The sequence below is a fragment of the Myotis nattereri genome (assembly GCF_964212035.1).
Source record: "Myotis nattereri genome assembly, chromosome: 6".
Lineage (NCBI taxonomy): Eukaryota > Metazoa > Chordata > Mammalia > Chiroptera > Vespertilionidae > Myotis > Myotis nattereri.
Window position 1 is genome coordinate 46,920,020 of NC_138081.1, and position 72,089 is coordinate 46,992,108.

The 72,089-nt window shown below is 39.8% G+C and overlaps 1 protein-coding gene across 1 annotated transcript; it reads right to left on the minus strand.

Moving 5' to 3' along the window:
- Window positions 1-2,005: 2,005 nt before the first annotated feature.
- On the minus strand, window positions 2,006-26,205 carry CNR1 (cannabinoid receptor 1). The gene is made up of 2 exons (XM_081094881.1): window positions 26,168-26,205; window positions 2,006-7,688 (listed from the first exon to the last, which is right to left on the minus strand). Exon 2 carries the CDS (start codon window positions 7,623-7,625, stop codon window positions 6,210-6,212), a length of 1,416 nt encoding a protein of 471 aa, XP_080951007.1. The 5' UTR covers window positions 7,626-7,688; window positions 26,168-26,205; the 3' UTR covers window positions 2,006-6,209.
- Window positions 26,206-72,089: the final 45,884 nt, after the last annotated feature.

A 72,089-nucleotide genomic window follows, 5' to 3' on the forward strand; every position in this document is an offset into this window, starting at 1 on the left:
CTAATGCTACTGACATTTTCAGAGTTGGAATTTTTACTGATGAGAAAACCAAACCAGAGGTTGTAGCTTGTCCAAGGCCAAACAACCAGAAAGTGACTGATCCAGAGCTATATTCTGAACCTAGTAATTTCTTCTCCAGTGTTCTTTCCAGCACAATAGCTGCCTCTGTTAGCAAAGCTGGGTATCTTTGACATTCATCATGATTCTGATATTAGTAAAAAAGATTGTGTACTGGATAAAGAACATTGGAACATTTTCAAATGGATCACACTTATCCAAAGATGTTAGGAATTCAATTATAATTATTATTACCATTAACTGAAGTGCTGCATTAGTCACCTATTTCTTAGTATTAAGAGAAAAATTATTAATTTGCTCTACTAATATTTTAGCACTCATGTTCAAAGCAATAAACAATGTATTTAATTAGTACTGGAGTCCCAGAATCTCATTTTTCTCTTTATCCAAGACTGTAATTGTATTTTCATCTCATTTCTTATTCCTTCCTACCATTTTCTTTTCCTTTGGCTATGTCACAGGGAACTGTGTATCCAAAATCCTGTATATTCATTATTTAACCTTACCTAGAAACTTCTGAAGTGTTTAAGACAGTAGTAGCTCAATGACTGGTACTTCTGAGATGTTTAGAGAATGCCCATTCCACATTTCATTACCCCTAAGCTAATCAGATATGTACATTCCAAAGTTTCCTAACCAGCATCCCAGAGACAGGAAAGCTAGGAACAATGCTGATGTGTATTGTTGACTTTCTACATTCCAGTGTGCAGCCCAAAACTTCACATTATCGTTATCACCTCCAAGCCAAAAGAAACTCCGATCATAGGATAGCCTGAGCAGTGGTTCTCAACCTTCCTAATGCCGCGACCCTTTAATACAGTTCCTCATGTTGTGGTGACCCCCAATTTCATTGTTACAAATTGAACATAATTAAAGCATAGTGATTAATCACAAAAACAATATGTAATTATATATGTGTTTTCTGATGGTCTTAGGCGACCCCTGTGAAAGGGTCGTTCAAACCCCAAAGGGTCTCAACCCACAGGTTGAGAACCGCTGGCCTAGAGGTATGGGTGGGATTTTTCCAGTTGGAACTATCTGTGGGGAGACTGTGGAGCTTCTAGCATACTCTAATTGGTTTTCTGTTTCTACATCAATCTAGATATATATGTATTTCATTATAGATGGAGCACACATTATTGACTGGGGATTAGTTTTTGAGTTTCAAGATGCTACGTGAAGATATGAAATAAGAATCTTATTCCCATCTAGTCTCAGTATAAAGAACTAAGAACACATCATCTGCTTTTCATTAGATACATTTCATTTCATGTAGTTACCATAGTATTTATCTTAAAAAAGGGAAAATTATAAATTTTGATTATAGCCATTAAAAATAAAAATAATCGGTTTTCAATATTTACCAATTCCTTATTTGAAAATTTAAAGCCTTCTTTCAAAATTGACTACAAACATACTTTAGACAGTGATCATGTGTAAACTTAATTGTAATGCTTTTTTACTTTGTTATAAAGTGTTTAAACTACTTTCTCTTACTGTTCAAATAAAAATTGTGTTTTCACAAGCTACATTGAAAAGTAATCTCTTTCACATGGTTCAGAATATATAATTTTATAAAATTCTTTAGACATATGTTTTAATAAATCTGCTAAATTTCAATTTACTTTGTTTACAGTAACATTGTGAACAGTACATTTGTTTAATTTACTGAACTATCATTCAACTCTTTGATGAAATAATGCTTTAAAAAGGCATGACAGGCTTTCTTCCTTTTTATGAATGATGGCTTTTGCATGTTTTTCCCATGTTAGAAATGAATATATTAATCCAATCTGTCTCCATTTCTCAAATAAAGTTGTGCTTTTTGGGAATTGATAATCAGTTGTTTAACAACCCTTTAGAACTTAAATCTTGAATGTTTTAACACCAGACTGTGAAAATAAGGCAGAATTCAAAGATATTTTATGTTCTTCATGATAATCTAGAATTTTTATTTAATTCCAGGTAACTTTGGACAATTGACATGATGGGATGTTTTCCTTAGTAAGTAACAATTTTATAAATGACAATGTAATTATATCATTGAAATAAAATAGAGTGTGGGCTTAATACATTATAAATATTACAGAAGTACTACTTTGCTATAGTAATTTAATGACTGAAGCTACAGTGAATAACAATCTTACCGGTACTTGTGTACAAAATATTATACAGATTACTAACAACGAAACTGCAGCAGTTGCAAGGATGTTACCAGCTCAACAAACACCTAACAATACAATATTTTTCTAAGAGGAAAAGTAATAATGTTAGATTTACAGACAATAAAGAATTGTTTTCCACTTGAAACGTTGGAAGAACCCAGATGATCTAGTATCTTCATTTATATTATTACAAGAAAAGGTTTCCTTTCCTGGGGACTCCAATCCCCAGCAGGCCTAGTGCACTAAATTTAAGTGAAGACAGCTTTTAGGAGGCTACAGCAAAGGAAAGAAACTCTTCTATCTGAAAATTACTGATTCGTAGGCCACTGCTTCAACATCTGACTTTTTTTTTTAAACATATTTACATACATTCAGCCCAAATCAGTAGATAAAATGTTGTGTCTATATTACAATAGGCATTGTTAACATTTCATCAGAAGGCCAGTGCAAGACATTTGTTAATAGCCATTGCCCAGCATTTAGGAGATTTTAAAATATCATACAAATATACAGCTAGATTGTGAGAAATCTAATTTTGCGCATGATATTGGTGGTCTCTTTTACAGACATGGAATGGCAGAAATTAATCATTAGGGCACTAACTAGAATGCTACTCATCCAGGCTCTAATTCTCATCTGGTGGTAGGGTGAGTGTAGGCGGCTGAAATGCTTTGACACCCAATGCCAGATAGACTTGACTCAAAGTGATGGATGGGGAGGCTTGGGAACCATCTCAAGTGTAGGCATATGTCGCAGCTTTTCCCAGATTCGTGTTTCTTTTACATATATTTCACAGATAATGAAAAATTAGAAGTTCTTGGGAGCAGCCCTCCTTGTCTAAACAACTGCTCTTTCTCTTTTGCTAGCCACAAAGCTGCTTACTGTGGCGAGTCTGAGCTGGTTCAGAACACATGCATGTATACTCCTGATAAGTACCAGCCACTAAATTAGCAAGTCTGCCCACATCGCTAAGAGCCCCATGCAAAAAAAAAGACATTCCCAGAGTAGGACTGAAAGATTCATCATTACTCTGACGAAAGTGAGCAGGTTGGAACTTTGGCCCTTTCTGACGACATATGTGATGGCGGAATGCATGGTCAGGACAAATGTATTATTCTCAGAGGAAAGTAGGTAACTCTGGAGTTGGGCCTTTAAACACTTATTGAAATCTAAATTATGTTTAAATTAATAGATCTAATTAAGGAACTAATTAATGCATGATACTAATAAATGGTAACTCTGAGTATATTCATGAGAGGACATCTGAGTAACCTGGTTAGGAAACGATATTAAAAGTGTCAAAGGGAATCAAACTAATTTGTTTTAAAATGAAGGAGGTATAACACATACATGATGATATTTCACAGATATTTCTTAGAATATCAATAAGCACCAAGTTTAGTGCTGTCAGCCCCATGGTCCCTTCATTGATTATATATGATTTAGATCTTGAAAGCACAACACACTATAAAATCTACATTGCATACATACAAATACAGTTTCAAAAATGAATCCTGGAGATTTGCTGTGTTGTTTTTTACCAATAAGTAGAATTTCACTTTTACCATGTCCTCATAGCTGTGAGAAGAAAGTTTGTATTGTCTAGTGAGCTCTGAGACATGTAGATTAATATTCAGGCTAATGCGGGACAAAAGAGTGACATTTCTTAAATGAAAACTAGACCCTGGTGAGTTTTTTCATAAAGAATCTTTTCTCCTTCTAAAGAGATCTTATTAATGCTCTAGCAACCTGAGCCCTCATCTGCGTATCACAGAGAGGTAAAGCAAGGGAACCAGTGGGTGGATTTGAGCTATGTACACAGATGATTAAAGTATCTCAGCTTGGTCCACAGGCCACGTTCAGCCTTAGGCCAGGCTGCACAGGTATCTAAATATCTAAAACGTCACCAAAAACACTAGCTCTCCATTTCACTTCGTGCTATGCAGGCCTCTGGATCCTGCAGGAGACGTGCTTTGGCTGCATAAGGAGAAGATTATAAGTAAAGTTTGCCAGTCAAGTGGTTTCTTAAGCAGTATCCATTTCTTAAGCTTGCTGGGAAAGGGCCTGACGCTGAGCACCATTAAGGAGTAGCAGACCAGGGTGTGGGAGGAAAGGAAGCCATGCTCATCCTTATGCTGTAGAAGATCTTGGTTACCAGGACCAGACAAGAGGTCTATTCCTTAACCCAAACCAGCTGGGTGCTGGGTTGTCCCCAAGGGCGTCGGGTGAAGCACAGAGCAGCCATATGTCATCCAGGCCTCTATCACGGGTGTGTCAGCTCCTCACTGCCCTTTTCGGTCTCACCCACCCACTCATTGTCTGATAGGCCCCTTAGCCACACCGGCTGGACCTGGCCATCTCACTACCAGGAAGCCGTGTATGTTACTTAAGCCGGGATCACACTACCTACAAGCGTAATCAAAAAATGTTACCATTGTAGGATTTTTAGAACCACTTTCCTTATAATGACTTACATCTCCATGGACTTCATATTATGTGCTCAGAAACCAAAACACTCTCATTTCCTGCTATTAACACTGTAAATACAGACCTTCACTTAAATGTTCATTACTGATTATTCCTTGCTAAACACTGGTCTTATAAAATACCTGAAGGTCAATTTAGTAATACTTGACCCAGCCTCTTAAAGGCAGTGGTAGAGGTGGGGGAGGGTTCTGAATGCTCATGGTCAGTATTTTTATCAACAAGATTATCTCAATGAACTCGATTTTAGAAACTGAATTCATGTACAAGAGTGCAGCAAGTGGTACAGTTTACACTTGGTCACAGTTTTCTCACTTTATGACATTACGGTAACAGTTGCAGGATAGAAACACACACGTACACACATTTATATTCACACTCACACACAGTACAATGTTACTGATCCAGACAATAAATACTTCTTTTCAATTAAGAAAAAAAAAATGAAGACTGTTGTTTGGCCATCCAGGCATAAAATCTACTTAAACCTGGAATACAAGGATACAATACTCTTCAAGTAAACAGCAATTGCACAGTGATAACAATATACATTAAGATTGACACATGCTGTCTTAAGAGGTCCAGTAATAGCTGAAGACTAAAGAAAGTCAGAGACGTCAGCCAAAAAAGTCAATATACCTTTCCCCCATTATAATTGTAATCCATCACCCAAGAGAATAGCTTTAGTCCAGAAGATCATAAATGTCCTTGTATGAAAATGCAGAGCTAATAAATTTTTAAGTGTCACTGAATTCTGCTCAATACTTTGGAGAGTCTTCCAATTCTTCTTGTTGCATTAACAGAAAACAACAACAACAACCTTTATCATTATTTCCAATGTCAAATTTAAATAGAGATATTTGAAAAATATTAAGGTTTCTAAAGTTATATCATGGGCAATACTCTTTAAAAAAAGTGGTCTCGTTGGCATATACCCACTGCTTATATTCCACTGTTTTCATAAAATTCTACTTTTCAATTTTGCTGAACTAGACAAATAGAAACAACACATAGTAAACACCGGTACACATTTCACAGGACACAATACATTTTACAAAATAGCTCTACTTTAGTACTATAACTTGTAAAAATGGACAGCTCTGATACTGATGGACAAATACATTTCACATTATAATGAAAGTGGTGGTTACAAAGGCATTACTCATTTCATGGCGTTGTTCCAGTGGTACTTAGACTGCAAACTGTGTAGCAAAAGGCTTCCCTCCTGTTTCACTGACACTTTGAAGGACCTTCCAGTCACTTAAGCAACAGGCTTTCTTCACTGTAAATCCCTGGAGAACTGAGTTTGAGAATCTACACTATCAAAACATCAGCGAACAGACAACTGATCATGGTAACAATCACCTTTTCAGTGAGCACGATAAACTTAAAAAATATAACTGATGAGACGACAGACTCTTCTAGATTTTTAGCTTAAAAAAAAATAATTTCTTTTCCTGTGTTGCCCATGAGGCATCAGGCTCACACAGCCTCGGCAGACGTGTCTGTAGACACAGACATGGTCACCTTGGCGATCTTGACAGTGCTCTTGATGCAGCTCTCCGTGGCCCTGTGAGCACTGGCTGTGTTGTTTGCGTGTTTGTGCAGGCAGTCCGAGTCACCCATGCTGTTATCAAGGGGCTGCGCGGTGCCTTCACATGAGGGGAACATACTCCGGAACGCGTGTCTCAGGTCCTTGCTCCTCAGAGCATAGATGATGGGGTTCACGGTGGAATTCAGCAGGCAGAGCATACTGCAGAAGGCGAACACCGTCTTCACGAGCTTGTTCATCTTCCCAAAGAGATCATACACCATGATGGCAAGCAGAGGGCCCCAGCAGATGATCAAAACCACAAGGATCAGGACCAGGGTCTTGGCCAGCCTGATGTCCATGCGGGTTTGGTCCGGCCGAGTCACCTGCACCTTGCCGTCCTCCGACGTGTGGATGATGATGCTCTTCTGGGTGCCGCGCTGAATCATGCGGACCGCGTGGCTGTGAGCCTTCCAGAGAATGTACATGTATGCGTACACGATAAACAGCAGCAGCACACTGGTCACCCCGATCCAGAACATCAGATAGGTTTCATCGATGAGTGGGAAAATGTCTGAGCAAACCGATTGCAGTTTCTTGCAGTTCCAGCCCAGGAGAGGCAGCACGGCGATCACAATCGCGATGGTCCACATCAGGCAGAAGGCCACCACAGCCTTGGGCCTGGTGACGATTCTCTTATAGGCCAGGGGCCTGTGAATAGATATGTATCTGTCGATGGCTGTGAGGAACAGGCTGCCAACCGAGGCCGTGAAGGAGGCTGTGACGCCGCCCAGTTTGAACAGAAAGACGTTGGGGCTATCTTTGCGGTGGAACACGTGGAAATCAACGAAGCTGTAGACGAAGATGACACTCCCCAGAAGGTCTGCCACGGCCAGGCTGCCGATGAAGTGGTAGGAAGGCCTGCAGCGGAGGCTGCGGGAGTGCAGGATGACGCAGAGCACCAGCAGGTTCTCCAGAACCGTGAAGGTGCCCAGCGTGAGGGACAGCACGGCGATGGCCAGCTGCTGGCTGGGGTTCAGGATCATGAAGCACTCCATGTCCATGAAGTTCTCCCCGCACTGAATGTTGTCATTCTCCTTGTAGGACGAAAGAGACTTGTTGTAAAATTCGGTAATGTTCACCTGGTCCGCTGGGACCAACTGAGGGCTATCTCCCGCAGTCATCTTTTCTTGGAAGGGACTGCCCCTGAAGGAAGTTAAAGGGAATTTCTGCGGGAAGTACCCTAATTTGGATGCCATGTCGCTTTTGATATCTTCGTACTGAATGTCATTCGATCCCACGTAGAGGAGGTCCGTGGTGATGGTGCGGAAGGTGGTGTCTGCAAGGCCATCTAGGATCGACTTCATACCCTCTGTCTTCTATTAGGCCAAGCTCCAAAGGGCTGAGAAAGAGGCTGGCAGCAGGGAATCCTAACAGGGAGAACAGATAAGCCGGATGGTGAGAAAACCAGAATTCAAACAAACGTCAATGAGTACCATCATGTTCTTTCATTCCTGTCTCTGAATACAGGTAAAATCCTTGCCAGATTTGTCAACCAAATGAGTTAGTCACTTAGTTAAAGAAAAGCCACCCAGGAGTTGCTGATGTGGCATGCGCAAGAAACGTGTTTCTTTCATTAGTTGAGTTCTCTGGATATGCCACTGTGTGAGTCCTCTATGGAGCGCCAGGGTCTGAGGGTCAAGGGAAGAACATGTGCTTGGGTGTGGTGTGCACTTCACAGTCGGGTCAGGAAGTGTTTACCACCTGGCTTCTACAGCCACACACACACACATGCACACACACACACAAGCAGTATCTGATGTTCCTGAAGACTTTAATCACCTTGTCACACAGGTAAGACTGGATGTGCAAGACACCCAAAGAACAAGACAGTGTGGAATCAGAGACTGAGCTGCGTGGTCTGTGTGTTGAATGTAAAGGGGGAGGAAGAAACTGCTGGACCAAAAGGAAGAATGTGGTCGTGCAGGAAAGCCTGGGTCCCAGTCCTGGCTCTAGCAGGCAAGTCTCTTCGCCCAGTGGTGACATTTGGACTGAGCCATGGCTGAGAAAAACTTCTAAAATCTACACCAACCAAGGAAAATGTCACAGAGGGCTAACATTCACTGGGGCTCATGAGAAGAGCAAGACTTTTTTTAAATCCTCACTCAAGAATATATTTTTATTTATTTTAGAGAGAGGAAAGTAGGGAGAGAGAGAGAAAAAGAGAGATCGATCACCTGCCTGTCCTACACACCTGGTTGGGTATCAAATCTGAAACCTAGATATGTGTCCTGACCTGGAATTGAACCCGAAACCTTTTGGTGAATGGGACAACACTCCAACCAACTGAATCACCCAGCCAGGGCAAGACCAAGATATGTATTGCCAGAGAGGAGTGATAATGGACAGTGCTTCCTGGCTGTGTCCTCCATGAGTGGTGTGATGCCACAAGCACACTGAATACAAGAGTCAGGTCTCATCATTCTAGGCTTCTCGTGTGGATGGCCCTAGAAATAAGGATGACTGAGAGAACAGGCCAAATTGTAAGGGCTCTTCAATTCTAAGCTAAGCAATTGGGGTTTATCCTATCTAATAAAAAAGACACATGGTAATTGGCGTACAACCGCTACCCTTCCCATTGGCTAATCAGGGCGATATGCAAATTAACTGCCAGCCAAGATGGCGGCCAGCAGCCAGGCAGCTTGAAACTAACATGAGGCTTGCTTGCTTCAGTGATGGAGGAAACCAACGTTCCCTGCCTGCCTTGCCGGTCTCTGAGTCTGCAGTTTAAGAAACATAGTTACAAATATAGAAGCTAAAAAAAACACCCAGAAACCTGCTTTCAGAGAGCCCGGGATCTCAAAGCTGGAGTTGATACAGAGTTTCGATTATAGAACCTCAACAAACCAGATACCTACTTTCAGCAGCTGAGACCTCAGAGCTGGAGCCAGAGCTAAAGCTGGCCCAGAATAAAAAAAGAAAAAAGGAAAAAAGGAGCAGTTGGGAGCTTCAGTCCCAGCCTGAAAACAGCCCTCAGCCCCTCATCCAGGCTGGCCAGGCACCCCAGTGGGGACCCCCACCCTGAAGGGTGTGTGACCAGCTGCAAACAGCCATCATCCCCTCACCCAGGCTGGCCAGGCACCCCAGTGGGGACCCCCACCCTGATCCAGGACACCCTTTAGGGCAAACCAGCCAGCCCCCACCCATGCACCAGGCCTCTATTCTATATAGTAAAAGGGTAATATGCCTCCCAGCACTGGGATCAGCGGAGCCGCGAGGCCTCCTGGCACCGGGATCAGCGTGACAGGAGGCAGCGCCCAAACCCCCTGATCGCCTGCAGCTCTGTGTGTGACAGGGTGCGGTGCCCCAACCCCCCACCCCACAGGCCCTGCTCTGTGTGTGACGGGGTAGAACCATAACCTCCCCATCGGCCCTGCCCTGAGTGTGACAGTGGTGGCGCCCCAACCCCCCACCCCACAGGCCCTGCTCTGTGTGTGACGGGGTAGAACCATAACCTCCCCATCGGCCCTGCCCTGAGTGTGACAGTGGTGGCGCCCCAACCCCCTGATCCACCCTGCTCTGTGTGTGACAGGGGGCGGTGCCCCAACGCCCCTATCGGCCCTACTCTGTGAGTGACAGGGGGAAACTCCCCAACCCCCTGATCGACTCTGCTCTGTGCGTGACGGGGGGAGCTCCCCAACCCCCCAATCGGCCCTACCCTGAGCATGACTGAGGGTGGCATCGCAACCTCCCAATCTGCCCTGCTCTGTGCATGACAGGGGGCGGCGCCCCAACTCCCCAATCGGCCCTGCTCTGAGCCCGACCAGGGGCTGCACCTAGGGATTGGGCCTGCCCTCTGCCACCCGGGAGCAGGCCTAAGCCAGCAGGTCGTTATCTCCCGAGGGGTCCCAGACTGCGAGAGGGCACAGCCTGGGTTGAGGGACTCCCCCTCCCCCCTGAGTGCACAAATTTTTGTGCACCGGGCCTCTAGTTTTAAAATAAACTGCCAGAGAATTGATTTTACTATTTATAAAAGCTTGTTTAAAATGTGGCTATTAGGCTCATTGGCTTATAAAAAAATTAGAAGTAGTGAGTGATATCTATAATAATAAAAATAATCACAAAAACCAATATTTATTTACTGATTCCAACCAGTCACGGCACTACTAATGGAGAGAACACTGAGTGAGGAGTTACACAGACCAAGTGTTAGTGTCAGACCCGTGTTAGTCTTTCAAAACTTCAGTATTTCATCTGTAAAATAGGAAGGAGGAGGAGGTGGGAGCCTAAATCATAGAATTGTGTTGAAACTTAAATATATTTTTTATATATATTTTATTGATTTTTAACAGCGAGGAAAGGAGAGGGATAGAGAGTTAGAAACATCGATGGGAGAGAAACAGGGATCAGCTGCCTCTCGCACAACACCCACTGGGGATGCACCCGCAACCGAGGTACATGCCCTTGACCGGAATCGAACCCTGGACCCTTCAGTCCACAGGCCGACGCTCTATCCACTCAGCTAAACCCGTTAGGGTGAAACTTAAATATTTTAAAGAACACTTAACATAGTGCCTGGCACAAAATTTAACTCTTCAATATTAATTATTATCATTACTTAGTACTATGGCTCTCAGCCTTATTTATTAATTATATATCAAGATAATATCTAATTGTCCTATGATCTAATTGCCCTAATTGAATCATAGGCTGTTTATTCAATTTTTATTTCTGTCTCAGCACTGAAGGCACAAAGAAAATAGAAAATATACACAGGGGTAAAGGAAGAGGAATATGTCTATTTGTATATTCCAGGCATTTGAGAGATTCTTCATTTATTCTATCATTAAATTGTCATTACAACTCTATCAGGTGCTTATTTATAACTCCCATTTCACAGACAAGGAAATGGAGTCCAGAATATGAAAAGTTTGTAGCTGAACCCATGTCTCTCAGACACCAGAGTTTCTGGTTTTGGTAGTTTTAAGGATTAACAGTAACTAGGAGAAAGCCGTTTTTGCATCTTATATTCAAGCCTTCCAGCTTCTTACCAACACAAAATTGAGGCATTTTGTCGGTCCATTGTAATTAACACTACCTCCTACTAAATCACTATTTTCTATCTTAGCATCTTGTAAAATCTGCCTACTGGCATGGCCTCAAGGACTACAGTCAGTATTTGGAAGAACTATAAAGTGAAGAAAAAGGATCACAGATCTTATTTCCATAATGCAAAACCCGTGAGCTGTGATTTACTCTAGGCTAAAATCACCATATTTGTCACCACAATTTCCCATTTTAATGCAACCAAGCACTTTCATCAAAACAAATTATCTAGATAAAATGAGTTAGATACAAAGTAATTTCTATCCAATATAGTCCAACTTTAATTAAAGAATACAGTTAAAAAATACACATGAATTTTGTGCAGTTCAAGGATCTCGGTAATATCCAAATACCACAGTGCCCAGGCTATTTCAAGTTAATGGGATCGTGGCAGGAAAACTGTCCTCTGCATTTCAGTAATTCTTGCTTTTATTTCTACATTTGGATTATTACAGTAATTTTCACCTGCTCATTTTTTTGCACTGCGAGTTTTCTTTGGGAGTTCATTAGTAATAGAGTTTATGCTTTGGGGGATGTGGCTGCCATTAATTTTGTTTTTGTTTGCTACTGGGAAAATCATAATTGGAAATTTCTAGCAAGATGCATAGTAGATGTACCTATTAAAAAAGCAGTTGTTTTTATTGCAGTTATAGTAAAAGAATGACTGAAAAATATATCGGGGATTTTCCTTGAATTCTACTTAAGTAAACCAACATGTTCTAATAATTCAAGCTATAAATCATGCATTTATAATAATAAGAATATTTTAATGCAATGCATCTATTATTTTTTAACTTCAATTTTTTAAAAATATATTTTATTGATTTTTTTTTTTTTTTACAGAGCGGAAGGGAGAGGAATAGAGAGTTAGAAACATTGATGAGAGAGAAACATCGATCAGCTGCCTCCTGCACACCCCTTACTGAGGATGTGCCCACAACCAAGGTACATGCCCTTGACCGGAATCGAATCTGGGAACTTTCAGTCCGCAGACCGACGCTCTATCCACTGAGCCAAACCAGTTACGGCTTAACTTCAATTTTTTAGAATACCACCACCAGTTCTTTTAATCCATCTCTCTATATGCACACCTGCCTCTCCATTAATCCTCCCCCCAAAATTTATACATCAACTATCAAGCTATGGTATCATCCAAGAAATTTTATATTATGGCAGCAGCATGAGTTTTTTTTAAGTCTACCAAAGTCTATATCTTTGCATATCTTTGTTTCTATCACCATTAAGGATAGAAGACATCCGTATTCTGATTAGGGTGAGCATCAAGAAAGTCCTCAAAACAAGACTACAAATAGCATTTTTTCCAGATCAGTATCACTTAATAGCAGGTTATTTTATTCTTCACTACCCAGCTGGAGACCTTATATGTTTCAGAGAGACATTTCAACATTTTAGATATTATCACTGTTGTATCCAGAGTCAAAATCCCTGCAGTTCTGGCCTGTACAGCATCTCTGGGGGGACAGACACTAGGCAGTATTTGCTTCCCGCAGGTTGTCCTGTCCAGGAAGGCAGAAAAGCCACTGGAAACATCAGAAGGGTTGTTGCTCCCAATATAGTTACAGACTGTACCAGCTCACCAGGCTCTTTCTCCAAATTTCTAAGTTTATAAATGCTTTAAGGAAACAATGCCAAGCTCATCGTATCTAAATTGACAGGAGCCCAGGATACCAAATGCAGAAGTGCCAGGCCCTGGCTTAATCCTGTTTTTTCCCTACCTTTTGCTGGTTCTGTGTTGTTCTGCTTGGCTAGCCTCAGAGAAGTCTTGTGAAGGGTCCAAGACAACAATGGTGCCAGTGGATATATTTGTTTATTTTCCATTCACTTCTGGGAACAAGTCTGGTTTCTACTAATTTGATCAAGAAAAATAACTTGCTAATGTACTTCTTTAAAGTTAATAGGGAAATTTTTAGTTGACTCATAATTGCATTATGTCTAAGCCAAGTCCTCAATATACATGGATACTCTCACAGGCCAACATCATAACTCAATGAGTATTTCTGCTACAGCTGAGTGGGCAAGTAAGTCTGTTCTAACCATTAGAATTGGAATTATTAAAGTAGTTTGGTAAGTTATTGCATCATCTTCTATAGCAATGAGAAATAAAGGACTGACTTAATTATCCTGATAATTTAGGCAAAAATACACAATCCCTCTTCTTTGTATTAATGTCAGCTCCTTCTCCCATATATAAAAGAAAATTCCATTATGCTTGTAATGCTCAGTTGGTTCTCAAAGCTTTAGCTTTTCTTTCTTTTTTTTTTTTTTTAACATAGAAGTTATTAATCAGCACTATTTTCTCTGGTCTATTCTTGCTAATAAAACGAGTGTTAGACTTTTCATAAATGTATATCAATTATATAAGCTAAACAGACATTAAGATCTTATAAGGCTATATTTATTTTCAAATTTGATCTGAAGTATGCTTAATCATTTCACATTTAAAGGCTTGCTAAAACAAAGAGTTTTATGGCTCAAGAAACTAAACCACACCAGATAAGTACTCACTAGTAGGTGATGATGCCACAAGAAGAGCCTATCACACAGGCAAATAATTGATATAAAGAGAATAATTCGCTGACTTTTATAACTAATTCCACTTACCATTTAATTTTGCTCTGCTATTTTGATGTTTCCCACTGATATGTGCCTTTGCTTTTTCCCCTCCAGAGAGAAACCTTTTCTACAGAAACTATAAAGAAAATAATTAAGCATAATTGAAGCAGCCTTTCCTTGAAATAGAACATATAAAGTTTTTAATTCCATAGAAGCCTGGTTCACATATAAAACACTCCATAGGATTGTCTTTAACTTGCATATGAGGTTTAGTCATTAAAAGTCAGAAGCAATATATTATTCTGATCTGTAATGTGTATAGAACCCAGCAGATAATCTTTACAGTCCATTACCAAGGACAGCAATAATTTTGAATGTGCTGCATGTTGTCCAAATGGTGCAGCATACTTTTCAAGTTTCCTCATTCATTCTTCAATAAGGGCTATTTTCTCTTTGAATCCATGAGCATACATATTAAATCCAACTAAAAACAAAGTCTTGATTCTCCATGTTCCCATCTCAAAAAATTTGAGTGCTTTAAATGCACAGCAGAGAAAATTCGAATTCCCAAATATTTCAAAGAGAAACATTTGAATGTTTACGTGCCAGGCATTGTGCTAGACATAAATATTACTTTTGTTTAATATTTGCATAAAATAGGTGCTATTACAATCCCCATTGTACATATGAGAAAACTAAGAGGTGAAGTGCTTTGTCCAAGGTCTCCAACTAGAGGAGCAGAGCTAAAACTTCAGCCAGCTGTGCAAAATTCAAAGTGCCTGTTCTTAACTCTGAGGCCCAAGAACCATTTAATAAGACATGCTTCTTTCCATTTCTTAGGAAGCGGGAAGAATTGATTTGGGGAAAAGGAAGTGATAAATAGTACATGATAATTTTACATAGTGAACAACTAAAATCTGGAGGCATGATCTGCCGACTGCAAAAAGGATGCCTATGGCACTTGCAAATCTTCCTTGCTCTGTGGTCTTTAGGAACAAAGTATGCCAATTAACCAACTATAATAATAAAAGCATAATATGCTAATTAGACCAGGTGTCCTTCCAGACGTCCTTCCACACAACCTTCTGGATGAAGCCACGGCTGCGAGGGAAGCCAGGGTCCCAGATGCCAGAGGGAAGCTGGTGCCAGCAGCAGTGGGAAGGAAGGCCTACTCTTGCATGAATTTCGTGCATCGGGCCTCTAGTGTAAGCTATAAATACCAACCCTGGATTAGCATCTTATCTGCAGTGACTATTGGCAAGTAAATAAAATCTACCTTGTTATTGCCACTATTATTTTTTAATTAGGTAGGTTTATGTTTTCTTCATTAATCAATTATAAGGACTGTGGATGGTAATGACAGTTTTCACAACACCAAGTGAGGAATGAAGAGGGCACCTTCTTTAGGTCTGAATGAGCCATGACTGTTGTTAGTAAACAAGCTTTAAACATTCATTATTTTTATAGAGAAATTCGAACTCATTGGACATTGCTTAACTTCCCACCTTGAGCAGTATAATTTCCTTAGACCCAGAGTGAAGGTGGCTCTCCATGGCTAGTTCCTAAGATCTTGGCTAGAATCAGGCAGAAGAAATTCCGTAAACCATAGCAGGGCTCTAACAAGAGAGTGTCTGTGACAACTCTTGGTGCCCAAAGGGCAGAGAGCTGTTACCACAGCAATGTGGTTGATGGATATAAAGTTAAAGGCCCTAAGATGCTTCACTGAACACATATTTATTGTGTGTGTTCTCTGTGCCTAGTATTGTATACATTGTATATCTGGGTATCATACCTGTATAATGAATATGGGTCAAGGAAGCAATGGGAATGATTGTCCATCCTACCTCATCCCATCAAATAAAGCCCACCCATTGGTCCTTCTACGATGACAGAGTAGAATTGGATATGAATATATGTAATAGGCATATGATACTTCATCTTCAAAGAGTATTGGGTTGTATAAATCCCCTTCCTATAGATGCTTTGAGGGTTTTTCCCAAAGAGAGATGATGGACACTGCTGAGTCATCCTATAGCATTCTTTCTTGTTTCTAAACCCTTCAGATGATGACCCTTGATGGTAGAGCCTTGTCTTATATGGCCTTATATGTCCTCTGCCTGGCACAAGGTAAGTACTCAATACATATTCACTAAATGAATATTGGTGTGCACTGGCAACATGGCAGATATATCTTAGTAGAATGGCTTTTAACTGTGGATACTTTTCCTTGGCATAAAGTCAGTTGGTCATTAGAGAATTAAACCTAAGTCTTGGTCTCAAATTTCCATCTGAAAGAAAATGCCCAAATATAAAAGTTACATAAAAGGCATGAACAATGATTTATTCCAGGATCTTTTAGCTCAGTATCAAATAGTTATATTGGCAGTAAGTGGAGGTTATGCTCAAAGATCTGATAATTACTTTTTGTTCTTACTCTTGTTTAGCCCAGGTATATATTATGAACTACAATGTTTATCCACATAACAATGATATATAAAGAAATATTTGTGACATGCACAACTCTAAACAAATCCTACTTATACACTGTTGACCTTTAAAAACAATATATGGAATTATTATTATAATGAACTTTTCCTTTCCTCAAAAGCTTGCTGTTATGCGTCGCTCTTTCCCAAATGGGTTTCTCCATGCGCAAGTGTTCTTTAAAGATTTGTCAAGAGAAGTTATGTGAAAATTCAACCACTAGATGGAGTGGCTTTTATAAGCCCTCAGCAATAAATCTGTCATTCTGTTCAGGACATACTTCTTGCTTTGGTTGAGCAATTTCTCCTCCTGCTACATCATTTTATGCATTTTACTATTAAATTAATTAAAACATAAACAAGAAAATATGTTATTGAGGGTTAAAATGTGTTATTACTACTGCCTAAAAAAATGAAATTTCAAATTGCTTTTGTGAGGCAAAAAGACATTGAGAAAACTTAATACATTAATAAAAATTAATTGTGAATATTTGGAATTCTGCATCAAGAAAGTAATTAAGAATGAGTAAAGGAAAGTAGTTCTACTGAAAATAAATTGTATGTTTATGCCGAGATATGGTTAAAAGAAGCGAATGCCTCACAAGCCCAAAATCAATTCTAATAACAAACTCAACTCATTTCTACTTTATGAAACATTTAGCTTTCCAATTTTCAAATATGAAATCACCAACAAAGGTTATAACTCTGTGATGAAAAAGAATGGAAAATTATCTTCTATTATTACAGGGTCTAAATTGGAATCTTTCACAAGAGAAGTGAATATTTGTTCAAATACTCATACAAATTGAGGATATAGTAGCTTTCTAAACAATTCCATTTCCTTCCTATCTTTTCTCACTGGAATAATTTTAAATAAGTTTTTATTGTTGTGTAAATTCAGAGTTCCATTCAGACATGATTTTTAAATGTAGGTATTAATGTATCACCTTCTTAAGTTGAAATGTTAAATAAAAAGTTTTCAGTGTGTGCTAACAATGAAAGGTATAAACAGAGAAATATGTTTTCAAGATGCAAATAATTATGTAAAATAGAACTTGAAGAAATAGGCTTCAGTAAAGATGCAAAATATGCTTTGCAAATATAGTATGATTAAGAAGGAAGTATTCTAACTGGATGCAAGTGCAGAATTTTTATGCTACTGAAACCATGAGGTAGTTCTATTGTACTTATTCAAGGTCAAATCCTTCCTAGGTTTGCATGATGCGATTATGCAATTTTGTATGGGGCTGAGTAACTAAAGGATTCAGAAAAAATAACATGAAGATAAAGAATTAGGAAACAAGACAGGCAAGAACAGGCTGGGAAATTCCAGTGTACAAAAATAATCTGAGAAGTCCCACAGTGGTTGTTAGTGCATAGGGAGTTGTTTTATAGTCAGTGACTCTCAAAGGGTCATCTGTCTCCAGAAGCTTGAGCATCACTAGGGACTTAAGAGAAATGCAAATTCCCAGGTTATACCTCAGACCTACAGAAACAGAAACTCCAGGGCTGGGATGCATCTGTGTTTTAGCAAGGCCTCCAGGAGATTCTAACACACTCTATAGTTTAAGAGCCATTGTGAAAGATTATGGCTATGAAAAAGACTGAGGGGGGAGGGGGAAAGAAGAATGGAGGTTAGATAGCTAGAAAGGCTAATCTATGAGTGGTTTTAGATCATTGAAATGGATTGCTAAGGGAGCCTTCTTTCATGATAAAGTAGACTTTCACAGATGTTTTAATTGAATTTATTGGGGTGACATTGGTAAATAAAATTATGTAGGTTTCAGGTGTAGAGTTCTATAGTACATCATCCTGTACCTTGTATTGTGTGTTCACCTCCTGAAGTTAAGCCTCCTCCCATCACCATTTATCCCCTCTTACCCTCTACTATTTCCTCCAACCCCTTTCCTTCTAGTAATCACCATGCTGTTGTCTGTGTGTCTGAGTTTATTTATTGTGTTCTTTTTTGCTTAATCCCTTCACCTTTTTTCACCCATCCCCAGCCCCGCTTCCCTCTGACAGCTGTCAGTCTGTTCTCAGTATCTATGAGTCTGATTCTATTTTGTTTGTTAGTTTGTTTTGTTTATTAGATTCCATAGATAAGTGAAATCATATGGTAGTTGTCTTTCTCTGACTGACTTAATTCATTTAGCATAATACTCTCCAGATCCATCCAGACTATCATGAAAGGTAAGATTTCCTGCTTTTTTTTTTTTATATATAGCTGAGTAGTATTCCATTGAGTAAATGTACCACAGTTTATTTATCCACTCATCTACTGATGGGTACTTAGGCTATTTCTAAATCTTGGCTATTGTAAATAGCACTGCAATGAAACACAGGTGTGCATATATTCTTTCGGGATTGTTAGGATATAGTATTTCCAAAGTGGGATTGCAGGGTCATAAAGCAGTTCTATTTTTTAAAATTTTAAGGAAGCTCCATACTATTTTCTACAGTGGCTGCGCCAATCTGCATTCCACCAACACTGCACAAGGGTTCCTCTTTCTCCACATTCTCACCAACACTTGTTTGTTGATTTACTGATGAAAGCCATTCTGACGGATATGAGGTGGTATCTCATGGTGGTTTTAATGTGCATTTCTGTGGTGATGAGTGATGCTGAGCATTTTTTCAAGTTTACTGACTCTATATGTCCTCTTTGGAGAAGTGTATTCAGATCCTTTGCCCATTTTTTAATTGAATTGTGTGGGGGGTTTTTTGGTGCTGAGTTTTTATAACTTTTTTATTAATTTCAGAAATTAATCCCTTATCAGATTTATCATTAGCAAATATATTCTTCCATTCAGTGGGCTGTCTTTTCATTTTGTTGATGGTTTCCTTTGCTGTGCAAATCTTTGTAGTTTGTTCTAGTCCCATTTGTTTCCCTTGCCCAAGGAAATATATCAGAAAAAAATACTGCTACAAAAAATGTATGAGATTTTACTGCCTATGTTTTCTTTTAGGATTTCTATGGTTTCAAGTCTAACATTTAAGTCTTTAATCCATTTTGAGTTTATTCTTATGTATGGTGTAAGGTGGAGGTCTACTTTCATTTTTTTTTTTTTTGCACGTACCTGTCCAGTTTTCCCAACAATATTTATAGAATAGACTGCCTTTACCTCATTGTATGTTCTTGCCTCCTTCGCCAAATATTAATTGACCATAAAGATGTGGGTTTATTTCTGGGTTCTCTATTCTGTTCTATTGATCGAATATGTCTGTTTTAATGCCAGTACTATGCTGTTTTAGGAACCACAAAAGACCCCAAATAGCCACAGCCATCTTGAAAAAGAAGAATCAAGTTGGAGAAATCAGGCTACCTGATATCAAACTATACTACAAGGCCACAGTAAACTCACTGATCTTTAAAACCAAGGCCTTTCTATTTGACTGGAATAGAATAATGTAGTCTATCCTGAACATAAGCACAAGTGGGGAGCCTCTCAGCCTGCAATTCAGGGCTTCTCTATGCTGTTTCAGGAAACTTACTGTTACATATCTTGTCCAGCAAAGAAAAGTGACTTCAAGATATAATATGTAAGTACCCAGTATGCAGACATAAATTAAGAACTCAACACCATTTTCTCCTAATTCTATTGGCAAAGACTATGTAAAGTTTTATAACACTGCTGAACACCATTGGGAGGGAACCCATGGTTCCTGCGCATAAAAGAACAGGGAAAAAGCAAAAGTAGTTAGCATTCCAGCTGGGTTTTTTTTAAAGATGGAAATATCTCTGTTTCTGTTCTTCTTTTCCCAGAACCATAAAATAATGTATCACAGGAGATGAACCCAGAAAACGACAAACTGAAATGGAAATTCTGCAGGAGGCTCAAGTAATGCAAATTACCTTACAGAATTATCCTGGTAATTATGCAATTTACAGTGCTTATAGATGGCAAGTATCTTACAAAAATATCTACCAGTTATAAATATATGGAAATGTATCCCAAAGCACTAAAATATATGACTCTGAGCAGACTGTTCTCTCTCTCTGATTATTTCATCAATAAAAAATGGACCATTGGTTACTCAAAGTTAGTTTCCATAGCTGAGGACTGAAATCATTCAAAGATTTCCTTTTTCTTTATTTGTAAGAATTTAGATATAATTTCCAAAAGCAGCTGTACATTTTCCAAAGTCAAATTCTCACACATGCAAAAGATACAGAATTCTTTGGATGATTTCTTGCTTACTTTGGTTATGTGTTGTTTAGTTTTGCTCTTTCTCGACATGCATATTGCTTGCTCACCACAACTTACATCAAAACTGGAGAAAACATTTAAAAATTCTGGTAGCAATGCACTAAAATGAGTTGAAAATCTTATCCATTTAACAACCCACACCGGAATAAACCAAAATAACAGATCGTAGTGGCATTAAATTAAGTCTCTTTTGTAAAGAATACATAAAATTGATTTATTTTTAAATATAGCTGAGTTAAAAGCAAGCAAGAGTGACAAAGGTATACTATCTATAATGGTGGCTCACTTGCTGTATTAAAAACATCGTTTTTAGCCTCCTGACCAACAGAAATCAATGTTATAAGTTTCCTAGTACAAATGTCCACATGTGAAAGTAGAATTTTGTTTTTTAAAAAACATAATGGAATTTATCACCAACTTAAATGTGAAACTCCTTGTAACTTAATTCATAGAAATCATATTGATTCCAATTTTATTCTCTAAATATATGGTCTAAAAGAACAAATGAAGAAAAGATGAAGGAAAGAGGGGAACCCTCCCATTTAAACTTAAACTTTGACAAACGTTGTTTCCTAATTATGTTATTTTAATTATATTTAAATATACTACTGACATACACAGTTTGTGAAAGCACTTGCCAGTATATTCAACTATCACAACAGATTGCCTGGCACATCTTTGAAAAATGCCTCTGCTTTTCTTTAAAAAGCAATAGCATGGAATTTGCTAGTAGGAATAAAAAATAGCTATTACACTATCAAATTCAGGTAACTATACTGCACTTTATCGCCTGAAATTAAGAAACAATTTAAAATGCTATTCAGAATTGATAATGGTGGTAAGGAATCAAGCCAAAGAGATCAAATTTCTATTCAACGAATCCAAACGCTAAACAATTATGAATGTAAATTATAGTAGAAAAATAAGACATTAGATAATAAACGATTGTACTCTGAGGGAAAAATGATTTGCCATCTGTGTTAGGCAAAAGGGGAACTTACATCCCTTGTTGCATTCAAAAAATACAAAATCGACTTTACGAATCTTACTAAAAAATACAGAATATAATGCAATCGCACAGTGGGTTAAAAAGAGTTAGCTAAAAAAACATTGATTCCTACCTGACTCATCTCAACTCACATATTCAAAAACAAAAGAACACAAAACAAACAAAGAACAACTTTGAAAGCTTTCCTAAAGTGCAGGTGTGAGAATGTTACCAGCTGGGGCTAAAACAGAATTCATAGTATTCTGGAACAACTACTATGACTCTGCCAGGCCCATTTGCTCAGGTTTGGTGAATAAAATCCTTCCGTTAAAAGCCTATACAAACACAACTATGAACCTCAAGAAGTCCATGGCCACTAAGTTATGCAATTCACCTGTCCAAATGAAACTTTTAAATTGGAGGACATCCCAACATTACACATCAATAATCTATATGGAAAATCTCAATGAAAGCTAGATCAAAATGTTTGTAATTGCAATTGTCCTTTAAAAACTATGATAATGAAATGTAATATTTCTTTTTTTTTTTAATGAAATACCCTGTCCATTGAAGAAATATGACCTAGGAAAACTTTTGGCAAATATTTTATGTTATGAACTAGAAGTTCACAGTGATTACTTTATATAATAGTTTTGACCTATTATTCCTGATATGTCCTAGCTTACCTATTACCCATGAAGGCCTGATTGAGAGAGAAGTTCATCTAACATCAAACCACTTGAATAGTACCAAGAGGTAGACACTGAAAAACCACTGGACATAATCCTCCCTTTCTCAGGTCTCACAAATTTCCTATAGCTGTAACTTACCTGTGACGGCATTATCATTTTTATATTATCATGTTAATGTGCATTTTGTGATGTAGTAATAACTGTATATTTTCTTCCAGCTTTCCTTCAACTTTCTTCCCCAAAATAAAAAAAAATAAAAAAAACAGTCAGCAAGACTGGTAAAATGTGGTTATGCCCATCCATCCTGGCATCTTTGCAAGATTCTTAGAACACATGGGACTGAAACACTATCCCACTATGGTGGAAAATAAGAACAGCCTTGTTTTGATTCAAGGTGGATAGTTCCTTTGGCCTTGAGTCTTCAATGCCCATCTGCACAGCCTCCCTAAATTTGGACACTTCCCCAAATCTGTAATATTTATTTAAAACCTAAATTATATGTTCAAATATAAAAAGAAAAGCGTCTGACTTTCTTTTGGTCTAGATATACATCTATGAAAAAGTTTGTTCATACCTAACGCAAAAAAGTGTGTTGATATATCCAGTCATCTAAAATTATGCAGTGTCCATATTCTGGATGAGATTTATCGTTTCTTTTAGTCTAGAGTATATCTGAGAGAAATCTGAGTTGATCTGTAATTGTTATAAAGTTAATCTGAACTAATTAATGGCTATCAAAACATTTAATAGCAATTCAGTGGCAACGTGGTGAATCCCCCCTCCCCTCAAAAACAGCATTCAGGCAGTTATAATACAAATTTAACATTATGAAAGAACAGGATTAGGAAAGAGTTGGAGATTCAGGAGGGAAATATGAAGTTAAGTGCATCAATTGGTTTTGACTTCTTTAACTTCACTACCAACCTTCAGTCAAGAAAAGAAAAATTAGCCGAGCTTGCTGTCCCTCACAACGTAGATGGACATACACTCTATAAGCCTGGTCCCAGCAGTTTTTCAAACACTACTGGGTCCAGGTTGTTTCAGAGTCAAAAACAGAATTATAAATTACTTAAACCCAATGTTGGTTTTATTCTACTTGGTTGGTTCCATTAGAAAATGATGACTACAAAAACAGGAGAGCCAGACTTACACTGGTGAAGACACCACCCTTTTCCACAGGGATGAAAGTCCTCCTCCGTGTTCATCACCCCGTTGAGACAACATAATCACCCCCGGGAACAACAGGCAGCACCCCAAAGCCTAGGCTCCATCTCACTGACCAAATTCATGACGCTGTAACCGAACCTCATTTTCCTCATCATGTGTTGTTAGGGATTTCCAAATTCAATATATTACTTTTTTTTTTTTTTTTTTTGCAGCATTCCTGGAGAGCTAATTATGAGAAATAATCCCCTTCCTTATTAGGCCAACTGTTTTCTGGAAAGAAACATTTGGTAAGCGTGGTGAACTGTAACTGCTGTTTCATTTCATAATAGTTAATTCTTATACATCCAAGTATTTCAATTCTAAATCCAAGCACTCCTAGGCCAGACAACCAAGGAGCCTGTCTAAATTTCCTAGTGGTCCATGTTAATTCGGAGTCAACGCAGAGAAGAGGAGAATGTCACACCACTGTTTTGAAAGAGTTTTCCAGGCTTTGCCTTAGTAATTAATAAGCTGACACTGCATACTAAACACTTATCAACACTAATCAATGGGGCTGCTTCTTTCTTCAGAAAACAGGTAAACCAATCCAAGGGGTTTTCTTTTGGAATAGACTGAAATATGCCACACATATAGTGGTTCTTCCGGAGAATTTTATTCCCAGCAGTTTCATCTTGGTAACACTTAACAATTTCACTATTTTAACATTTTGAAATGCCAAAAAGAACACATTGATCCAGCAGCTAGGCTTATTAGAGAAGAACAATCTCACAGGCGAGACGGGGAGGCTCGCAGTCCACTGGGAAAAGGGTAACAGAAAAAGACAGAAAACAGCGGATAACAAACAAAGCCCAGCACTGCTCCCATGTGAGATCGCATTTTCACCAGAATGGAAAACTTCACACACCAATGTACATACTATCACCTATGGTTTATTGAAGGGACTAGGCATAACATTCTTTTTGTATGCCCATCTACTGCTGCTGTCTGTTACAAGGGGGGTGGGGGGCATGAGATCTAATTTGCCTTCCTAATAAGGAGTATGCAAGGATAGCCATTTCATCTCTGAAAGGTCAGAACTGAACTGAGAACCCCCCCGCCCCCCCCCCCCCCCCCCCCGCCCCAGCATCATTGTACCCCTACGGAGACTTGGGAACACAATGAGACTTCTCCCTATCAGACACTTGATACATACCTTCGCCAAGACTGCTCCTTGCCTGGAGTGAGGACATCTTTGGAATAAAAAGAGTCCTTTTACAGTAAGTTCTTTTGATAACCTAAAATGGATTAGTTTTTTTAAAACCATGTCCATCCTCAAGCCTCCTGCCCAACTACGGTAACTGCTGTTGTGCCCACGAATAACTGCCTGCGCTATGCAACGTTTGAAATTCTGGAGGTGCATCGATACTGTTCATGTATGGATATAATCAGAAAATAATCTGTCTCACGTAAGAAACTATACGTGGCTTTTTATTTTGATAAAATTGCTATAACTGAGTTAGGAGAGTGGGGGAGGGGGACCGAGAGAAATCAATCAGTCTGTCTTCCTGGTAAACTGTCAGCAGGGTGGGATTAGAAAAGCAACACTTTAAATCAGATAAAGTCCTATGGGAACCTTAAAGGTTGGTTGCTCCGAGCTTCTCAATATTCTGCAAAATAGATTGATGGCAGTGGGCATCCCACTGATGTTCAATGTCCACTCCATTTCTGCTAAGAAATTACATTTCCCCCATTGTTCAAAATATATTATCTTGGTAATAAAAATGAGAAGTTATGAGACCCACGGAAATATCTTTTAACACCTTTAAGCCAGTATATCTAGTCTAATCTTTTATTGTTTTAAATGCCAGAGTATGCTTAATGTATCAAGAAAACAACAACAAAGGCAAGAATAACACTTTTTTTTTTTTTTAGAAAAAAGAGATGAGAGACAAAATGATTAATAGGTGACTAATTTTTTTCTCATCTGTTCAATTTAAAACTAAAATTAGATATATGCATGTTGCTTCTAAACTTTCAAATGACCAAATGACAGTTTCTCATGTCTATCACAGCAAACACATTTGCTTCAGGAGGTGATCCTTTTATGGGTCTGAGTCTTAGCAAGACATGTCTTTTAAAAGCACATCAACTTTTTTCAGCTAATGGCCACTTCTGAGTTAAATGGTTCCATCAGCATTCAAATTTAGATATTAGTTACATGCCCATTTATTTTCCCTCAAAAAAGAGTGGCTCCTGCAGCTACACATTTTCCTGTATAAAAAGTTCATTATTTGACATACATTTCTTTACATGACATCTAATAATTTACTTTAGACGGTTTCTGGGTTTGATGCTGAGATGGATGTATTTCTCTGGGAAGACTTAGTTGCTGATACGGTTTATAGCCATTAAGCACCAACTCAAGCGCCTGTTTTTCAAACATGCACAATTACACATTTTCCACAAACAGACATCAGTGCACACAGAGAGCCAGGTGCACACACATTCAGGAACTCGTAAATGGTAGAAACCTCCAGAAGTAGCACGGACCACAGGTAACAGGCGGGGGCTACAGGGCGAAGTAAACACGAACGCACGATTCGCTCACGCGGAATAAGAACTCTAGGATGGACCTTGGGGACCACACAGGCCAGTCCCCAGGGGGAGGGAAGAGGGGAAAGTATTTCCAAATGAAAGTCTGCCAGGTCTTACCCTTCGCATCCCCTGGTCCTCGGATGGGCAGCTCCCTGGGCACCTCTCGCCCAGCGCAGGGACTGCTTCTCCGCTAGAACGGAACGTCCCCCCACGGAGGGCTCTGCAGGGAGCGGAGGCGCCCCGCCCGGGCCAGGGGGCGGCACTGGCGCCGCGGGAGCCTAGAGGAGGCGGAGGCGGAAAAGAAGTGCAGAAGGATGGGGTGGCCGCGGGAGTAGCGGGAGGGAGGCGGCGCCGGCGCTGGGATGCCAAGGGGTGGGGTGGAGCGGGACGTGCCTCAGTCCGTCGGTCAGTAAGTCAGTCGGTCCGCGCTACCCGCGCGCTGGTGTCCCCAGCCTGCAGCGCCCGCAAGTGACAAGGATCGGGACTGGAGCCCCCTCCGCCCGCGAGCCTTGCCCCTTCCCCGGGCGCTGCACGGGTCCTCCCGCTCGCCCAGCCTGGCGCGGCGTGGGGCCGCCCGTCTCCGCCGGTCCGGGTGCGCGGCGCCTCCCCCAGCTCGCGCGGTCCCTGCCTCTCCCTCCGCTCGCGCGCTGTCTCTGGCTCCCTCGCGATCCAGTCCCATTTATGAGGCGCGGTCCCATCACGTGTTAATGAGCCTTTGTCCTGCCCCGGCAGCGACGGCGGCACGGACCCCGCCGAGGGAACTGCGCGGGGAGGGACCGGCGCGGCGCGGCGCCAGCGGCTCCAAACTTTGCTGCCGCGGGGGACTCGCCTGGGAGCCCGCCCCGGGGCCAGAGAGTACGAGCCCCTCTGACCCGAGTCACCTGCTTCTCTTCCTCCTCTTCCTCCTCCTCTGCCGCGGTCCCAGGGGCCCCCACTTCCATGACCTGGCTCTGCTCCCAGATACCCTCACATCCCGGCCGAGCTGGGGAGAGGCTGGTGCCTGCGCCGCCCCCGACCTTGGGGCCATCCATCACGCGGCCCCGGCTGTGCGCAACACCAGCACCTTGCGCGGGGGTCACGTCTGGGGCGGCTGGATGAGCCGGAAGGGAAAGGGGAGTGAGAAGGGAGAGGCCGAGGGCGCCCCGGACCCGGGGGGGCTGCTTGGAGCCCCCGACCAACTGCGCCAGGTCGCCCCCGCCGCGGGCAACGCCAGCCGGGCCCCGAGCAAGCGAAACCTGGGGACCGGGCCGCGCAGCTCCCGAGCCGCTCGCTACCTGGCGGCGTCCGCGGAACCACCTGTCCTCCGCCCTCGGGGCACCGCCAGGCTGAGCCCGGGCGCCCTACAGCCGCCGTCCCCGCCCGGCGGGTCACTCGGGCGCGCCCCATCCGCCCGGCCCGGGTGGCAAACAGTTGGGCTCCGTAGGCGGCTGGCTCCGAGCCTCCCTGCAGGGCACGGCCCTCCCCAGCCACCTCGGGGCCCCGCTCCTCGCACCTTCTCTCGGGAGGAGGACAGCCCTTTCCAGAGCCCGGAGGGAGCCGCCGCAGGCGCCGGGGCATCCACGGTGCGGCCGCGGCAGGAACTAGGGGACATGCTCGTTAATTGGTTCCACTATCAGCCACCGTCTGCCTCCCGTGTGCTCGGATCAGACCTTAATTGGTCTTTCCATTTATCACGGTGAATCGCGAACCCACAAACAAGCCCCGGCCGCCGTTTCAGCAGAGAAGGCTCCTCCCTCCCTCCCCCTCGGCCTGGGCATGGTTGTGGCGGCGATGGTCCTGGTTGTTTAGACATCTTTCTCTCTCACGAGTGGGGTCGGGGGAGAGCTGCAGGCTTTCCACCTGATGGAGCCACGTCACTCTGGCCCCGAGAGCCCTGCGGAAGGCACTTGGTTCGGTTCCCAAATCTCCGCTCCGTGGCCGCCTCGGCGTTCATTTTGTTCATTTTATGACACCTCGCCAGGGATCTAGCACATTCTGCCCCAGTCCTCATCGGACACACCCATCTCGTTCCCACCTCCACCCTCCTCTGGCCCAAGCGCAGAGCCCAACAGCCCTTGTAACAGATCTGATCCCCATCTTTGAACTACGTGCTGAGAATCCAAAAAAGCAAACCTCTTAAGGAAGAGAGGAAATTGGTGGGGAGGAAGCCCAAGGCGGGTGGGTACGGAGCGAGGTGGGAAGGTTGTAAGTGCGTTCCGAACATCTGGCCCAGTCTAGAAAGGCTTCCTGCAGAGTGCCTTTGACACCCTCCCCTCCCCCGCTAGGCTGCTTTAGGTTAGAAAAAAGTAGTTCCTATTTTCCTCATCAGGGAAATGGTCACAACTGAGATGATCAATTTCTACTAGGTAGGCAGATGGAATAGGCTGCAAACTAAGAGCTGATGGACCCATTAATAGATGGAGGAATGATTGATGGGAGGGTAGAGGTGGGATGAGCACTGGCCATCAAACCTGGAGCCTCCGCCTGGGGCAGATTCAGCCGACCTCCACTCTGGAGATTTATAAGGGGGTAGGTACGGGGGGGGGGGGGGGGAGGCTTCTTCAGCATCTGTTGCCTTTTTTTCCTTTTAGGGTCATGGTTGTTAGATTTTTACCTTCACCTCAGCCTTGGCAGGAGAAATATTCACAAAGTTTTGCCCTCCTCGTGACTTTCCAGTATTTTCCAATCTGGTGACTTGACAAATAACTTCAAAGTCTTGGGACTTCCTAGCAGGGCAATTTCAGGTGGTTGCCGGTAACTGAAAGACAGGATCTGGGCAGCTCTTCTGGCTGTGATGGGGACGTCTTTCAGGCAACAGGTAACGCTGGAAAGCTGAGCTCCGGGAAGGAAGGCTTTCAGGAAACAGGATTTCCCATGGGGGCTGTCCCTCTCCCCTGTCGCCGGGTGACCTGTGCTCTTGGGGTGGCCAAGGTGTTTAGCGCCCTTTAGAGGCACAGCACTGACACATTTTGGGGGTGCCCCTTATAGTGCATTCTCCCACTCATCCTCCTACCCCTAGGTATTCAACATCAAATCTAGAGGTGGGAACCATTTACAACCTTGGAAGGAATACTTGGAAATCTCCCATCTCACCTCAGCTGCACCAACTTGTACTTTTTCATGAAGAGGAGCAATCTGATTACCTTAAGTGCCTCTAAGTCACCCCAAATCTCTTTTGATGGGAGGTGGATTTCTTCACTGAATCCTATGAAATTACAAGCAGAAGCCTAGGATCCAAATCGTTTGAAATCTATTTGTTGAGCGACTGGCCGAAGTGACCCGTGGACAGAGCCAGTCATTCAGAATCTTAATCAAGTAGTGACTATAGCCGCTATCGTTGTTTAGCCTGTTATTCTGTTGTTGCTCCGGGTTGGGGTAAGGCTGGAGCCTGACAGCTCATGAATTGTTCTGCCTTTCCATTTAGAGCTCAAGGATAATGCTCAGTAATGGAGTCAAAATTTGGCTTGTGACCTGGCATTTTATTACCCAAGTGAATGCTTTGTGGAAACAGAGAGAGTTATGATATTGTGTGGAAAATGCTCTTCTTGTGGACATGCTTGTAGGTCTTTAAAATTTAAAGTCTGTCCTGGGCTCATCAGCGTGTTAGACTCCCAGTCAAAGAGCTGCTACACTATTTTATCAGAGGTGGAAGAGGGGCAGTGAAAGCGGGCTGTGCCTTAGTGCCCCAGAGTTTACATTTTGTAAGGATCCCCCTTCACATGGCAGGGAGTGATTTAGTCTCCACCTGTGGTTGGCCTGCCACTGTACTCCCTGAGAGAGTCAGCAAGAATGACAAATGCAAGCTGTCAACATCCCTATTGGGAACATTATGCTGAAGGCACATATACATTTAACACAAGACATTACATGGTCCTTAGACTACAAACCTAGGTTGAATTTGAACTCATGACCTTCTGAGGAAAGAGTGTGGCAGCCCCTTACTGGACTTGACTAGTTCCTGCACTGGTACATGTGAGGCTGTGTGGTTTTTGTTTGTTTGTTTGTTTTTGGTTCTTTATCCTTTTAGAATTAGAGCAGGTCTGTCTATGATGAGCCAGTTTGCTGCCGTTTCTGGGTAACTTAGGTTATTCACTCAGTGAAATGTACAATGACGAGCACAAGGAAGGCTGCATATTTCACCTTCAAAGCAAGACCTCTGTTCCCCGCCTTCGCCTTGACGGTTACACTGGACGTAGACGTGGGGGAAGCAGGTCCTGCCTCCCTGAGAGAGCTGCTGATCCCAAAGGAGCTGTACTTTAAGCTTCCTTTTTCTACTTGTTATAGCTGGTGAACCAAAACATCACTCTGAGAGTTTGGGGAGTTCTTTCTGAGTTTGGCTCTCATGGTCTGTTTGTTTGTTTTTGGTATTTTAGGTGTGCTGCTCACACCACAGGGCTGGAACGCTCACTGATTAAAGACATTTTCAGAAGGATATTATAACTGCACGATTTCATTCTGATTCAGAGCATTGCTTTAGCATGCTGACAGCTATTATCAACTCTCCATTGAAGCATTCAAGCATTTTGTTTTCCAGTGGCTCTGTATTGCTAGATGGGAACTTGCTTCTTCATTGCCAGCCTAAAGGGTAAGTGTCAGCAAGCCTACCAACCAGGCTGGGGCTCTGTCATCCTGAGCATTAGGTCAGAAATGCTTGCTCGTAAGATGCTCTACCAGTGATGCAAGCAGCCTAAAGAACCGTCTGCATATGTCTCAAGAGCTATAAGCTAGTGATGGGGAATGACATTGTTTTTCCTCCACCGTCAGAAATCAAACTTCCCGAGATTTGTTCCAGGTGGAGAAGCTAGTTGCTAGGGTAGGGACAGAATGGGTGAGGGAGGAAGGACGATGGGCTTCTTTGACCTAAGGGGACCCTGTGTTATGTTAGGCACAAAGAAAATCACAGCCGCTTCTCAGTCATCTTTCCATAACTAAACACATGCTCATTAGGACGCTTTGTTCACCTTCTCACCTTCTTTCATTAAACCCCACTCTTTAACGTCCCAGCTGAGCAGCAGCAAGGAAGGCTGAGAAATGACAGGAAGGCATTTTTCCTTTGTTCCTATGTTTTGTTTTGTTTCTCATCACCAAGCAGAGGATTGGTAATGAGGAGATGGATCATCCTTTCATTTCAAACCATATGAGGAGCATGTTCTCGCAGATAATAAACAAATACACAGTGCAAAGAAGGAGAGTGAGAAAACAGGTTAATAAAGCTTTTGTTCCCTCTTGATTGGACTCTTGCAAAATGGTCATCAAAAGCCTATAGTTTAAAGAGGCTGCGAAATTTTATGTCTAAATATTTCATTTTTAAAGAAAGTTGGGCAAGCCGCGTTGGTATTACGATGTGAAAATATGGCAAATCATCGGAAAATAGCCCTCACAGAGCATTTCGTAAATAGTCAGTTGGCTCTCTTCCTAGTGTACTTCATAGTTTTTTCAACTGCAGGTAGGAACTTAGAAAAGAAATAACGGCCTATCGTGGGTTATGAGGACGAAGTAAAGTAATAAACACAAAGCTCCCAGCCTGGTGCCTAGAACTTGGTCTCTCAGTAAATGATTGCTGTGTTTATTTCTGCCGCCACCACCGCTATACTGTGACTGCATTTGTATTACATGTCTCGAAAGGACCACAGTATGGCTCGAGGCTTTTTAATTCTCAAACCAGAGGGTGGGCAGCTGATTCATAAATAAAGTGCCCCCATTTTGAGGGTTTCTTGGGGCTCAGCTGTGACTTCTTTGCTGTCGCTCCCATTCCAAACAGATGCCGTGGATTACCTGCTTTCGCAGTGGCCCGGATGTCCTGATGCCTTGAGAAGTCCCCATTATCTACTCCCTGCAGTTCACTAGCTTTTCCTTGAAATGCAGCTGCCAGTTAAAAAAAAAAAAATGAAACTGGCAAAAGCCAATGTGGGTTTGTTGTTTTGTCTGTTTTATCCAAAACATGTTAAAGAAACCAGGTATAGTTCAGACTTTATTCTTTCGACAGCATTGAAGAATTGAAAGCATATTGTTTTCTAATTTTTCTTTAAAGAACTATTGATTTAGATAGGATGGATGCGGTGAGATTTGGAAGCAAAACATCTGGGGATATGGATATAACCCCCAGCCATGGCACTGATGAGCTAGGTGATCACTGAGCATTTCCAGACCTCACTTTTCCATTCTGTGAGATGGGCACAACACTAATCTGTCTGACTTCTTTTACATAGTCTTTGGAAATGTCTAATAAGGTAATAAAGGTAGAAAAAAGCTTCAAGAAAATTTCAATGGGAGATTTTATTACCACTTATCATTGAGCTGATGTAATGGTCCACTTATTTCTCAGTTGTATCAAATTACATAGGATATTTTAATCTTTCTGCTTGTTCCAAGGAAAAACAATAAACAAATTAAGAATCTGAGAGCTTCGGAGGCATTGATTTTGTACCTGAGGCCCAGAGAAGGATGTAACGTACTGATAACTGAATTGGAGACTCTTAAGTAAAGATCCGGGATGTATGTAATGGATGACTATGTATATTGAAAGGAATTTCAGTTGGAGGAATGAGAAGTCTCTTTAAGCTGATAAATTGTCTGACCCACCTGTGGTTATTGCTACTATGCTACAAATTGTTGCCCAGTGGGGGTTACTCTTTCAACTCAAGGAAACATAGTTTCCCTATTCTTGAAAATCAGGAAGATGTGTGATTTATTATTTCTTTAAAAATACCATTCTCCTCTAAACTGGTTGCTGAATGTTAAGGCTGGGTAAGGCATATTCTCCCTATAATAGGTGTTGAGTAAAATAAGGGTAACTTCCTCTCTGTGTAGTGTGTGATTCTCAGGTATTAGAAAAACACTTGTAAGGGAAGAAACCCCATGTAAGAAGTTAATATAGACCCTGTTAATAATTTGCCAGATATGATCTCATGTATCAACTCAGTACAACAGTCTAGGAAAAGAAGTCATCTGACAAATTTATAGCATCAAAGTTACTAAAGAATATATGAAGGGGCAGTATATGGGGGGAAAAAACCATCAGTAAATGTCATTTTTTAAAAAAACTTCAATTCTAAAGTTTCCTATCATAATCTATGATGAGGAGAATCCTAATCTCAAGGCCCGTGCATCGGTACTCTGAAATATTCTCTCCTCTGTCACTTTCTAGGGCAGCTGTTTTCAACCGGTGTGCCACAAGATTTTTCAAAACATGTAATACCTATATAGTCAGGGGCACTGGCCTATTTTCCCTTAGACTTTCAAATAAAAACGTCCAACAGCCTACACAACAATAGCCACCCGGTGTGAAAGAATCAAAATTATACCTACTTTTTTGGTCAGGTCAGAAAAAATATATACATTTTTAGTGTGCCGTGGGATTTTAATCGTTAATTTATGTGTGCCATGAGATGGAAATCGTTGAAAATCACTGTCCTAGGGGAAGGCTTTCTTTCCCCTTCTCTAGTTCTTTCTCCCTTCAATGGGCATTTTTGTTAATAAGGAGCCCATTGGGTGGGTGAGTGGTTAGATTGGGGGCAGATATAGAAAAGAAAAAGTTCCCTGAAGGAAAAAGGAAACGGGGAAAGTAGGAAATATTTATATTTATAAAAACCTCTTTACTAAAATTTAGAAACTTGAGATGGCATGTGAAATTTGTGATCTGTATGAAATACTAGCAGTGCTCCAAGCGTCTGACTTTGGAGAATTCCTGGTCTTTTGCTAGGCAGCCCCTGACTAATTCACTTCTGCTCTGAAAGACCTCAGAGAAGCAAACAGATCTAGGAATAACCCTGAAAATTAAAGCACACTAAGAAAAATTGTGGATATTTAATTTTATTTGATTAAAAAATGATTCAAAGGTAATACAATGTCAAGGCAACATTTTGTTGGTGCTAATGTGCTCAATTGATTAGGTCAGTGAAGCAAACCGTGGGTGCAATACTGAAGGTGATCATTGCATTCTCAGTCTTTATAATTATTCTTGAGTAAAACTAGAATTTAAAAACTAATCCTATATAATAAAAGGCTAATATGCAAATTATCCCCTTGGGAATTAGACAGACTGGGAGTTTGACCACTTGCTATAATGTGTGCTGACCACCAGGGAGCAGCGCAGAATGAAGGAAGGAAGGCCCCGGCTGGCAGCTGGGGGAAGAAAGGCCTAGGGACCCTACTGGTGCATGAATTTCATGCATGGGGCCTCTAGTATTTTAATAAGAGTTAAACTTGCTCATTATAGTGAAAAGCTATGTGTTAGAAAGTAAAAAGTCAAACCCCATCTCATACCCTCACCTTCCAACTCTTTACCCAGAAGTATTTGCTGTTAAGTGTGATATTATCCTTTAATACATTGTTTGCATATATAATTACTTGAGTGAATTAAAGGAGAAATTCCTAGAAATGAAATTTTGGAGTACAAGTTTTGTGTATTTAAAATGTTGAAAGACAACACCAATTGCATGTTGAGCCCTTTAAATGGACACGATCAACCCATATAAACACCTGTCTGGAGCAAAGTGAAGGCCCAATCTGGTGCCATCGCTAAGACAGCACGGGGCTAGCTTAAAGGTAGTAGGCCAGCGCTGCCCAGGGGCTCTGGAACTGTGTAGGAGAAGGGATATTCTGTTGTCATAATGATTGGGAGGGAGGGCTAAGGGACTGGGACACTAGACAAGCTGCAATCTCACACAATTAAAAATTGACCTGTGTCCCATACAATTTACAAATGTTTTGGTGGGCATTCATGCTAGTGAAGAGCCTTAATTACTCTGAGCCTAAAACCTGACTACATTACACGTGTAAATCCAACCAAAGTTTTTTGTTGTTCTTCTTTGTCATGTTTTTAATATACATTGAATTTTCCAGGAATACAACCACCATGCAAATTGAGAGTTAAATACTTTGAAAAATTGCATCACTGTGGCAATTTAAGTCCTAAAGCTGCATGTCTTTATTGGTCTCTATTTATAACTAGTGTATTCACAGTGGTTCTATGTGTAATTTGATTATGCCATCACTATGCCCAAGCTTATACATAATGATATATATGGATATTATGTAAATTACTTTCTTTGGTTCTTTTTATATTTTACTTAGGACAAGATGCTAATTTTTTTTAAAGCATGAGTGTAGTAACTTACCTATATATTTTATTTCACTTTATTAAGATTATACAGTAGTCAGTCACCCCTTGTCCTGGTATTGTTTTCTATGGTTTTGGTTACCTACAGTCCCCACTTCAGTTTGAAAATGGAAAATTCCAGAAATGGTTCATTTGTTTTAATCTGTGTGGGATGATGAGGTCTCGAGAGGCCCGCCCCGCCCCGCCCAGGATGTGAATCATCCCGGGTCTCCACATTGAACAAACTCCCACACTGACCCATCAGTCACTGAGTAGCCACCCTGATTATCAGTCGCAGTATCCCAGTGCTTGTGTTCGAGTGATCCTTACAGTAGCCTAACACTAGGTCACAATGCCTATCTCCTTCAACTCATTCATCTCATCACACCGGCATCATCTCACCTCACCAGAAGAATGGTAAGTACCACATAAAAATATATTCTGTGAGGGAGAGAGACCACATTCACTTTTATCACAGAACAGGCTCACCTCATTTTATTGCACTTTGTTTTGTTGTGCTTCACAGGTGTTATGTTTTTGACAAATGGAAGGCAAGACACTCCAGCAGGAAAAAGATTACAGCTCACTTCATTGTGATACTTGCTTTACTGCAGTGCAATATCTCCCAGGTATGCCTCTATGTTGTTATAATTGTTCTATTTTATTGTCAGTTATTATTGTAAACCTCTTACTTGCTTAATTTATAAATTAAACGTTATCATAGGTATGTGTGTATAGGACAAAAACATAATCTATATAGGTTCGGTACTATCCGCAATTTCAGACATCCACTGGGCATCTTGGAATGTATCCCCTGCAGGAAAGGAGAGACTTCTGTACTACAAAATATGTTACAAAAAGAAGCCTTTTGCCTGATAGGGGTGAAACATTCATGTTCCCCTGTTCAGATGGGAAGTGCTGACTTGTGTGGCTTCTGGTTTTCAAGCTTCTCTCGGCTTGCTCAGGCTCTGGGACCCTTTCTTCACGCTCCAGGCCCAAGAACCCACAGGTAGACTGTGACTGCAGTCTTACGGAGCCGCTCCAGAAAGCCAGTCCAGTCAGGGCGAGTCTGCGCAGTGCTTTCCAAAGGCACAGGCAGTTTGTGAGCAGAGGAGCTTCTTCTGTTCCTAGGAGGAAGCAAATTCGTCAACCTAGTGACCATGAAGCACCGTGAAGAGGAGTAAAAACATGGAGATATTCACTCACTGCCTTGAGGCCTACCAGACACCTAGAGAATGCGTACCACTGATCAGCCATAGATAAGAGGCTGCCTGAATCAGTGAAAATCTTCACCACCACTAGAAGTAGGTCAGTAGTAAAATCTTCATATGTAAGCAGAGAACATTGTTGTTGCTAGTGTTATTATTTTCAATTGGAAATACTGTCATGGATGTTTTCTCATTATAAAAGTAATAAATGCTTATTGTACAAATTTAGAGAGTATAGAAAAGTGTGGATAATAAACTTAAAAGTAATTGATAATCCCATTACCCAGAAGTGATCAGTAATAGTTGGTGTGTATTTGTCTAAACTGGTTACTCTACCTATATGCATAATTATATGTGTGTATTTTACAATATCATACAATCTGATTTCACTTTAAAGAGGATAGATCACTTAAAAATACACCCGAACATTTAAATAATTATATGTGGTAATGCCAGTAATCTACTATGCTATGCTACTTTTTCCTTTATGGCTGTTTAAAGTCTATCTCAATCTTATCATACTACTTCTAAAAATATTAAACCATTTTTCTTCTAATTACTCTAAGAGCACATTTTTCATGCAGAGAACATTCTTTTTTATTTGTTACACTCTATTAGAACATAAGCCATCATATGAAGAGTAGGAACCTTGTAACCTCAAAGACTAGAATAAGAGCTTGCTAGTTAGGTGCTCAATAAAAGTAAATGAATTAAAATATGTATCCATGCCCAGTTTGGCTCAGTGGATAGAGCATCAGCCTGTGGACTGAAGGGTCCCAGGTTCAATTCTGGTCAAGGGCACTTACCTCGGTTGCAGGCTCCTGGGCCTGGTCGGGGGCATGCAGGACACAACCAATTGACGTGTCTCTCCCTCTTCCGTCCACTCTCTAAAAATCAATACAAATATATCATCGGGTGAGGATTAAAAAAAAAAATTAAAAAAATATATATATATGTGCACACGCACACACACACACACACACACACACACACACACGAGGCCTAATGCATGAATTTGTGCAAGAGTAGGCCTAGGCCAGTGGTTCTCAACCTTCCTAATTCCGTGACCCTTTAATACAGTTCCTCATGTTGTGGTGACCCCCAATTTCACTGTTACAAACTGAACATAATTAAAGCATAGTGATTAATCACAAAACCAGTATGTAATTACATATGTGTTTTCTGATGGTCTTAGGTGACCCCTGTGAAAGGGTCTTTCGACCCCCAAAGGGGTCGCGACCCACAGGTTGAGAACCGCTGGCTTAGGCCTTCATTCCCCGCTGCCAGCACCAGCTTCCCTCTGGCACCCAGGACCCGGGCTTCCCTCTGGTTGCCAGCAGGTACCCGGGACCTGGGCTTCCTTCGCAGCCCCAGCTTCATCCGGAAGGACATCCAGTCTAATTAGCATATTACACTTTTATTATTATAGATATACCCATCTATTCCCCCTTGGTCACGAACAAGTTCACATTGTATGGACATTTCAGGATTCCATCTAAGGAAGTTAAAAAAACCATGATGTATAAGGAGACTGGATAGTGAGGATGGCAGCACCTTGATGAAGATTCCATGGGCCAGAGTTTTACCCTTAGCTCTGTGTGAGGAGAAACACTATCTTGTCATTGGTCCTTAATTGACCTAGATCCTCTAAGAGATGTTGTCTTATGGTAACAACAAATTCACAAGAGACTGATGTATATTAGCTGAAATGACAGTGGTGAAAACTGCACTTGTGCTTCTTCTGACCACAGTCTCTCAGTGCACAGGAAGTTAAACTACTATCAGATGGAAGTTAGTAGGCATTGGTGGAAGGAAGGTTGGTGACCTTACCAGAAGCTGTCATGAAGCTAAGGAAGGCTAACACACCCATCTCTCATTACAAGAACTTACTGATGGAGTCGAGTAGCCCTGTCCAATGCTCAGGGCACCTTTCTCTTGGACCGTAGTCAGAGAATCAGTTCTTGTTCAGGCCTCATGCAGCTTCCCCACTTTTTGGTAACAGAAAAAGAATATGTTATATAAGTAAGTTATGAAAGATTAATAAATAAATACCCATGAGCATAATTACCCAACTTAAGAGTCAGTAAACTGCCATTTTTTAAAAAAATGCATGGCATTTGTACTCCTCTCCTGTCCCATATGCTATCTCCCCATCAGAGTGACGGATATTCTGAAATTGGCATTATCGTGCCTTGCTTTTTTCCTTTTAAAATAAATTTTATCACATATTTATCATCAAAAATACTGTTTAAAATTTTATAAAACTTACATTGTACTGTTGATTGCTTATTTCACTCAGGATTAGGTAGATAAGATTTATCTAGCTTGTTTATTTAATAGCTCCATTTTATTTTTATTTCTGAATGGTATATCTTTGTGTGAATATGCCATAGTTAATTCAACTGTTCTTTTGAAGGATGCTTGTTGCTATAAACGTTCTTATTCACATGTCCAGATAAGAGACAAGTTTCTCAAGGATAATTATATCTAAAAGTGGAAATGTGGGATTGTAGGTATATGAGCATATTCTATTCATGTTTGTAATGCCAAGTTATTTTCCTAAAATGCTTGTATGCTTTACTCTCCTATCTTCAGTATAGAATAGTTCTGCTTGTTTCCTGTCACCATCAGCACTTGGTCTTCTCTGACTCTATTTTTTCTAATTTAATAGGTATAAAGTTTTATCTCATTTTCACTTTTTTTTTTTATTGCCATTGAGGTTGAACATCTTTTGTATGTTCACATTTCTGTTCCCACTTCTGTGAAATTCCTGTCTATATCTTTTGCTTATTTCTATTGAATATATAGAATAAAGTTTTTTCTTATTGTCTTATAGATGAGAGATAATGAGGAGAGAGAGAGGAGAGAGAGAGAGAGAGAGAGAGAGAGAGAGAGAGAGAGAGAGAGAGAGAGGGAGAAAGAGAGAGAGAGGGAAATTGATTCTGGATAATAATGTGTTATTGGTTACATGTGTTGCAAGTATCTTCTCTCATTTTGTGGCTTGGCTTTTTACTTTCTTTACAGTCTTCCAATAAACAGAAATTCTAATTTTGTCTTTTTTCTACAGGAATGTGTTGACTACTTTTTTTTAAAATATGAATTGTAGAATCAGCTAGTCAATTTTCTCTTCATACCCTTGAAGGAATTACATGCAATCCATAGTTTAGGGAGAATTAACATCTTTATTACACTGAGTCTTCCTCTTTAACATGTGTACAGTTCTATTCAAGTCTCCTTTAATATATTTCAGTATTTCATAAAGGTCTTGTACACTTTTGGTAGATTTCTTCATGGGTATTTTATGGATTTTATTACTATCACAAATGTCTCTCTTTTTAAAAAGTACTTTTTTCTGTGTACTTATAGAAATGCAATTAATTTTATATATTCAGTCACTTTGCTAAACCTTATTTAGTCTAGTAACTTGTCTTTAACTTATTTTAGATTTTCTATGTAGATAATCATATCATCAGCAAGTAAGGGTTGATTTGTTTTTATTTTTTCATTTTCATCATTCTGCTTTTATTTCTTTTTTCTGATTGCCATACTGTCTAGGATTTCTAATTCAGTGTTGAATGGAATGTTGAAAATGTCCCTGATTTTATGGGGAATGTTTCTAACTTTTCACCATTAATAATGATATTTACTCTATTTTTGGTAGATACCCTTTATTGTGTTAAATTCTGTCAAATGCCTCTTCTCTATTAATTGAGAGGGTTATATGATTTTTATTTTTACCCATATAATTTGAACTCCATTCAAATGTTTTCTAATGTTAAACTACCCTTGCATTTTTTACTCAGCTTGGTCATCATATATTTATTCACACACTGCCGGTCTTATTTGCTAATTTTTTTTTTTAGAATTTTTCCAACTATGTTTATAAGTAACATTGTCCTATACTTTTCTTTCTTTTGCTGTCTTTGTCTTGCTCTAGTAATCAAGATTTACTACCTTTAGAGGATGAGTAGAGGAGAGTTTCCTCTTCTCTCCTCTGAATGACTATATAAGATTGAAATAAACTAGTTTTTTGGTGTGTTTTTTTTTTTAAGTTCCTTAAATTGTCTGTAAAACCATCTGGGCTTGATGTAGGAAAGATTTTAAACTGCTGATTCAATTTCTTTCATGGTTACAGGTATTTCTGGCTTTCCATTTCTTCTTGATTTAGTTGGTTAAGTTATGTGCTTACAAGAATTTAATATCATATACTTTTCTAACTGTATTGGCACAAAGTTTCTTTATGCTTTTTATCTTTTTAATATCTAGTATATTTGTATAATAAATCTGCTCAGTATTTCCTAGTGTTGTTTATCTATGTCCTATTTCTTTTTTCCTTGATCATTCGTGCAAGAGGTTTGATTTGAGAGATATTCAGAGGCCAGGAATTTTTAGAAATTCCACAAAAAGCATCTATGTGCTGAATCATTGACATTTCCTTTGGTGCACTTATTTTTCAGCACAAATTTTTTAACAGGTCAACCAAATTATTATTGTACAACATGCCTATGCTATGAATATAATAACTTGTTATGCTTTTATTTTTTTGTTCTTTTTCTCCTATGTTTTCTTTCTTCTTCCTCCTATTCCTCTTTTTTCTTCATTTTTTGATGTAAATGTAATTTTTGTTTACTGGATAAAATCATTTTTGGATTTTTTAATTATGAAAGAAATACTGGACATAGTAAAATTTCTGGAGTATAAGATAAAAAAATCAAGAGTCTTTCTCCTTGTCTTATACCCAGTGCCATTCTTTAGAAAAAACCATGTCTATCTTTAAAGACATTTTATATATATGTATAGATGCATAATCTTATTTCTTACACAATTTTGATCATATTATTTATGTGACTCATCACCATGCTTTTTTAAATTTAATAATAAGTCTTAGAGATTTTCCTTTATTAGCAATTATAACTTTATTTTTATGTCTACACATACAATTTCTATTTTGATTACCATTTGCATGGAATATCTTTTTCCATCCTTCTACTTTCAATCTATGTGTGTCCTTATATCTAAAGTGAGCCTCTTTTAGACAGGATACACTTGGATCTTATTATTATTTTTATTTATTTTTAATTGTTGACCCTATTACAGATGTCCCCATTTTCCTACTCTTTGCTCACCTCCACCTAGTAGGCCCCACCCTCCTTCCCTATGGCCATCACCACCCTGTTGTCTTGTCTGTGTCTATGGGTTATGCATGTATGTTCTTTAGCTAATCCCTTCACCCTCTTTCATCCAGTCATAATTGTTATGCTTACACTTGTTTCTAACATCTTTGTGGTCTCTGTTTGTTTCTTCCCGTGATCCCTCTCCTTTTATTTTTATTATGTTTTTATTTTATTTTCCCTACCTTTTCCCAAAAGGTATTTATTTTGTATCTCTTCTTTTAGTGGAAGGAATGCCTACAGAATGCCTTGAGCCATTTAGCATAATGCACTCCTTGCGAACAGGCAGATTAGAAAAGGGTTTTGTGTGTTTTTTTTATTGTGTGTGATACTCCATTAATTGGTGAGTAAGGAGACCTTTGTGAATGAAAAGGCTCACCTTTCTCCTGATTGACACAGCATCAGATATCAGCTCTCGATTGCCAACTTGATGTCACTTGTGTGCAGAACTAAAATTCAGTCATAAGCAGCAGCTTTTTTCCCCCCAGAAATTACTCACATCACTTTAACATCTACTCTTAAATCAACAAAGTTTAAAGTTAATTAATGTCTTACTATCATCTTGACAAATACATAGACCTTAGAAACACTTTAACTCTAATCCCACTGAATTTATATGCAATTTTAAATCAATTGTTATGTGATTTTAACCCCCACAGATTAGAGCATAATTATTAGTATTATCATTTTATACAGACAATATTAATTTATATTTACCAATGTATTTCCTGATTTCTTTATCGATTATTTATTCTTACATCTCAGACCTTTCTAGTAATATTTTCTATAGTCCTAAAATACACCTTCATTTGGACTGTACTTAGCCCAAGGTCAAATCCTGGAGGTGTTATTTACTAGCTGTGTGACCATGGTCCTTAACCTCTCTATACAATGGGGATAGTGATAGTACCTAGGATTATTTTAAGGATCAATTAGCTAATAAAGATAAGGAATCTGGTATATAGTGAATGCTATAATGAGTGTTAGGCATAGTTTTGAAGTTCAAACATTACTTTACTGAAAGTCTGCTAGTGATAACTTTCTCAGTTTTTGTTTTTCTGGAAATATACTAATTTCACTTTTGTTTTTTAAAAGATAGCTTTCTTGGAAGATAATTTAGTTGAATACAAAACTCACTTTAAAGGTCAATTATACTGTTATTGGCTTTTATTATTGTTGTTAAGAAAGTGCTTTGTCCAGTAGTCATTCTCTTTATAAATGATTTATCTGATTTATCTCTTCTCCCTATTTTTAAAACTTCCTATTTTTCCTTGCTATTTGTATAAGTCAGTGTTCTCCAGAGTAACAGTACCAATAGGATATACATGTTGCTCAGATAATCATTATGGAGGCCCAGCTTCTGACTGTAATCTGGAGTCCTAAAGCCTGAGAGCCAGGGGGTTGGGAGTGGTGATGATATAAATCCTGGTCCAGATTTGAAGGCCCAAGAGCCAAGAACATCAGTGTCTGAGGCAGAAGAAGATAGATGGCTCAGCTCAGAAGAAAGGATTTGTCCTTCCTCCACCTTTCTGATCTATTCAGATCCTCAACAGATTGAATGATGCCCAGCTACTTTGGGGAAGGCCATGCCTTAGTCACTTTAAGAACTCAAATGACAATCTCTTTAGGAAATATCTTCTCAAACATAGTCAGACATAAAGTTTTATGAGGTATCTGGGCATCCCCTCACCCAGTCAAGTTGACACATAAAATTGACCATCATAATATTTTCACTGCAATGCTTCTAGGTATAGATTAATTAATTAACTAATTAATTAATTAACTAATTTACTAGAGGCCCGATGCACAAAATTCGTGCAAGGGGGCTCAGACCTCGCAGCCTCGGCCGGTCCTCCCAGCCCTGGCTTCATCCAGAAGGTCGTCCAGAAGGATGTCCAGACTGTCATTCTGCTGTTTGGTCTAATTAGCATGTTAGCTCTTTATTATATAGGATTTCTTCTGTTGAATCATGTTTTCTATTTTTGTGGGTTCATGTCTTTCATCAAATCTGGAAGTTTCTCCAACATTATCACTTCAGATATTCCTTGTCTGTTATGACCTCTGTTCTCTCCCACTCTGACACAAGTTAGACCTTATTCTATCTTCCAGATATCTTAACTTCCCTTTTGAATTTTTCAGCCCCTGTTTTTCAGTGTTGCATTCTGGGTAATCTGCACAGATCTATACTTACATTAACTCATTTTCTCTTTAGCTGTGTCTAATTGAATGTTTGGCTCATTCACACTGTATTTGTAGTTATCATCTGTATTTATATAGATTGTATTTAATTCTTCAAGTGTACTTGGTTTTTTAGGACAATCTCTTGGATATTTTTCTCACTTTTTATTTCACTTTCATTACTTAAATTGCTGTAAAATGATTATTAATCATAATTAATTTGCATCTGTTATCTAAGTCTTTGATGGTTGATCATCTTTTATATGTTGGTCTTGTTCACTTTCTCTTATTGTACTTTGTTTCCCATGGTTTGGTAATTTTTATTTATTTATTTTTAAAATATATTTTTTATTGATTTCAGAGAGGAAGGGAGAGATGCAAACATCAGTGATGAGAGAGAATCATTGATTGGCTGCCTCCTGCACACCTGCTCCTTACTGGGGATCCATCCCGCAACCCAGGCATGTGCCCTTGACTGGAATCAAACACGAGACCCTTCAATCTGCAGGCAGAAGCTCTATCCACTGAGCCAAACCAGCAAGGGCTGTTTGGTGATTTTTAATTGAGAGCTTATATTCTGTAGCATTGAATCTAAGGCATTCTTCAGGTGCTTTCCTTCACAGAGCATTTACTTTTCTTTTGCTTTTAGTGGAAGCGAGGTGATGCTACTGGTTTATATCTACTTTAATCCTCTCCTAAAGTCCTGGCTTCATATAAAAATTTTGGGTCCTGCCTTCTTACTTTTATTCTCACTGCCTTCTCATTCTTAGCAGGATGTCTAAGGCTTAGTCTTCAGATCTTAAGGTTAATATCCTTATATATATGTATATGTGTGTGTATTTTCATTCAACCTATGATAGGTAACTGGTGATTTGTAGTTTCAGGCATGGAAGGAGAGAGCAAGGACAAGAGATATGATTTACTATACAATATGCTAACCATTGCCCAGACTCCCATATTTTCAGAATGAACTTAACTATTGTTTTGAATTACATAATTAAAATATTATTCAGTTGCACTTTTAAATATTTTTAGTCTCTTTCTTATTCTCCTAAGATGATCTATTACTGTTTACTGACTTTCATTTTGCATAATGTGAAAATCCTTTGTCCAAAATGATGACTATCTATAACAATTCTACAACATTCTGAAATAAAAAAAAAAAGAAATATGCAATCATCATTAAAATGTCAGCTTCATCCACCAGAATTCAAGTTCCATGAGTAGAGGGTTCTGTATGTTTTGCTCATCATTTTAATTCCAGCACTGAGAACAGTGCTTAACTGGTACTTAAGAACATGTATTGAATTAATAAATTAATGCATTCTATAAAGAATCACTTTCTTTTTTTGAGATTATAGAAAGACTAGAGGCCTGATGCACAGAATTTGTGCATGGGCAGGATTCCTAGGCCTGGCTGGTGATCAAGGCCAATCTGTGGGGCGACCTGCAGGGCAATCAGGGGACCCCCGCTGGCACCCACCTTGGCTGGCCTAGGGCTTGAGGACTGGGGGCAGCTCCTGTGTTGAACATCTGCTCCCTGGTGGTCAGTGTGCATCATAGCGACTGGTCATTCCACTGGTCATTCTGCCATTTGGTCAATTTGCATATTAGGTTTTTATTATATAGAATGTGACAGATGTTACTCCACTTCACCATACAATTATGCCTAAGTTTCAAAGATCAGAAACCTTATTGTACAAACTTGTTTAACCCACGTCTACTTATCTACTCTAATGGTCATGGAGAACCAGTATTGTACTGGATCTCTCTTACACAGGAATATTTTACAGAATTATGCATGTTTTTCTAAGTAAGCATATTATAGGAATCATGAAATCTCTTATGACATTTCATTCTTGATTTTTTTTCTCAGTCAGTCTTTCTATTGCAAATCGAATCTCTTACTTTTGTTTCTCTTCTAAAGCAATGTGAAAAACTGAGTGTCACTTGTGCTTTTGACATTGATAAGGTGGTCTCACAGTGTTTTGGGGGTTTGGTCCATCAGCTTTGTCACCTGAGTTTATGATTGGTGTGCCCTGCAGTGTGTCAGGCCATTTTCCTTCGGTCTATGTACTATAACGAGTACTTTTTGCAATTTTATATATGGAAGGAGAGGGCAAGTATCAGGCAGGTGTTTCCATCCTGTTGTCCTTTCTCAAATGCACATGGTTGAAAGGCTGGCTCTGGATCCCTGTGGTAGGTAACATTTCCCACAGAATATCACTTATTAATCAAAAAAGTCTACATAAGAGTATTGATTGATCCTAAAAGAAATAGAAAAACAGGCACTCTTCCTGGTTTTCTTCATTTATTTATCCATTCCTTGGGGAATGTTCACTGAAGATTATGTATTCCCTAAACCTTTTACTCAGTGACAATCTTGAAATAACTATCATTTTAAGAACTGAGGTAGGTAAATAATAAGTAAGATTAGGTCCCTGGCCTCAGAGATTTTATTTAGAGTGTGGTAGGGAAGGTAGAGAGGGATGCAGAAATTTACAGGTACTAGAAGTTCTTTTGTTGGATACAGAATGCTATGGAAACACAGGAGTAAAAGATAACTAATTGTTCCTGGTCTGAGAGTTGGAATAATGGGGGAAAATTAGGAAAAGTCCTCACAGGAATGAGATTTGGCGTTGGCTTAGAAGAATAAAAGGCAGTTCATCAGACATTTTCATCATAGAAAACTCCATGTGTATTCTCTTTTTTATGCTCATTTAGGAGAACCTCCCGGATCTTCTCAGGTAGACTGTGCTGATGTTCAATCATTCTGAGAGTCTAGGACTTGAGTACTTTCTTAACTTCCACTTTTTATTTAAATTCACTTACTTTTGTTCCATCTTCAGCACAGCCAGAGATCATTTGGGTTTATTTTTCTCCCATTTTAAAGTCTTTTGTTTTCTTTACTTTCTGAAAAATATGCGTTATTTACTTCAAAAGAGGGAACAAAAAGTACACTTAACCATGAAGTGCTATGCAAATCTTAGTTGCTGTTATTATTATAACGTAATGTACTGTATTTATTTTTCAGGTAAGAAAATTGAGACTTTGCTTAAGTGACATACCCAAGTCATATGGCTAGAATGATGGAGATGGAACTTTGATATCGTCTTGTAAATCAGTTTCCTCCTTTCTTGACACCACCATGCTTCCCATGATCTATTTGCAAATCAAATAATTCATCTACATATTTGTTCTCTCCAAGTACAGAAAGAAAGGATATTGCTTAAGACTTAGTAAACAATAACATTTTAATAAAAATGACACTTTAGGGCTTAGAAACATTAATCTTTTCTTTAAACCCACAATTTTGTTGAATTGACAGTGCGTTAAGATAATGATATTTAAAAATTTAATTTTTTAATATGGAAATTTATTTCAGTAAGAATTTTAAAAACTCTTCAACTTTGAAATCCGTAATTCATTTATCTAGCCATCAAACCTTTTTTTACTAGGTACTGTGATAGGAATGCAAAGGGGAAGAAAACTTGGTTTCAGACAGCAACTGAGGCTCCAGGTCATTTCTGACTTTTTCCCTACTAAATTGGGTTGATATCTTCTGAAGTCTCTCTCTCTCTCTCTCTCTCTCTCTCTCTCTCTCTCTCTCTCTCTCTCTCTCTCTCGACCCTGTTGCCCTCTGAAAGAAGGATTTGGACAGAAACTCACACCAATCTCTGATAAAACCTAACTCAAGTTTTAGCAACAGTGAGAAGCTGTCCATACCATTTGAACTGAAGGAATGAGGGGAGAAGATTGAGTTAACAGAGTTTAATGAGCTGGAATTCTGGAGGAGGGACTTAGTGTGGGTTCTAAAATTGCAAAGGGATGTAGCTACTATTAGCACTGAGCAGGAGTAGGGAATGGGTAAGTGGTAACTTTGACCTCTCTCTGCCCTCCTGCCTTCTGCTCTCCTGCCGGTGCCTCCCATTGGCTGAAGGAACCCAGAGACAGCCAGCAAGCATGCCAACAGAGGCAAAAAACAGCTTGTCAGAGAAAGGTAGAGAAACATGGAATAGATTTAGAGGATGGGATAGGATGGGATAGGATGTGGATAAGGAGAATAATTGTTACATCCAGCAAGGATAAAAGAAAAAGTAGACCAATTGAGAAATATCCAGTAAGCTTGGGGAGGGGTGGGGGACACTATAGTACATGGATATGTATTCTGTATCCAATTACTTTGTTGTTCATGTGTGAATGAAGTGAAAAAATAGTCGAGCATAGGCACGGGTTTAAGGAACCTCCTGGGGGATTCAATGAGTACTAGAGAGACTCAATCTCTGCTTTCAGTGAGCTTGTAGTCATGTGAAAACTCAGTTTGTAATAAGTAGTGCCATGTGTAAGGAGGAAAAACTTTTCTACCAACTTAGGTCATACTGGTCAGGGACCTGCAGATTGAGTGAAAACAGAAGGTTTAACAAGAGATGTTATTATGGATGCAGGAGTACCCTATATAAATAGTAGTTTCCAGAACAGCTAGGGGTAAAGATTTATATACTAGCTTAATAAAGGTTGGAGTGGGTGGGCTTCAAAAATGTGAGGTTCTGCTGAGGCTTGTTTACAAAGATTTTTTTGGAATGTCCTGGTGCCTAAGATCAGTGCCTCCAGGACTGGAGACCTCCCTGGAGGGGGAGACTGTGGCTACTGGCTCTCATAAAGATCTGTTCTAGTCTGGTAAGGAAAGTTCAGGTAAGCATTCTTTCTGTACTTGCTGTAGCTCAGATGTTTTCACTTTTAAAGTAATCTCAGTACAGGTTTGGTGGTTGTTGGTCTTTTCACTTGGCTATGGAAGCAGAAGCACAGGGAACTGTAGGAAAATCTTGGAGGGGAACCTACTCCAGGATGATCAGGAAGGAACTCCTGACCTTAGTTGAGACTGAAAGATGAGTAGTTGTTAATAAGGCAAAGCAGCTCAGAAGAAATCCAGGCAAAGGGATCAGCTTGGCATAATCAGGTTGACACTCAAATGAGTTAATTAAAATAGCCTGGTTGAAAGTCCCAAGAAAATTTTCAGGGAGAACTTTCTTAGTCCATGTGGGCTACTAGATCAAAATACCAGTCAAAAGACTGGGTGGCTTATAAACAACAAACATTTATTTCTCATAGTTCTGGTGTCTGTGAAGTACAAGATCAAGGGACTATCAGATTCAGTACCTGGTGTGAGCCTACTTCCTTTTTGCTGTAACCTTACCTGCAGAGGGGTAAGCTAGCTTTCTGGGGTCTCTTTTTACAAAGACACTATTTCCAATCATGAAGGCTCTGACCTCATGACTTAATCACCTACCGAAGGCCCCACCACCTAATATCATCACACTGAGCATTAGTTTTTTTGGCTTTTTTTGTTTTAAATATGTTTTCATTGATTTCAGAGAGGAATGGAGAGAGTGAGAGAGATAGAAACATCAATGATGAGAGAGAATCAATGATCAGCTGCCTCCTATACGCCCCCTACTAGGGATTGAGCTCACAACCTGGCATGTGTCCTTGACCGGAATCGAACTCGGGATCCTTCAATCCACAGGCCAATGCTCTATCTACTGAACCAAACCAGCTAGGGTTGGGCATTAGGTTTTAACATATGAATTTTGAGGAGGGGGGAATACGAACATTCAGACCATATTAGGAACTGATGTCATATCTACATTTAAGAAGCATTTACTGATCACCCATTAAGGAGCTGGCACCGGTGACACAAAAACACATAAACTACATTCAATTACATGTGTTTGAATAGTCACAGAGGGAAGCAGATAAATGGAGAATTAGAGCAGCTTTTATTCCGAATTATATCAAGAAATAATTGATATACATTATTATATTAGTTCAAGGTGTGCAACATGATGGTTTCATTTACATATGTTGTAAAATGATTACCATAACAGGTTTAGTTAACATTCAACATTTCATACAGATACAGTGAAAAGAAAAAGTACTTTATCCTTGTGATGAGAACTCTTAGGATCTACTCTCTTCATAACTTTCCTATAATTCATACAGCAGTGTGAGCGATAGTCATGTTGTACATTGCATCCCTGTTTACCGTATAACTGGAAGGTTGTATGTTTTGACCACCTTTCTCTAATTCCCTTCCTCCACCCTTCTCCTCGGGTAACCACAAATCTGATCTCTTTTTCTAGGATTTTTTAAAAATTAGATTTCACCTATAAATGAGATCATGCAGTATTTGTCTTTCTTTGACTTACTTCACTCAGCATAATGCCTTCAAGTTCCATGAATGTTGTTGCAAATGTTAGGATTTCCTCATTGTTTATGGTTGAATAATATTTGTATATGCATGTGTGTGTGTCCACAGCTTTATCCATTTATCCATCGATGTACACTTAGGTTGTTCTCGTGTTTGGGCTATGGTAAATAATGTAGAGCAGCTTTGGATGACAGCTGTGTTCAGAGCACGTGTAGGTGCTGGGAGGCACCCCATCTTCTCTCTGCCAGCCAGAGGTTTGACGTGGTGTGCTGTGCGTGGCCCACAGACCATCTTGTCCTTGGAAGGACTCCAAATAAAGTATCACTAGTAAATTTCATATCAATATCACCTTTGTCAATGAGAATAATATATTGAAAGACATGTCAACAAGTTGGAAATACTACTTCTATTGTCTCCATCTTTTTCATTTAGTAGTATTTTCACTGCTAAGAGAAATAGAGTAGCTAACACTATTAAGTTTTCTAGAAATTAGAATAAGTAAAGTTACTCAGAGAATGTCTTGTCAAAAATATTTGCTTTTCTTACTGTTTATTCAAATGAAGAAGACATTGGGAGTTCTTTAAATAATCCTACATAAAAAAAATATATCTTGTATTGGTGTGCATTTTAGTAGACATTATTTCTGACATTGTTTAAGAGACATACACATTTTAAAAAGCATAAAGGAAGCAAATAATAATAAAAAATTTACTAGGTAATAAACTACAGATAGCCTGAAATTCAGATCAGCAATTAATTAGAACTGTTCAAAATTACTTCATGCCTGGAAAAATAAGACTTCTATAATTAAATTTACAATTAAATACTCTACATGTCATGTATAAAGGCAGGTTTATACAGTATAATTTTATATTATTTCTCAATAAAATAAGAAAAACACAAGAGGGATTTAATTTTTAATATACAGAATTTTAACTCTCATATATTCCATCTTTGTGAGAAAATAGAAAGAGGTCAGATAAGAAATATGCTGATTTGGCTTATTTTTAAGTTATGAAAGTAGTGTGTTTTTCTGGTAGCCCTGGAAATAGAGTAATCTCTAATAAAATATATGCATGAAGAGGGCCATTAAGACACACTTTATCTTCTTTATCTAGGCTTGTGATTAAATGTTCCCTACTGGTGAAAAGAAAAGGAAAAAACAGTGCTGTGAATTGAAGAGCTGAACTTTCTATCAAGGGACTAATGAGTATTGTATTAAAATGTAAATGGAGTGGTCTTGAGTGCTTTAAAATTTGTGAGAAAAGACTGTGGAATTGTCATTATCCTGTCATTCTTGGGGCTCCCCCACAGGAGCAGTTGTAAAGGTGAGGGGTGGAGGGTGGTGAACTGAATCTCTAGTGCTCGGATGCTTCCTGCAGAGTTGAGCTGGTATGAACAGCCTGGCAGCACCACCCGCACTCCAGGATTTGAAGATGTCAAGTAAGGATGCCAGAGCAGGGGACATAGTTCAGAAAGTCAGATTACAGAGGAAGATCTAGCCTATGGGCAGGCCCATGGACACGGGCTGGTGGGTGAGGGAGGGACTGAAAAGACTGATTTTTTTTTTTTTAAGCTGAACTGGATCAATCTAGGGCTAGGCTCAATCCAGGAAGGACTTTATTCCCTTAGGAAGGACTTTATTCTTCCAGAAGCAGAAAGGAGCTCAAAAGCAATAAATTGTCGTTGGGCTGTGAAATAAAAATGGAATGAAGCAAAATAGAGGTCCCATGGTCCTCTAAAATTGTGTGTAATAATGTATGTCTCTGCATTTTTTCCTGGGAGATCAGATCCTTAGCAGGCATCAAATTCTCAAAGGGATCAATGACTCCTGACCTCCCTCAGTCCTCATCCCCCTTTCTCCCCCCAAAATGAAAAGAAACGCCACTTATCTAGAAATGACACTTTATATTTACATTTAGGGAGTTCTTGTCATCTGAATGTAACATGTCAACAGTGACCACCTGAAAGCATTAATTGTTTTAGATTTATGCTAAGAGTTATATTTGTGATTAACCCAAGATTATATTTATTTTATCCCCCTCAATTATGTTTAATCCTAAACTAGAGGCCTGGTGCATGAAATTCTTGTGGAGGGGGATTCTCCCTCAGCCTGGCCTGCACCCTCTCCAATCTGGGATCCCTCTCACAATCCAGGACCGCTGGCTCCCAACCACTTGCTTGCCTGCCTGCCTGATTGCCCCTAACTACTTGTGCCTGCCAGCCTGATTGCCCCCTAACCGCTCCCCTGCTGGCCTGATTAACGCCTAACTGCTCCTCTGTCAGCCTGATCACTCCCAACTGCCCTCCCCTGCTGGCCTGATTGCCCCCAGCTGCCATCCCCTGCTGCGACCCGCCTCCTCCACCAGGGACTGCCTCCTCCAGGCAAGACAGCAGAGATGCGGGACTGATCTCCTCCACACTGCGCAGAGCATGGGACCCCCAGGCCTCACCACCCGGGGCCCGCCTCCACGGTGCGTGTGGCCATCTTGTGGTGGCCATCTTGTGACGACGTTGTGTGAGGTTGTTGTGCGAGGGTGTGCCACCACCTAGGCTTTTATTATATAGGATTCCTTCACACTGTAGTGAACTTTCATTGTGCATCTGAAATAAATGTGTGTTAAACTAATGGGTAGGATGTAAGGAAGACGCGTCTTCTGGAAAGAAATGTCAATCCAGAGGTCAAAGATTAGACCTTTAATCTGTCCCTGCACCCTTCCTTGTCCCCTCTACCCTCAGTTCCCTAGTCCAGGTGTGGTGCCAGCAAAAGCCAGATTTTTCCTGCCAAAGAGAACTGCCCATATTTTTTAAGTCTTGTGAGATTCCTTTTCCCTTTTGATATATGTACTTAGACCTTTCTCCCTATATCCACATCCTATTTAGTGTGGAGTGACAAAACCTCGGTACCACGCATGAACAGGATGTCACTCTCAGGGTGGTATTTGCTGTCCATGTTAGGTTGGGTTTGCTAAGCGGCTGGCAGTCCAGGCATCTGACAACTGCTCTTTGTGCAAATTTAGATCCATTGCAGTTCTAAGCTGGTTTCTCAGGAGGCAGGTAGCATCAGAGGCCACACAGAAATGGAAATGGTGGGTACTGAACTTTGTGACTGGGCACCTATTAGATCAGTTAAGGATTTATTCATCATATAGCTGGAGGGGAAATTGGTACGTGTTCTCAATAATTATAAGTTAAATGTGAAAATACAGGCACACATTGCTGGCAGTCCTTTTAATGATAGGATGAAAAGCTTTCGGAGATGAGAAGGTAATGGTGGAGAGCAAGAGACTGTGACAAAAATAGAGACTTCGTAATTTGTCTCTCCTCCACCCTCCTGAATTAGAATGTATGGGAAATTGACTCTGGGGTAAAGCTATTTCTGCTTTTCTCTGCTCTCATCTATTTGCAAATGGATGAAAATGCTTGTACAGATGAAAATGCTGAAAAACTATGAACCATGATGTAACAGAATATAAATGAACAAGGATGTCTAAAAAGTATTTTACTTGAAACAAATCTGATATAACCAGGAAATTTGATAAAGTTGGAAATTAATCAGCCCGTTATTCTAGAAACAAAACTGGTTAGGCTAAGGATGCAGTGTATAATGTTGAAAGGAAGCTTTTTTCCCCTCTCTAGGAATACTGTTATTCAAAATAGGTTTTCAAATTTTTTAAGATGAATTATATATATTTATTTTCAGTGGCATACACTCTTCCAAAATCATTTTTGTGGTGTATGCACTCTCTCTATAATATATATATATATATATATATATATATATATATATATATATATTTATAAAATATAATTGCATATATTTTTTGTCTTCAGGGTAGATTTTAAAATAATTTTATGTTATGGGCAGTTCTACTCTTCATAAGTTTACTTGTAAGGTTTTGAATATGCCCTTCAACTGAACTGTATTTTAGTGATTATTTTTTAAAAATTGTTTTAATATCTTTTCTTCCTATGTATATAAAGCATGAAAAAATGACCAAGTAAGAAGATCTCAAACAGAGATGACTCAGAAATCTTACTTTTAATTAGTAAACTGAAATCCAAGGTCTTTTTTTTTTTTTAACTTTTTCTTCTGCCAAGACTTCTGTCAATCATTGTCACCCTGAACAGTTAGAGAAGGTATGCACTTTTGCATTTTTCCAAAGAAATGTAAAGTCCCTGCATTAGCAAGCTGTGCTGTTGCAACATAAAGCATACTCTTACTCTTGGGTTCTTTCTCAGGAGGTGCTGAAGAGTGTGTCTAATAATTTAATAATGCAGGTACACTAAAATGCCCATTTACTTAAAAGTCTTCAGAAGAAAATTTTCAGAAGGAAATGTAAATATTCAAACTGAGCTCAAAATTTCAAAATGTCATAAAAGAAAGCTTTATTTATGTATTTATTTATTCATACTGTATATCTAACCACAAACTTTCTCTGAGTACCTATTATATTAGGTAAACAAGATAAAATCTCTGTTCTCAAACATTTCTTAAAAAAAAATCAATGATTAGAACTTACGGTTATAAATATTATAATAGTGTCTGGCTTTTTTACCATTTTGCCTTAGCACCTAGCAATATCTGTCATGTAAAGAATCAAAATAAATATTTTATAGATGGGTGGGTGGATGAATGGTGGATCTGGTAGAAGATAAAGAGCAATAGATGAAGGGAATCAGGGAGAACCAGGAATACCATGCTAGCAGAATCATCTTTATCTTGAAGACTAGGGTTTCTTAGTTTGTTTTCAATAGACTTAGTTCATTTTTTATAGTGCTTTTAGGTTCACAACAAAATTGAGCAGAAGGTACAGAGAATTCCCGTATAGTTCCTGCCTCCACATGTACACAGCCCCTCCCCACTGTCATCATCCTGCACCACAGTGGCACATTTATTACAATTAATGAACCTACCACTACATCATTATCACCCAAAGTCCATAGTTTACATTGAGGCTCATTGGTGGTGGTGTACATTATATGGCTTGTTTGTTTTCTAATTAATTAATTATTCTTAACCCTCACCTGAGGATATGCTCTAGAGAGAAAAGAAGGCAGAGAGAAACATCGACCGGTTGCCTCCCATATGTGCCACCAACTGAGGATGGAACCTGCAATCTGGGTATGTGTGCCCCAACTGGGAATTGAACCCATGATCCTTCAGTGCACACCATGGTGCTCTCCAGTGGTCGGCAAACTGTGGCTCGGCAAACCGCAGCTCGCGAGCCACATGCGGCTCTTTGGCCCCTTGAGTGTGGCTCTTCCACAAAATACCGGCTCTTCCACAAAATGCCGACTTCTGCGCATGGGCCACGAAGTTTCAATCGCACTGTACGTGCGCGCCTGCACATGGTATTTTGTGGAAGAGCCACACTCAAGGGGCCAAAGAGCCGCATGTGGCTCAGGAGCCGCGGTTTGCCGACCACAGCTAACCAAATGAACCACCTGCCAGGGCCGTTCTATGGGTTTTGATGGATGTCTAATGATTTGTATCTACCATTATAGTATCATACAGAATAGTTTCACTGTCCTAAAAAATCCTCTGTGCTCCGCCTATTCAGCCCTCCTTCCCGGGATCCCTAGCAACAACTGATTCTTTTACTGTCTTGCCCTTTCTGGAATGCTGTCATACAGTGGGAATCATATGGTATGTAGCCTTTTCAGACTGGCTTATTTCACTTAGTAAACTATATGATAAAAGGCCTGTGGTCCGAATGCCGTACGGACCAAAGACCCGCCCGGGAGGGTGGGACGGGGAGTGCGGCAAGGCGCACGTGGGTGGGCGGGCCGTGTGATTTCACACGCTGGGCTTCTAGTATGCGTATAAGTTCCTCCATGTCTTTTCATGGGTTTTTAGCTAATTTCTTCCTAGTGCTGAATAATGTTCTATAGTCTGAATATATCACAGTTTTTCCATTCATCCAAAAGGACATCTTGGCTGCCTCCAAGTTTTGGCAATTTTGAGTAAAATAGTTATAAACAGTTACATGTACAGGTTTTTGTGCAGGGCGTAAGTTTTCAACTGATTTGAGTAAATATCAAGGAGTTGCTGGGTTATACGGTGAGGGGATGTTTACCTTTGTAAGAAGCCACCAAACTGTCTTCCAAAATGGCTGTCCCATTTTCCATTCCCATCAGCAACGAATGAGAATTCCTGTCCTACTAGCACACCCCTGTCAGCATTTGGTGGTGTCAGTGTTTTGGATTTTGGCCATTCTGGTAGGTGTGTAGTGGTATCTCATTGTTATTTAAATTTTTATTTCTTAATGACATAAGATGTTAAGCATCTTTCCATACTCTTATTTACCATCTGTGTATCTTCTTTGGTGAGGTGTTTGTTCAATTTTTGGCCAACTTTTTAATTAGGTTGTTAGTTTTCTTACTGTTGAGTTGTAAGAATTCATTGTATATTTTGGATAACAGTGCTATATCAGATATATCTGTTGCAAATATTTTTTCTCAACCTGTGGCTTGTCTTCTCATTCGTTTGACATTCAGAACAGTTTTTTTGTGTTTTTGTTTTTTATTTTATTTTAATAAAGCCCAGCTTATAAATTGTTGCATCCATGAATTGTGCCTTTGGAGTTGTATCTAGAAAGTTATCTCTGTACACAAAGTCATCTAGATTTTCTTCTATGTTATCTTCCAGGAGTTTTTATAGTTTTAAATTTTACATTTAGGTCTATGATCTAATTTGAGTTAATTTTTGTGAAGGGTGTGATATCTGAGCTAGAGCCATTCTTTTCACAGATAGATGTCCATTTTTTCCAGTACCATTTGTTGAAAAGATTTAGGAGGGATTTTTTTTAATTCCAGGAAAAGTTATATTTCGTAAGAAACTAAAGGAGACACTTTTAAATGGTCTTCCATTTAATGTTCCAGGATAAAAATATATTCTGAAATAATCAGATAAGGGACTAACTTACCAACATTGAGCTTAAAGCAATTCTCTATCCCAGGCTTCTCAAAATATATATTCTATTGTCCTCAAAACAGAGAGGAACCTCACAGTTTGCAGTTGTTATACTGGCCTGAGCATATTATCATGAATTTAAATGATATAATTGAATTAATGAAGAAACAATTACATAGATTTCTAACTCAAAATAACAAAAATATTTTTAAAAACTAAATAATGGAAAACTGAATTCATAATCTAATTGTTGTTTATAATAACTTTCAAATAACAACCTGGAATTTTTATTTTATTGCTTAAATAAAAATGCAAACTGTAAAAGATAATTCTTCCTAATAAAGTTATTATAATTAATACATGAAATTGTTGGTACTACTCAAAAACTACAATAGAAGAGATAACTCCATCATACTAAGAAGAAACAAAGACAGACATTACCATTAAATACAATTCATGTGATGCCTTGTGCCCAGATTGCAAAACTTGAAGCTCACATTTACTAGTACAGTAATTCTAGATGCAATATAGATAGAGCTAGTCCACAGATATATCTTCCCAATGACATCTTAAACATATTTAATGGTAATTTCCTAAATTTGTAATTATACGTTTATTTACTTGCTTATGTCTTGTATTTTCATTGTCTCCCTCCTCTCACTAACTAGACTTAAGCTCCATGAGGTCACATGTCCATTTCACATACCATGTGTCTTCAGGGCCTAGCGTTGTGCCTGACTTATAATAAGTACCAGTCACTGCTTGTTAAATGAGTGGAGAAAATTTAAAATGGGACAGGCCAAGGAGAGCATTCCAGGCAGAGCGAGGCGTGAGCAAAGGCCCAGCAGGGAGAATGGAACATGCTGATGTGATGGCTTCACATGGCTTTGACATGACAGAGTTTCCCATCCTTTGCCCTGGCACTGACGAGATGCACGGGGCTGAAGAACTGACAGATACCAGGTAAAACTAAAAATTGGAAGGCGTTCTATCTTCCAGGGCTGAGGACCAGTTGTGAGATCACTCTCATTGCTGAGGAAGATGAGGCCAGCTCACTCCACCCTGAGCTGTGCACTAATGTGACATCAGTGGCATCTCTCAGTTCCACACGTGGGTTTCTGTTCAAACTCCAGGTCACCACCCAAGCAAATAAGGATAGAGCTATCAGATCCCCACAGCGGCAACTTCTGTAGAGCAGGCAGGGAGTGTGAGATGGATAAGATGGGCAAGATAAGTAAGCTTCAATAGGATAGGATTTTATTACATTTGACCAAAAGTCATTCCAACACACTTAACACAGCAAAGGGCAGGTGCATGTAATCTTTAAAATAACTTTAAAATATCAAAATGAAACAGAGCTAAAGTGAAATTCTGAGTGTACAGGGAGGTAATATTTGCAGCATTGGTTTTATGAGGGGAAACTTCAAGGCCATAATATATCACTGGGCCATTTTAACGGCAGTGTCTAACACAGCTTCAACTCTAAATTTTGAAGTAGCAAGTGTGAAAAGAGTCTCTAAAAGTTACGTACACATTTATGTGCTACAGTAAGTTACTTATCTTTTCTGATCTTAAAGAGTTATTACAGTTTTACAATGTCTCCAAGAAACCTCAAGCTTGATGACACATATGTAGGGCCAAGTAAAAGTTGTGAGGAAGTGTGGGCTTCATAGGGTAAGGAAATTTAGACTTGAACTTGGGTTATAACAAACATGAAGGCAGAGAAGACACCAAGATGTGTCTCACAATTAATTAAACCAGAGTCCTCCACACACATTTTGCACAGAGCAGCAACTTCTGCCATGGAACCCAGAGTTCGACTTGGCTACTAATAATATCTTCTGTGATAATGAGGTCCACAGGATCCTAATTTGCCTTGGTTTTCAGGAGGTGTTTATGAAGAATAATAAGAAGGTTCAGAGTCCAGGAAAACTTGCACAGGTCTGCCCACCCGCTGCTGCCACTGAATACCATGGGAGGTAGACAGCTGCTTCGAATGCTGCCCTGGGCTACAGTGTGCCCGGGAATTACACCTGGGCCACAGAAGATCCCATTCGTGTCTGACCACAGATCCATGAGGTCTTATTCCTTTAAGCACCTGCAACTCTCAGTCATAGGAGTGGGCTCGGCCCATGCAGGGCTGGCCAAAGTGCTAGGGAGAAAATGCTCTCAGAAGCAGCCCTCAAGTAATAACAGCTGGGAGTTGGTGGATAAATGCATCTTCCTGGGGCAATACTGAGGTGTGTTGTAATCCTGAAGGATAGAGCTGCATGAGCCCTCAGCAGTCCCCTCTCATTCCTTTAGTGCAGGGGTCCTCAAACTTTTTAAACAGGGGGCCAGTTCACTGTCCCTCAGACCGTTGGAGGGCCGGACTATAGTTTTTTAAAAAAAAAACTAGTCGGTTGCTAAGCAACAGGCAGCTGCGGCAAAAACACCCAGAGGGCTGGATAAATGTTTTCTGCGGGCCACATGTGGCCCGCGGGCCGTAGTTTGAGAACCCCTGCTTTAGTGAGTTATAATTCACACACTACATGATTCACATTTTAAGTGCAAATCTCAATGGTTTTTAATGTATTCACAGAGTTGTGCATCCATTACCATAATCTAATTTTAGACCATTTTTGTCAGTCCATGAACTTTGTCTTGGCAATAATAAAAAAAATATTTCCCTGGCTGGGTGGTTCAGTTGGTTGGAGCATTGTCCTATACACAAAAGGTTGCAGGTTTGATTCCTGGTCAGGGCACATACCTAGGTTTCAGGTTCAAGCCCCGGTTGGACACATATGGGAAGCAATTGGTCAATGTTTCTCTCACACATAGATGTTTCTCTCTCTCTTCCGCTCTTCCCCTATCTCTAAAAAACTCAATAAACATATCCTTGAGATTATGTTTACATCTAAAAAATATATAATTTAAAATATATATATACTAGTATAACCTATATATGAGGTCCTGTGTCAAGATCTGTGCCATGCACTGGGCCATGTGGGTGAACAAAAAAGACATGTTCCAACCCTTGAGCAGCTTAAATCCAAGCAGGACAGACATACACAAATACAGTAACAAGAGAATTGTAGGCTGTGGTAATAAACAGGGTGAATGAGAAAAAAATGAGGACAAAATTTGTATCATAGGGTCAATGACAACCTCTCTGAGGAAATAACATGCAAGTGAGATTTTTAAAAATATTGAAGAGGCATCAGGTAGGTACAGATGGAAACAAGAATGTTCCAGATTCAGGCAACAGCAGGAGCAGAGGCCCTGAACGTTGAGTGGAGAGTGGTCTGAGTTACCTTTGGCAAAATAGGAAGAAGGCAGGTCTGGCAGAGTGTTATACACCACAGGAAGGAGTTTAGATTTTATCCTAAAGGCATTGAGATGGCATTGAAATATTTTAATTGCCAGGTGTCATGACCTAACTTATGCTTGTAAAATAGTTGTCTAGCTACTCTACAGAGAGTGCATATTCAGCAGGCAAGAGTAGAAATAGCAAGACTAGATAGGAGGTCACCGGCAGTTGTCCGGGCAAGAGACAATGTTGACTTGGACCAGTGGTGGCTGTGAAGATACAGGGAGTAGATGCAGTCAAATATATTTCAGAAACAATAGGATGTGAAAAAAAATCAATGCAATATGTAGAGTTTTCTGTGAAAGGGAGCAGAGAAATGGAATGGTTACCTGCAGTCAAGGGTGAGATGTTAGAAAGTGAGAGGTGCTTGAGCACATGTGTGATTTTGGTGAGAATACGACAGATGAGTGGGCAAAAGAGTGCTGATGACAAGAGCGGTTGAGTGAGAGCTGGAATGGGTGAGGTCCCAGATAACATAGCTGGCCAATGGCAGAGCGAGAAAGGGATCCAGTCACACGCCTGCTCAGTGCTCTCTGCGGACTCCTTAGGGGTCCTCAAACCCACCTAGAGGGAGGCTGAGCAAGTGAGACTTTTCAGATCCCATTCCCACTTTAACTGGAGCAGTGCTTGCTTTGTTTATTTTATATTTTGGGCTTATGCTTGAACTTGCACTTGAAGAAAGTGATCTAGGCTCATTAAAAAACTTTGAGAACTATATCACTATACTACACTACTTGCCAAGAAGTAGTTTGTTTGGCAAATATCTCTCTCTAACTTTGAAAGTATATTCAAAGTCAAATATAGAGGAAGCAGTGCTTCTAATTTTTGTTGTTGTTATTATCTAGAATGTCATTACCCAGGGGTGGTGAAATTCAAGTCTGTAACAAAGAACTCTTAAAAGTCTATGAGACCAGACTCCAGCCAGTTGGGCCTGTTGGATGGACTCAGGCTAACAAGGTTGCTGGTGCCTCTGACCAAGGGTGTGGGTAGGATGAGGTAGTTGGAATAACCTCCACTTGTAGGCCATGCAATCCACTTTGGAGACCCACAGTCCCCTCCAGGAAATTTTGGATTCATGACAACTCCTTCAGTAGGGAGCAGCTCTTTCCAGAGGCATCATTTTCAGACATTAATGAAGTGGCTTTGCTCAAGTTTTTCTGTGTAGATGAGTCCAACATGTGCAGATCACTGGGAATAACACTGTCACCTCCTGGGATACCCTGACATTGACTTGGGTAGGCCCTGGTGCAGACTCTGCTCTGCCCTAGCTCTAATGCTCTTCTCACCTTTGTTCTTCAAAAGAACCTGACCTGCCTGAAGGTATTGTCAGAGTATCCTGCTTGTTCTTCTACTCAATGCCATGAGGCGGTGGGGAAACTTTCAAAATCATCTGTATACATGCACATATATTCCAGTGTGGTAGAAACAAACAAAAAAGATATCCCCTTGAAATAACTTTTAAACAAACGTGTTTTTAACTCTCATGAATTGTATTACTTAGCAAAGAAATGTTTAATAACTTACTTGGTAAATGTTAAGGAGTATACCATTTGCCAGACATGTCAAGGAAATTGCATAATAAAAAAGAACGTGATTCCCACCATCTTCTGGAAGAGACAGATAATCATGGTAGTAGGTAATGCATGCTACAATGGAATCGATTATAGAGAGTTATAGATGCAGAAAAGCAAGTGAATAACTTTCACAGTGATGGCTTCAGAGAAGAGGGTTGACTGAGCATAGAAGTTTACGAGGTAGAGAAGTGGCAGAAGGATTTTCTGGATTTATGAGGAAGTGAGCAAAGCCATGGATACTTTAATGGAGTTGTAGTGTCTGAGACATAAGTACTTCAGGGTGCTTTGGGTGTGGGGCATGCCCAGAGACAGATAGTTATGAAGCTGGGAAGGGAGTTTGGGTCTAGAATAGATCATTGCTTTCTATGCCAGGGGTACCACTGAAGATTTCTAAGCAAAGAAGAAGCATGATCAGACTAGCAAAAGAGATATAAAGTAAAGCTTGGAAATATAAAGGAAAACTGTCATGGTGGCCTGAAGGTGCTAAGTAAGGCCATGGCAGGGTAACAGGAGAAGGGCAGATAGAGTTTGAGACCTGTAGAAGTTGAAATGGAAAGATCTAAAGGAATTGATATGAAGGGTGAAGGAAGAATTGATATTGACTAGTTTTTTGCTTTGGTGACTTAGAGTAGGACCCAATGCCATTAACTAAGAAAGATGATAAGGGAACAGGAGCTTAGTTAAAAGGCAGAGAGGAATAAGCTTAGGACAGGGATTCTCAACCTGTGGGTCGCGATCCCTTTGGGGGTCGAACGACCCTTTCACAGGGGTTGCCTAAATACATCCTGCATATCAGATATTTGCATTATGATTCATAACAGTAGCAAAATTACAGTTATGAAGTAGCAACAAAAATAATTTTATGGTTGGGGGTCACCACAACATGAGGAACTGTATTAAAGGGTCGCAGCATTAGGAAGGTTGAGAACCACTGGCTTAGGATTTAATAATTATGTGTGCAAACAGAAGAGCATAAGTGCATAACTTAATATCTACATGTAGATATCAAGATATCAACATTTATTTTGACAGTCCTTTTGGCCACCATTCATTTTTCTAGTAGATAGATTTGCATTGACTCTTCCACACTTACTTGTACTCACAGAATTTGGGACCAAGATGAGGGTTGTAATTCATAGAGGGGAAAAAAGCACCCATGAGGAATGGAACCCCAGCCTGTGGACACTTTAGCAGTATTGTCTTACCAGGGGTTAATTGACTATGGATAATATCATAAATGATGCATTCCTATTGCCACTGGATTTTAAAAAAATATCCATTCTGCTCTTTCCACATCAAAGCTTGTAAGAAATAAGCTGTAAGTGGGTTTCATACCATTTAAGAAGCTCCTGGCATTTTCAAAGTTCCCCTGGGGTTTACAATGAGAGTCTATCAAGGAATACTGATCTCTATGAAATGAAAAGAAAATTCCTTGCAAATTTTTTTCTAAATGAAATAACAAAAGGAATGCTTGATATTAAAACTATTCACAGGAATTGCATTTAAAAAATAAAAAAAATGGTGGTGGCAGATTGCTACTTGCTATTGCTTTTGCTTTTGTAGCAATGTATGTTGAGTGGGGAATTTGACCAAGAGGGTTTGAACACAATGAGCAGAAAATTGAGCGATCGATTTGCTGTATATATTATCTTGGTGTCTAAGTGAAGAAGAAGGTGATGAAATTATCCTTTCAATTCAAAGCCATGCTAATCATCAATCTAGATAATTTTTTCAGTGGTGTGTTTTGTCTGCTTAATATCCAAACTGGCCATCCAGGGGCTTCATATCCATTATGAACTATATAGCCCCTTGTTATGTTCTTGTTGGGTAGACAACTGTTTTATCTTTCTTTTTAAACAATAATGTGCTTTTGATATACTAACTTAATATTTCTCTGTCAGTGTATGATTGAGTAGGCAGAGAGTTTACAATATTTTAGCAAGCTCTTGAACTAAAAAAAAAATTTGAGTGATCACATAATTCATCTTTACTTTGTATCTGAGAAATAGATTTGTTAGCTTGCTAATCATTTTTCAAGAAAAAGTCCCTCCCTGAGTCTGTCTGTGCTGTTCATCACTGTATATCTAGCACTTAGCACAGGGCCTGAGGCATGGTAGAGCCTCAGTAAACCTTAGATAATGAATGAATGAATGAATGAATGAATGAATGATTACTTGCTGCTCTTGCCCTCTACACCCCCAACTACTCCAAATATTGCCATCAAGAGAGAGTCATTCATTGATTTTCTTCAAATAATGTCTTAATAAGGTGATCATATCATTTATAGTTCAAACCAGGACACTTGAGAGTAAAGGGATGCTGTTAATAATTACACCAGGACACGTGGCATAAACCGGGATATTCCCAGGCAAATTGGGACAGATGGCCTCCCTATCCACAGAGGATTCTGAAACACTACAGGACCAGAGAATATTTTCTTGCCTGTATTTCAAAACTTGTCTCTATTTTCTATATACTTTAGTTAGCTTGATACAATTGATCGGACCTTTCAAGCTAATTATTGAGTATAAGCTAAGGTTAATAGTTTTTATTTTTTTGTGTTCCAATTTGAATTAGCACTGAAGTGGCAGGGAAAAAAAGCAGCTCTACAAGAAGAGGTAAAGAGCATTTAGGGGGCACTACTCTAACTCCCATGCCTAGCTGTGTCTGACACATACTTGGCTCACTAAATGCTTGCTTAAGAAAAAAAAAAGAGGAATTCTGGTTTCAAAATAGTAGAATGTAGAACTATTAAACACTGCTCCCACATAAAATCCATACAAATTATTAAAATCTATTTGGCATCATAAAAATTGAGGGAAATGAAGGACATTTTTGCTTGACAAAAAAACTAATGAAATCTTGAAAAATGGAAGGCACATGGTTTAACATGAATTGGAAAAACACTTGTCAGAACATGTACAGGAGTAGCACCAAAAGAACACCATTGCTAGAGGGGTTAGAGGTAGGAAACAGAGATCAGAGGCAGTTAGCAAGGGTACTACACTGGCGTCAGACAGAATGACCACACACACACACACACACACACACACACACACACACACACACACCAGGCATATCCGTCTTTACGCAGCTGCAGTAGGAGCTTAGGAGAGAGTGACAGGGCAGTTTCCCCAGGTGTCCTCAATGCTCCAGAGGCATCAGGTGTCCCCTACCTCACCTCGTGCCCTGGCTCCTTCCTCCATCCCTGATAACGAAGCAGACCTGAGCAACAGCTCCCTCTTCCCCACCAGGTTGTACAAAGAGAGTTAACTGAGAAATCTAATAGGGGAGTTCAGCTAGCAAAACAAACTCATTAGAAAGACGAAAATATTCTCAAAGTGTAAGGAACACCAATGCCATAAAAGGGTCACTTTTATCTTCTCCAAAAAGCTAGAAATTACACAAATGAAATAATTCATACTCGTGGAAGTAGTGTAGGACTGTAACATAGCTTATTTTACATCACTGGGGAGCTACGGAAAAATACCACATTCAAAAACTAGGATGAGTGATTATGAGAAAGAACCAATTAGAGATTGTGGAAATGAAATAAGTAAACCTTTTAAAATCAGAAAAACTCAAAAATAGGCTGAGTAGCAGAATAAACACAATTAAAGAGTACATTAGTAATGTGAGAGACTGCACCAAGAAATTATCCCTGAATGCAGCACAAATGGAAAAAGTACAAGAACGTCACAAAATAAAAGTTAAGAAAACAAACAAACATGAAAAACAGGGCTGGAAATCAATGTAAATACATTAGGGGTCCAAACTGGGAGAATATGGAGAATGCAGAAGAAACAATACTTGGTGACATAAACGCCAAAAAAAACCCCCTCAAAAAACCTAGACCTACCAAAGGACTTAAATTCTAAAATTGAAAGGGCGTGTCATGAAACAAACACAGCAATGGCAACAATGGTGACAAAAACTAATTCTAGACACTTCACAGTTATGTCAAGACTAATTGGAAAATTCTAAAATATAGGAGAGATGGAAAAATATTAGAATGCCTACCAAAAAATTAGAATCACATTGCCCTGGCCAGTTTTGCTCAGTGGATAACGCATCTGCCAGAAGACTGAAGGGTCCCGGGTTCTATTCTGGTCAGGGGCATGTACCTGGATTGCAGGCTTGATCCCCAGCCCTGGTCAGGCCCATACAGGAGGCAACCAACCAATGTGTCTCTCTCACATCAATGTTTCTCTCTCTCTTCCCCTCCCTTCCACTCTCTCTAAAAATCAATGAAAAAATATTCTCAGCTGAGGATGAACAAGAACAACAAAGTATCAGAATCATATTGACACCTATTCAACAGCAGCAGCATTGGCTGTAACAGAGTATCAGAGGATCATCTTCAAAAAGCTGAGAGTAAATAGCTCCGAGTCTCTAATTTTATACAGAGTGAAACTGTCACTCAAATATGAGTACAGAAAACATTTCAGACATACAAGACCTCAGAAAGCTTATTACTCAGAGATCTTCTTATAAGAATTACTAGGGGATATACCCCAGGAAAAAGAAAATAGTTCCAGGAGGAAGCAACTGGATGCGTTGTGTAATTTAAAATTGATAATAAAAATGAAATTTCTTTCTAGAGGGAAATAGTCTTATTTTTTTAATTTTAAACATGAAATTAGACAAAATTGGAATTTTTAATTTGCTTTAATTATACAATGTGCCACAAGTCCATGAAGGTACAAACTGAGGAGTAATCAGATGCCTCGAATCCTCTGATTAACCAGACTGTCGCCCTTAGGGGAGGCCCCACTTGTCCTGATGCCAGAGGTGGGGGAGGCCAGAGGCCAGGGCCAAAGCAAGACCTGAACGCTCCACAAAGACATTCTGAGAGCCAACACAGAACCTTTAGTGTGGCTCCTAAAGATCTATGTTTCCAATTACTGTCAACAGTTTGTTCTTCTCTATGTCCTTTTCAAGAACTCTCCAAAGGTTAGCAGGAACTTTACAAGGGGGAAATTTGATAAATCTAATAAAACTGAACATTAGCAGAATATTGAGATCCCAGAAACCCTTTAACTTGCACAATAGCATTTTAAGTTACTTTTATAAGGAGTTCTGAATGATAGACTTTCCCCCATTGGGGATCCCGTGCCCATTCAGGGGGCCAATAGCCTCAAGGAGAGAATTCTTTCTCTTGGCAGCTCCGTGTAAAAGTGGACGTTTGTTAAAAGAAGTATCTTGCAGTTACTACCTGAGTCAGGCGAACGCTATGATTCCCTTCCATGAAGGTCTTACTTGGCATCGTGCCTTTGGTGGACACCCCCTTTGTTGTTGACAACCCCCAGCTCACCTCCATCTTCCTGGAAGCATTTCGCGTCTTCTCCCTTTCCCACAGCAGGAGCTGCTGCCCTGGTCCTGCCCAGCTGATCTCAGTAACTGGCCCAGGAGCTCATACATTGTCGGCCAAAATCCTTCTCTCAAACTTTCTCTTTACCCCTACAATTGAGAGAGATGGGGGCCCTTTCTCTCTGGAAATCTGTGAGGATATGATCTTGATCATGACCATCTCCTTAGTACATGGAAGAGAAAAGTTGGCAGATGGATAGAATGAAGCCAGAGAGCTAGGAAGAAGGGGGAAAAGGATGGAGTCCAGGTGGAATAAGTCCCTGGCTCCTGTAGCACTAGTTATACCCCTACCCATCCTGGATTCTGGGCCAATACACTTACCCTTTTGCCTAGCTTGTTCAAACTGACTTTCTATCATTTGCAACCAGAACAGTCCTGTTCAGTGAAGTGCCTTCCCCCGAACAGGTGCACAATAAAGGTCACTGGATACAGAGGAGCAGGCCAAGAATTAATTCAGCATGAGATGCAGCTCCGGAAGGAGGAGGTGAGTAGGCCAGGCCAGAGCACCATTGTGGGGGCAGAGCACATTTGTGGGGGTAGGGGTACACCATGTGGAAGCAATTCTGCTAATAGGAGACAAATAGCCAAGCACCTGGCAGCAGCTCATGCCAACTGGGCACAGCAGAGGTGACAGCAGGTCCCAGTAGGAAAAATTGAAAAGAATACTTGAGGAATTCTGTTTTGAGTATTGTAGGATTTGAGACTGCTATTATCTTTCTGTGGTCTAATACTCGGTTTGCATTGCTTTTACTTCCTCATAATAATGCTCTTTTGTTGCTTTGTGCTAACATACTCATAGGTGAGTTTGTGTCTATAATTCCTGAGGGGAAGGAGAGAATTGATGTGTCAGCCTGTTGGTTTCCTAATGAATAGATATTCTCAAGGTTCTGGGTGAGGAATCAAGCCAAGGAGAGTGTGACTACACAAAGGCAATCCCACTTCAGGGCACAAGAATCTCTGACCAAGATTCACTTCTAACCAGTAGAGTCGCTTTCTTTAGAGCTACAGTTTTCATTTGTGGCAACTAATACTTTCTTTTTGCCAGTTTCATGGATTCTTTGACTTATCATTTATTTCTCATACATTTTGTTTGGCCTCAGTTTCTTCATTTTTTTATGGGTGGTAATCAACTTTGATCTAAACCAGGAGCATGGTATAGGGGGGTTAGAGAAAGACTCATCCTGTCTCAGCTTTGACTGAAGTGCCCAAAGAAAGCCAGAGAGAGTGTAAGACAAACTCTCATCTGAGAATTTACCAAGGAGATGATGGAGAACTACGTCTAGGACTTGTAGATGTAAATGGAGAAAAATGTTTAAAAACAGGAGAAAATTTGGTGGTGACATTTCTTTGAGAGAGCTGTGGCCACTCTGTGAACAGAGGCAGGTGGGTTTTAGCTCAATCACCTCAAGCTTCATGGGAGAGGTTTTTATGGGATGGTGTGGAGAACTTTGAAGTATATTGGAGTTGGGAGACACACAGACTGATGCCTGAGGAAGTGAAACTATCCTTGTGTCAACAGGGCTAGAGGCGGCTGTACTGGGGGTAGGCCTGACCTTCCAAAGTTCCCAAGCCAACAAATATGTGAGGGTTCCCTGTGTACTAGAAATGAGTCCCATGGGAGACAAATTACTGAGGGGTCATGTTACATCCTGTCCTAAAGGACCACACAAAAGGGTGGAGGATTTCTAGTAAAGAGAAGTTGGAGGTGAATTCAGAATTCTTAGGAGATATAAGAGGAGTTGCAAGTGACAGCCTGGAAATGAGGTGCATCCACCCTCATCCCAGAGTGCCATCAGAGGAGTTGACCAGGCAACCTCTGAAGAGACCATTAAAACAACTCTTAGGAGAAAGAGTTGGCTATTCTCACTAGCCAGGCCCAGGGAGCATGAAGCCAGCTTACAATAGTACCAATGTGGATAAGACCTTTTATGTTCTCCAAAGACTCATCCTCTTCCTGCCTTCTGCACGTCTCCCTATAGAATGTTCACAAACTGGATAATAAGTGGGGGTAAGGGACAGAGAAGCCCAATGTGGAAAAATGAAGAAAACTCTGTCTGCCCCACTTCCCCACTGCATACTTCCAGCCTGGAGAGAAACTTCAAGCTAAAGAAAGGAGAAGGATTTTAACTTTAATGCTATATAAAGTTTAGTGATTTGAATAATATCTTAGACTGGATATTTGATTAGCGAAATAAGATTGCTTCCAGTGTCTATAGGGCTGTCTGATACTGAAGAGTGAGTACAAAAGCCAGGATTCCTGACCAAGTTTCCATCCTTAGGCAGGCTAAAATTAACTTCATGTAATGCTTTTTAATCATAAAGTTGTATTTTAATGCACCATACTTAGATTTGCGCACCATAGTAGTTGAAGCAACAAGGATAAAATCAAACAAATATAATAATTCCTGAAATATATGAGCAGTCTTGTCAATAAGCATAAAGAGGTCATGTTAATTATTCTCAGAACTAGTCAGGAATTCTTTCAGATGTTGTATTTTGTCTGGGCTTCAGAACTTAATCATAGTTTACCTTTAGAAGCATGATGAAAGGACAGGCAGTTAAGGCTAGGAAGAATAGCTAGAGGACCTGATTTATTTAACAGGAAGAAAACTGCTAATGGCACCAATTCTTAAAACTGCGTGTCACCGAGAATTAGAAACATCAAAGCCATGAACTCATTATGTCATAGATATACTTTTATTAAATACTTACTAATATACTGCTGCACTTAATGATCCAAAGAGCTCCGAGTATGGCAAAAGTGAGAAAGAAAATAGAAACATCAAGTATCCAAGAATCATAATTGACAGCCTGTGACTGGTTAGCCTTTAACATCCATTAGTTGACATTTATTGAACAACTATTATATGCTAGGCTCTGTAGATAAGGAGGCAGAAAGATACAAAGTGACAAAGGGTCAAAAAGGAATAAAAATAGACACAAGAGGGATGAGAGTCTTGTGGGCACTGGGACAGCAGTACAGAGGAAGCCGTTGTATTTCACCTCTATTTAACTGACGGGCTAAACTTACAAGTCCTCTTATTCCCTCTGTGAAACACTAATTGAGGCTTTACGCATTCCAAAATGCTTTTAGCTACTCTCTAGCATGCTTGTGCACTTTTCCTTTCATTCACTGAGTTTTTTGTTGTTGTTGTTGCTCTTAATCAAGGGTTAGTTGTGTTTATTTCCCAAATTTACTTCTGCTAATCATAAGAAATAATATAGGACACAATGAATCGAAAAATAAGCATTGTTGATGCTTTTGAAAATTAAGTTGAATGCTTTGGGAAGAGACAATCTAGTCACTTAAAAAAAAATCACTGTATAATAACCCAGATTCTGTAATAATGTTTGAAAGTTTATGGCTCAATAGCAGAATGTACCTGCCATTCTCTTACCTTTTCTACCCAAAATGCTATTAAATGAGCTAATTCTGTAGCTCTATTCAATACCAAAACAGAATAGACATTGGCAGAAAACATACTGTCATTTTCTCACATAGCTGAGCACTGTCAATTGCAAGTCCATTGTCTTGGCCACCAGCTAGGAAAAGTAATAACCTCCAGAAATTCTATTATTTGTGTGCCAGTAAAGCCATATGACCACTGCAGGGCAAGTCTTTTAGCATCACCCACCACATACTTCATGTCAGTTCATTCATTCATTCAATTAATATTGATTGTGCTCCCACAGGGAGACTGGCAGAGAAACAATGCCCCTTATTGAAGAAGCCGGAGAGAAGAGTACGTGCCTCACCTGACTGTCAGTATGCTTCCAAGGAGGAATCTTGAAACAGGATATAGCTTGCCATGGCCTCTCTCTTCTGATGAGGCTCATTGTGCTGGAAGGGTTTCTAGCCCAAGACTGCTTCCCGGGTTAGCATTTAATTATTTGTATCCAGTCTGGCCTGTTCCTTGTGGAAGGACAGGCTCCACGGCAACACAATGGAGTGTTGATTACAAATGGGCTTATAGAACCCTGGAAGCCCCCCCAACCCCCCACGTCCCCCGCTGCCCCCGCCACCCGGCCTGGCTGGTAGTATAGAGCTAAGAAGCCAGCCCAGGTAGTAGAAAGCTACCTTGGTGACTCCCAGTGTGTAGGGAGATAGCTGGTTATTGTGCATAAGGCAAGTTTTATCATCGATTTCTAGAGCATTGATTAATTTCTATTAATATGCTTATATCCAACATGATTCAAAAAATCGAATGCTCATTTTCCACGACACTCAATGTTTATGAAGTGTTGAAAAATTCTGATAAATATTTATGATAGAGGCTATATAAGATTATTGACTTTCAAGTAATTCTGTTTCTATTTCTAAGATGATTCAGACACTGCATAAAATTATAGGTCAAACCTTTTTCTATCTCAAAAGGGTGTTTTAAAGACTAAGACCTTATTCACGAGGCACTTACTACTTCTTTAGGGAAGGAATTAAGTAAATGAAAGATAAATTTATATAAAAATTTGTAAATATTCTTGACAAATTTGGGAATTTAAAAACATTGTTCCCTTTGTGTGCCATAAATTTCTAACTATGTGAAATGCAATGTCTTAAAAAGGAATTGAGAATGCATCCCATTTATCTCACATCATGTGGCTATGAGATTTTATTTTGAGCAAACATGATTAGGATAGACAAAATTAGAATGGATGTTCCAACAACTCCGTGTGTTGTCTCAAGTTAACTATTAGAAAAGAGTAAATTGAATTGTCCTAATGTTTCTTACTATTAATATTAATCTAAAATTCTCTTAGTGTTTTTTCTCAGTTTGGTAAAGGCCATTCTATACAGGATTAAACTTTATTTATAAGAACACTGTATTTGGTGATGGGAAGGCGGACAGAGTAGGGATATCCAGATACAAAATACTCTTTGTGGTTGGTAATCCACACTGGCCCGCTCCTCTGCTTAACTCACTTGTTCTATGTAAGTTGTTGCTCAGGGGAGAGAAATAGAGGAGTTGAGAAATTCTTCTAGTTCAT

Coding starts and splice junctions, on each gene's coding strand:
- CNR1 (XM_081094881.1), bottom strand. CDS start 7,625: ATGAAGTCGATCCTAGATGGCCTTGCAGACACCACCTTCCGCACCATC.